The 72,089-nt window shown below is 33.9% G+C and overlaps 2 long non-coding RNA genes across 3 annotated transcripts; both read left to right on the forward strand.

The window, feature by feature from the left end:
• Positions 1 to 2,542: 2,542 nt before the first annotated feature.
• LOC128778287 (uncharacterized) lies at positions 2,543 to 32,187 on the forward strand. Its single transcript, XR_008423810.1, has 6 exons — positions 2,543 to 2,611; positions 6,543 to 6,726; positions 9,396 to 9,516; positions 28,321 to 28,395; positions 31,177 to 31,240; positions 32,087 to 32,187. It is a non-coding gene; the product is annotated as an uncharacterized LOC128778287 (long non-coding RNA).
• Positions 32,188 to 37,005: 4,818 nt separating this feature from the next.
• On the forward strand, positions 37,006 to 42,049 carry LOC109274897 (uncharacterized). 2 transcript variants are annotated; one of them, XR_002083905.2, is made up of 3 exons: positions 37,006 to 37,237; positions 38,179 to 38,302; positions 40,267 to 42,049. It is a non-coding gene; the product is annotated as an uncharacterized LOC109274897 (long non-coding RNA). The 2 variants fall into 2 exon arrangements; XR_008423961.1 differs by lacking the exon at positions 37,006 to 37,237 and having other exon boundaries at positions 37,268 to 38,302.
• The last annotated feature ends 30,040 nt before the right edge of the window (positions 42,050 to 72,089 follow it).

Here is a 72,089-nt window from a genome sequence, read left to right on the forward strand (position 1 = left end):
TGTAAGAGTTCATAATCGAAGTGGAAAATTCATAAATTGATTATTTCCTGTAAATAAATGTTTACAGGAATAGGCCATCTGCAGACCAAAATAAATAAATAAATAAATAAATAAAGCTTCAAACTACAAAGGGTCAATATCTGACCTTTTCTATACTAACATGGTTTTGAAGAATCAATATTTTTCATTTTCTTTACCTAAAAGAAAGCACTACGAAGCACCATGTTAGTACCCAGAGACATGCTGTCTGGATCTATTACTGTGCTTGTATTCCTAAAGTACACTTTCATATTAATAATTTAAAAAGCATTCTCAATATTTTTTTAGAAATACTTCTCTTTTAAGCAAGAAAAATAAAATCATGAAAATAATTAGATTTTCAGATAAAATAAGAACTCTGCCACAGCTGTAGAATATGAAACATTTGTTTAACAATTATAACAAGGAAATGTATAGGAATAGGGTACTCAGTTGCTACTGAATGATTGATGGACATTGCTTGAAAATATACTATTAGATATTCAGGAACAATTAGATTTAACCCACAAATTGAATCATCTTTGGAAAGAAACTGCTCCCAGTTTTAGGGAAACTTATCTGTCTTATCAAATGTCGTTCTTCTCACAGAGTCATCTTTCCAAAGTAAACAGGAATGGAAGGCTATGTGAACATTTTTCCTATTATGTAAGTCAATTCACTAGCATTGGAGAACCACTTGACACAATGTGATGATTAATTTAGAGTACAAAATGGTGTAGACACTATGATCCCATTTGTTAAATATTTGTATATAAATTTATATGTGTGTATTTTGGATAGGTGTGCACAAAATATTTACTCTTTGTATCTGGTTTGCAACGCAGAATTTTATTTTACATTTTATGATTTTCGTTATAGTCTAAATTTTATACAATGAGTATATGTGCACACACACATACATAATTTTATTATAAAAGCCAATATGTTTTCAAGAATAAAAAAATAGCTTTCAGAAAGAGGCAGATTTTAAGCCAATTATAATTATCATGATAATCAAATGAAAAATATTATAATTTGTATTTTGACCATATTTTTCCAATATGTAATATTTAGTAATGTGAACATTTTCTGGATTTGGCAGAAGTCACAGATACATGACCTCTTCTATATTCTGCCTACAGTCTAGGTACTAATCAGATGATTAGCATTTCAATGGTATAGCAAAAGCAAGTTGATTAGATTTATCTCATATATATGAAACTAAGAAAACTAGGGAGATGCAATTTAATAACAAATACTACTTAAATGTGTGTAGTGATGTGGTTAACACAGATTCATTGTCTTTATTTACCACGCCTAAGCCATGAAATGTCCCAGAAAAAACAAAATTCTTTTTAAATAACATTTTTGAATATTTTTCATGCCTCCTAAATTATACATTCTTTATGAGGGCTTTGCTAAATTTTTAACATCTGGGAAATACTGATCATTTTACTTATTAACCATTATCTTGTTTTTTTCTTAGGTAGCATTTGAGCACATATTGAACACTGTAATTTATCAATTTTTAATATGTCCCCAAATGGTTTCAAAACAATAAATTATCCTGGCACAAACCAAATGGCTCCCTTATATCTCACTTTTCATCAGACTCTAAACTTCAGCAGCTCCTTTTCTTTCCCTTTCCCATTCTCGCAGTAGTGATGATAATAAAGGGAGAAGGAGACGAGAAAGGAAAAAAGGCAGAAGAGGAAGAGGAAAAATATGGAGAAGGAGGTGGAGGAGGAGAAATGGGAAGGAAAAGAGGAAGAAAAAGGAGGAAAAAGAATGAAGAGAAAAAGAGAAAGGAAAAGAAAAAAATATTTAATGAAATATGCCTGACCTGATATCAGGCTATTTATAGAAAACATGTTGTTCAGTCCACATAATAGCCATGTGCAGATTGCATTCATTTTTGCATTTACCCGTGAGAAAATCAACATTCACAGAGAAGCTAAGTAACTTGGTAAAGTTCACACATATTAGCTAGGACTGCAATCAGAGCCTAGGTTTTCTGACTCCCAAATACTTAGCACTTTATTGCCTTGAATTTTGCCTTCTCTCCCCTCCACCCCTCCCTTACTTTCTGAACACCAACTTTCACTAATGTGAGCTACCCTCCGGGAATAACACAGTCACAGGCTCACCCTCTATAAAATGACTCTTTCCTTCTATTCTGAATTTCCATTTTACACAGATGCTGGAAATATTTTGTTGTTTAAACTATAAAATATTTGTGCATTTTTGGACATATTTTAAGCAAAATAAATATTAAAAAATATTCACTTTCAAATTCATTTTTACATTTTTCATGTTTACAAATAAACCTGACAATGTTTAACAGAGAATTTAATCTCCAATTAATGATGCAAGATAAAACGGTCAATTGAGGTAATTAATTCCCTGTGTAATTTATGTGAAAATTATTTTACTCTTCTGGGGGTCAAGTTTAAGGGAAACTTGATTAAATTCATTACCCATTCACTTAATTGTCTGAATTTCATATTTTAATGTGTAGTTTTTTTTTAATTTTAGACAATTATGAAAAAGACAAATGTTGAATATAAAATCAATGCAAAATGAAGTCATACAGGTAATTTAGCTGAAATGTTTTTGGTTTGAATTATCGCAATATTCATTTGAATAATGAATGTCTATATCAGACACTCAAACTGTGATAAATTTTTAATTTTGTATTTTATATTTTAAATGTTTAAGAAAAAATAGGCACATACATAGCTTGAGTTAATGTAATTAAATGTTAAATTTATTGTCTATAAAAGTTATTGATTTTTCACTGCATATATTAAAGTATTTCATTTTCTCACACTAACCATACCCTTTTATGGTATTTAACCAAGCTAATCCAAGAAACTAGAAGTAAAATGATTAAGTAAGTGGTATGCCATCAGCTTATTATATTTCAAGTCATCAAGTTCCTTTGAAGGAAAGAAACATCTATACTTTATAATAACAATATCTTACTTACATAGAGAATTCTACACTGAATTCTGACCTATAATTATATTGATAATGTAACTATTACAGTTGTTGGCATATCCTTCTCCTAAGTGTTAGATTCATTTATTAACTTTGACATATCATATGTTATCTGACCTGCTTTTTATAAAATTTAATCTCCATAATTATTTATTAAATAAAACTAAAATTTATATTAAAATTCCATAAAGGCATTTTAGTTATTAATTAACAATAAAATAAAACTTGAAACAAAACTTATCTTAGCATGCTAGAATTTTAATTGTAGTTTACAATAAGTATAGAAAATAAATAATTATTTGCTTTCCAAATATGCCAGACTTGTTACTTAGACCTGATGCTATATTGAATAAAATAAATGGAAACCTTGAACCAAATCTATAATTAGCTGACGTCATGAAGTACTACATAATTATTTAACCATCATGAAACTATGCTTTGATTGCTTTTTTATTAAATCAATGTTCAGAATTTTGAAAATCAATGTGTTTAAAGTACATATCAATAATCAAAATCAAAGACAGTAATTCAGGGAAGAAAAACATTTGATCAAAGACTCAAACAATTTTCTTTTTTATAAGCATTAGGTGCAAAAATTACAAACTAAAGCATTTCTTAAATTATATAAATGATCTTTTTCAGTTAGGTTCTCTGATACTTTTTATTGCTTTTTGGTTTTTGTTTTGTTGTGGTTTGGGCTACAAAATAATTACCTTCACAAATTTAACACAAATGACGTAAAATATATACATATGTGTTCCTATGACAAAATATATACATATGTGTTCCTATTTCTATATATATAAGTACTCAAACATGCTTATTGTTTGTTCAGATTTAGTAAGAACACAGTTTCATCTGATAAAAAATGCCACTTAGTTTTGGATAACATCATATCATTAACAAATTATTAAGAAAAGTCAATGATTTCACAATTTAATATTGCCAAAAATAGAAAAATCTCTAATAAATCAATGAATTTAAGTCTGAGACAGGCAACAACCAAGTTATTTTGGTTGTTTGAATTGGCTGCTGAAAACAGAGAGCCTTCTTTAGGTACTACCAAATAAAAGCTTCTGTAATGCCATTAAAGCTTCACTTGGGAAGAGCTGAGCAGTGGGAGTGTTAGAATCACAGCAGGAAATTCAAAGCAGTCCAATTTATCCTGGTGCTTTAAAAATGGCATTGATCTTATGTAGCAGATGTGTTTCTTGGTTATTCTGGGCTCCTCCACTGTCAAAAGCTTCCCAAACTTAAATGAAAACTTTACCTTTCACATCAGGAGCCTTACTGTGATTGACCTTACCTACCTTTCCAGCACCTTTACTGGCACCAGAGTTTCTGGCCTTCCCTACTTGTGCTGCTTCTACTCCTCCTATGTGTTTTGAATTTCTTGCTCAAGGCTTTCAGAGTCTTCAGTGTTGTCTTTTTGTTATGCATTGAAGCTATCATGCCTATTTCCCCTGGTACTTCTAGAGATTCCTTAAGCATAGACTGCTACATCTAGCATTTGGAAGTGAAGGATGAAGCAAGGCAATGAGATCTAAGATTCACTGGTACACAGTTTCAGGTTGGTAAGGTTCATCTCAAAGAAACTGCAAAGAGGATATATGTGTCTGGTGTTTTCCTTCTACTATGAAGAATGTTATCTAACCTCTGCTGTCCACTCCTCTTCCTGCCTCTTTCTCTCTAGAGCAACCTGACAGATTCACACTCTTCTCTTAACTCTCTGCTTGACTCAAATGTTATAAAACCACAGGTGCATCATAAGTGTTATTTTGGCCTTTTGTATTTATTTGTATTAGCATGTATATCACTCTTTAACAATTGCTAGTATATACTTCTGCCACCAGAAATATACCACCACATGATTTTGAGCTCTTAAAACAGGAAGTTTTCTCACTGGCACAAGTAATTATTAAAACACTATTAAATGAATGAATGGTCAAGTGAACAAGTAGGGGTAGAAATTTGTTTTGAAAATAAAAATCTATAAAAGTGATTGTGTCATTACCTTCTGCATTCCTTCATGTGTTTGTTATATATGATCAGTACATTTTATCCCTATAGAAGATTTATTTTAGTCAACAGTTATATGCTTTTATTATTGAGTCTTAAACAGATATTTTGAGTCTTTATTTTAGCAGAAATCACATAGTCCTGTTAATGTACATATATATATATATATATATATATATATATATATATATGTACATTCCATAATCATTCATTTACCACCCAACACAACTTTGCAGTTGGACCAGATTTAATTTTTACAAAATAAGAAATCAAAGAGTCAATATTTATTACTGCATTTATGAAGTACAACCCCATGTCCAGTGAAAACAAATACAACCTCATTTTAAACCACTTCAAATTTGCGAAGGTCCTAAAGCAGCTCATGGTTCTACATCTCTTTTGTTTTACATAGGTACATGGAGAATGACAGTAAGCTAGACATCTGCAAAGATCAAAACAACTAAATATGTAACAAGACCACTTTGTTATTTGTATCAAATTATTAAGTTGATTGTTTAGCCTTTTAATGTCAATATCATCAGCTGTTAAAATGGACATTAACAAATCTACATTCTATGATTAATGTATCAAATGTGATTACATATATAAAGGCTAAAGTAAAGTAAAAAGCAAAATATAAATTATTTTTATTTCACATCCAATTCTCACAGCAGTTATTTAGCTATTATTCATATTGTATGTTTTTCAGGTTTTACTTTCATTATTTATTGTGGCAGATTTTATTGTTGCTCCCCACTCTTATACCCACTTTCTTTGTAGAGACATTATACCTGGCGATTTATTACTCTGTGACAAGTAGTACCTTCTTTGTCATCCTACCCCTGATAGCAGTCTTGGGCATGTGACTTGCCTTGGCCACTTGAGCAAAAGTGACAGTGTGCCCTTCTCTAGCAGAAGCTTTAAGAGCCAATATGTTCATTCGTTGCCTTCTTGTTCTTTCTTCTTTGTCACAGGAACAGCATATCCTATTGGGAGCTGTTCCTGCAGTCTAGATCTTAGAATAAAGAAAACACAAGGAGCAATAGTGCAACCCTTATATTTAACACGAGCAAGAAATAAGCCCTTTTGCTCTAAATCGTGGTGACACTATAATTTATCATCCAGACCAGGAATCGTTTGAGAATGAATGGTGTGCTATTGATGATTATACCAAGACTACAGATGTACTCATGGGCAATCCCGGGTGAACAGGAGGAATCTGTATCTTACCTACATGAATAGAATTTAAGGAGTTAAAAGTTCGACAGGGCATATTACAAAAATAATTAAGTATCATTCCCTATCTTCCTTACCATCCCATCCATTCCCTTATCATCTTTTGGTTCCCTCAACAATATTTGTTAATATTATGTTAATACTGTAAATACTTTTCTGCCTTGTGTATATATATAAATGCAATTAATATGTACATTTATATTGTTGATTTTCATTTCTTGCATATTCTTCTCCCTCTGTAGTTCACTCTCATTTTTAACTTTTTGCAGATTTTTCTATGAAAACAGCACTAATTCAACTCCCAACTTTCATTCAGTTCCTTAAGTTCCCTCTCAGTATTCCAGTGCATCAAGAATTTGTTGATTTAATTTTCTTGAAGAACTTGAAAACTCTTGAAGAACTCCCAGAGGCTTCTGACTTTCTCTAGACCAAACCACGCCTGCTCTAAGTCTGGTATGCATTTGTCATCAATCATTTATCCCTTCACCAGTGTCGCATATATTCCTCAGTTTATTTCTTTCCGGCAGTGAAATCCTGTTTTATGTAGGCTTGTATTTTTTTTTTTTTTTTTTGCGGGGGGGTGGGGGGAAGGTCTAGGTTTACTCTCTTGTTTTCGTTGAAGCATATCAAATAACTTCCAGGAAAATATAATGGGAGATAATTTTTGACATTTTACATTTCTGAAAATATCTTCATTCTGTCTTTAATCATTTGTTAGGTATCATTTTCTGTAAAAATGTTTTCAAAGTATTTTTTCACCGTGTTTGCTAGAAGTGTTATATTGATAACTTTAAAGCCATTATTTTTCCTTACGTTTTGTATGTGGACCATCTCTTTCTTCCCTTCAGACGTTTGCAGAATCTTTGTCCCCAGGAATATAAAATTGCACAAGGCTCTGTGTCTGCGGATGTGTTTTCACTCATTGTACTGGCCTGCTGTTGTCCCTTTTAAATATTTATTTGATTTTTTTTTCTCTCATCCACTTTTTCTCTTTTCTTTGGCTCAGTAAGTCCAAGTATAAGGCTTGCTCTGAAAGCTAGCTTGGAGAATGAGGCTTGGATCCACAGTCAAACTCTGATGATTAATTGTCAACTATGCCTACACCAAGGAACTGCTATTCCCTAATAGGGGAGCCAGAACAGAGAGAGAGTATCTATTCACCTCATTGTTGGAAGAAGACAATCTGTGCCATGGCCTGTAGTTAGGTTTAGGCAACTTATGGAACGAATATCAAACTCCCAACACTAGCCCAGAGGATGTTTGACTCTGTCCATTAAGATGAGCTATTACTCCATCTCTTCAGATGATTTATTAATGAAGAAGAGATCGGTATTATTTAATCCAATAATTTTCTCTTATGGGGAGAAATATGATGGTCCACATCCTTTAAAAGAGGGTTATTATAAAAATCCATTCCATACAACTGATTTGAAGTTTGAAAAACAACACCAAAACAAAGAAATGTTTGTTAGGGATAGAAGATAAAAAAATAATTTGATGAATAGGAAATAATAATTTCCTATAAAATAGGGATAGAAGATTAAAAAAAATCATTTGAGGAATAGGAAATAATAATTAGACCAGAAATCTAGAGTAAAATGGATGCTGAATTTAATAACTAAGTTAACTACAGGGGGATATTTTTATAATATCATTCTCTGGTTTAAATAAAATATACTTTATATTAGGGAAGATATAAGGGGAAACATATTTCCTGGTAGTCTAAGAGAATTTATCATTTGGCTTTTATATAATGGGAATTGACCCTCCTAATATAGTTCTTTGTCAGGTTGGAAAGGATATTAAGTGTATTTTTATGTGGTTTATCCTTATATAGGACCTTTATACAAGTTCCTTTGATGACAATTCCAACTGATCTCTTGCCATTGTAAAATGGTTCATGGAGTGAATAGCTTATTGAATTTATACAGAGACCATTTAAACCTTCACATGCTCACATGCACATCTTATGAATTAAAAAAAAAGATGTGTTTATTTTTATTATGTGGATAGATAAATCAAAGGTAAAAATTTCCATCCCATTCTTCTATTTTTTCGGTCTTAGTCACTATGTAAGAATCTATAATTCCCCAGATGTTGTTCTCAATGTACTTAGCAAGTATTTAATTTACCCTCCAATTGTGCCAAACATTTTCCTAGGTAACAAAGATATAGCAGTAGAAAACAAATAAACCTAGATGTCATGAGGCTTATATGCTATGGTTAGTTAGATAACAGGGAAATAAATTTTAAGTATTTGTGTATCTATGTGGAAGAAAATTAAAGCAGAGTAAAGGTAATAATTATGCAGGAGGAGTGAGTTAATATGGGATTACTATTTACATTATTTGGTCAGAGTTTCTTTTCACAAATACAGTTATGAAAACAATGTAGGGTGGAGCTATATGGATAAAAGAGAAGAATATCTAAGTCAGATTCGACAGTAAGTGTAACCCCCCCCCCCAAGTGGGGCATTTCTTGTCACAGGCAAAGATCAACAAGAAAGATGATGCCCCTGAAGCTCAGAGAGGATATGAGTGGTGGGGATGAGGTGAGAAGTCAAAGGGCTCAACCACTTGATATCATATAATCCTCTTTTGAGACTCTGCCTTTTACTGCTCGTGATGTGAGAAGTATACTGAAGATCTTTGAGAAGAGTCATAAAATGATCTGCTTTAACAACTTTATGGAATGACTCAGAATGATATGTTGAGAATAGAGTGTAGAAAGGGCAAGCACTGAAGCAGGGAGATCAATTAGGTAGATACTGCAATAATCCAAATTCAGAATGATGGTAGCTAAGATCATGGTGGCAACTGTTAAAGAGTGAGAAATGGACATATGTGTGTGTGTGTGTGTGTGTGTATATATATATGAAACGTGATGTGGCAGGATATGTTCATTGACTGGATGTGAGGTGTGTGAGAAACAGGTATCCCCAAGTTTGTGATGTAAGCAGTTGCAACAATAGAATGGTGTTCGCTGCTTTAGAAAATACTGTGGGACGGTTGCAGGGGGATGGGGGGAGGAAATTAAGATTCTGAATTAACATCTAAGATGCCTTTTAAATGTCCAGATGGAAATGTAAGGGAAACAGTTTGATATATGTGTCCTGAATGCAGGGGAAAAGTGAATGGGCTTTCAGAAATCAACTTTATGAAGAATTCCAAAAGATAACCACAAAAAGAATACAAGATGCCCTGGAGTGTCAAAACTGACAGTGTCTCCACTGTGGTTGTGCAGGTGAGTTATTAGTAGTCATGTCAAAGCATAGAAGATAACAAGGCCAAAAAAGGGGAAAATAAGTGACAAAGCAGGACTACTAGGTTCAGTAGGGACATAGAAAGATGAGGGCCAAGATCTTGTCACTTGGCAAGTGGGAAGGGACTAATCGGAAACGTGACCTTTCCAAAGACTTCCATTCTACATGATTGGTATTCGGTCTAACAGCCCTTTGACACAATTTATAATTTAAAAAATGTAAAATAACCCCAAATATTCCAGACTATGTGATAGACAAGATAAATTTAGTATAACCCAGGAACGCAAGCGTTTTATGATATGTAAAGAAGTGTCTGTGTCTCCATGCCATCACAGAATAATCAGGCTTGATTCGGAACAGGTGTAAGAACCTGTAGGCAATTACTGGAAATGTTAAGGAAGAGTGATATTAAATACTGGACTTTTTGAGTAGCTAATCTGCTCAGAGCAGTTGAGCTTTGCCTAGTTAATATCACTACATGAATAATCATGACGATAGGACATAATGAGTTACCATTTAAATAGGAAATCACTGTTTAGTCATGATAGCATAAACCTATAGATCATATGTTATTTGGGCCATGGAATCAGCAGGAATGTTTCCCCTAAAGACCAGGTTAAAAGTAAAATTTCTTCTTCAAGCCATATAAGATTTTGGAATTGAGGAGGTCAGCACAGAAGTTTCTACAAGCATTCTCTTATTACAAAAGAATTTTCCCTGAAAGGTTGCCTGGCCAGAGGAAGAAAGAAGTTTTCGGCTATTGGGAATCTCAGAAACACAATAAATATACAAATATTAATTGTATTCAATACTACTATTGTTCTGGTTGCCATTCTATAATAATGGAAAAGACTTTCATTGGTTTAAAGGACTTATGGGAAAATTTAGATAGTTGATATAATTTTTGATGGAAGTGCTATACGGACACATGATATAAGAAATCTGGTTTGACCATTCCAAGAACTCTGGAGAGCTTAGTGGGAGAGTAAAACTTTTCTTTCCTTCTTCAGGATGAGCTTTCTCTACATTCAATCATATACTCAATCATTCACATATTCAAAAGATGTTTATTACACAGCAGCTAAGTGGCAATTACTAAGTTAAACAAATAGATTTTTAGAGATCCTGAGGTTGAAACATATTAGAATGTAATTCCCCCAGGGGACTCTGGACAGTGAACAAAGGAGAGTTAGTAATCTTGTGCAGAAACATGTATGATGACATAATTCTACCAGAGAAGATGCTTTAGTTCCTTCACAAGACTCATGGGCTTTGGACAACATAAGCAACAGTCAGCTTCATCCAAATACCACCACCCCCAACGTCTAGCCTTGATAATAAACAATGTCAATCAGATGATATTCAGATGAGCACAAATGTTTGTTTAACATTCCTAATAAAATAGCAAATATAAGAAATTTTATTTTACTACTTTTCCAGGTCCTTTCCTTGGGAATAATATTTACATCCCAAATTTTATTTTCCCCTATGCTATAAATTCCCTTTACCTTCTTACTACATAGTAAACTCAGTATCTTAAAGTGCCCATCTTAGTGGTACATCCCTTGGCTCTCCCTTTCAGAATTTTACTCTTGCATTATTATTTGTTTCTCCCTGAAAAACATGTTTTCTTCCTCAGAATGACTGCTTCAAATATTAGATCATGTAACTAAATTAAATCATTGTAAATGAAGTAATTTACTAATCTAGCTGATCACTAAGTCAGATGGAAACTTTAAAATGAATAAAATTATTATATATTCACAGCACCAATCCCAGAAGCTGTTAGTATGAACTTCTGGAGGAGGGGCTTAGGAAATTAGAACTAAAAAAGACATTCCCTAATGCAGCCTGTTCAATGAATTGATTTTAGTGAGCATGCACTTTACCACTGATGCCAAAGCAAGAGTGCCAGAGTGAAGCCGAAGGGCTTATGCTAAAGTGACTGGCTGGTTCAAACTAATTATGGGGAGCTAATTTCTCCAAATAAGTGAGGCATAATTCTCCCTCATGCTTCTGTTATTCCTTATGACTTCCTGCCAAGAATTTCTTTCTGATTCTTCTCATTTTTCTCTGTACTTCAGTTTCCAGTTCAAGCCTAACCCTTCCATGAAGTCTTTGAGAATTATACAGGCCATGGGAAATATGGCTGGCTTAACTTCTATTTGAGTTTTTTTTTTTTTTTACCTCCGTGAACCTTTGAAGAATTAATATACGAGTTGAAGAAATAGAGAAGAGATTATTAAACCTCTATAGACAAGAAAGAAGTAGTAATTATGGTGCAAAAGGAAGCAGAGGAGTGAGAGAGAGTGTGTGTAAAATAGAGCAGAGGAGTGTGAAACAGAATGTTAAATGTGTCAAAGAGAGCAGAGGAGGAATAAGAAAAGAATTTGTGAACAGCAGAATGAGAGAGGGTCAGGGGGCTTAGATCTCCACGAAAATGTTGTTGAAGATAAAGATGAAGAATACTCGATTTAAGTTTTTTGTTACATTTTCATGTTTTCCCTCTGTCTTCTCAATTATTGGTAAAGTTTCCTATGTACACGCACACATGTTTCCAGACATTCCTTTGAAGAAATCAAGGAGAATAGAGGACCGTGTTTTACTTCTGGGGCCACAGACTTGAGGAATAGTTATTATGGACATGTTGACAGACTCCCTTTTCTGTGATAGGATACCTATCAATTATTAAACCTTAGTTTACTACCAGTATAGGCACTTGGCTCATTAATGAAATATAAACCCCTATAATCTGCTTACAAGATCTCTCCATGCAACATGGAAAATGTTGGAATAATTGTGAACACATGTGTATGGAGGTGGGGGGAGGAGGGGTTAGGGATTTCCCAGAATGCATAGGACTCTGTTGGCACCACACTTTCCATGATACAATGGATTATACCACCAGTTTCTGGAAATTTTCCAAGCCCTGGATGAGGACAGCTTACTGGGGCAAAATCCACGACTGGAAGCAATTTAAAAATACTCATATTTTCACCATGGTTATAGGGAAGCAATATTTTCTACACAAAATGCATCCTTGTGCTACCAAGAACTCAATAATACATGGATTTTTTTTTTTTTTTTTTTGACTACTGAAAATGTGCCACTGCAGAGTCAGGAGTGTTTATGGGGGATGAGTCCTAGATGTTTGGAAGCCAAAATGCCCATAATTTAGTTATGGAGATTGAGAATCTGAAATTTCCAGATAAAATGCAACTCCATTATTTCATGGATTTTTTTTTTTTTTTGAGATTTTAACATACCAAATTTTGGACAACTTATAATTGTTGTCATCCAGGAGCAGGTAGTTGTTATTACCTGCCCCCATCTTTTAAAAATTTTAGAATGGTGTCAGCTGTTTGGATAATAATCCTGGAGAATGTAGTGCAGCATTCTTTTAGGAAATGACAAATCATTAACGCTGATAATAAGAGGATAATTATGTGAGGAAAAAGTAAGCACACTGATGATCCCAATTCAAAAAGTTGTACTCTGAATATAAAGAAGTCATAGTTTTAGAATCAATCAATTATTTTTCTCACATTTTCTTTCTTATGCATGCAAGTGATATATAAGAGACATTTCAATAAGAATAAAAAAGAATCTAGGTGACATAAAAAATTGGGTCCACGTTAAATTGGCAGAGATTTGTCCTTCCCTTCCTTTTAGTGATACATGTAACAGTGGTGCACGTATTATGGATGCTATTTTAGCTACAACAGACTTCACAATTCTGAAAATTTGGTCCTGGAGAAGTTAAAGAAGTTAAAGGCATTAAAGCCCAAATGGAAGTTAAAGCTTATCCAGAGATACTGAGGACAGAATGGGAAAGATTAATAACACCAACTTCAAAGAAAGCAGGAACTCATGCTTCAGAGCCTAAAGCTGTCAGGGCAATAATCTAATTTCCTAACATCTGTGTTGAGCAAGGCCCACATGCATTGCCCAGGGATTTAGCCTGATTTCCCATCAGGTATAATCCCTTACGCTGTATATTACGGCAGTAACAGCTATTTATCCCCCAATTACCGTAGGTCTACTGGAAACTCTCTCTGATGCATAGAAATTTTGTCTGGCACAGTGAACCCAGCTGTATAGAGGATTGCACTAGGGTTGAGATTTAGTGTGAAGAGCCAACAATCTATGGGGAAAGATGAGTAACATTCCCCTATGTACCTGAGTATAATTCACCACCAAGATAGAGAGAACTATGAGTCAGAGGGGAAAGATGCAGAAAGGAACATTCTAGAGTGAACCAGTTCTTCCTCTTCTATTTACCTCAGCATCTATTCCAAATTTAGGACATCTAAAGCTAGGCAGTCATTTAAAGAGGCCTTCACACGACTGGAAAGCAAACACCTAGGGGAAAGAGATAATATTGTATAGCATAAAGTAATATATAGTATAGAGCCACATATAACATAGAACATATAACACATAACAGGCATCTCTTCTGTAGGGTAGAAAATATTTAGCTCTTATTTGATTATTGTCCCTTGGCCACATGGGAAAAATATCTTCATTGTTCAACAAACACTATTTGCTACATTGCATCAACCATACTTAGAAAACTGAGGAGAATGTCTTTCTTGTTTTTCTTGTTTTTCATTTTTTTTAAGGATTTTACTTGTAAGTAATCTCTGTACCAAACATGGGGCTCAAACAACCCTGAGATCAAGGGTCACATGCTATACCAACTGAGCCAGCCAGCCACCCCTGAGGAGAAGATCTTTCAATGACACAATGTTCCAGCTACATAATAAATGTACTTTGTCATGACAATGTTATATTTGGGGAGCAAACAGCTTTTTTAGAGTCCACAAAATTTTACTATTGGAAAACAGAGTTGGTTAAAAAACTACTAAACTTTAATAATGATTATATGATTTTAATAATTATAAAATATAATTATAGTAACTATAAAAACGATTATTTCATTCACTAGCATTATAGTTCCATTTTGGAAAGAAGTTTTTTGAAGGATATATTAGGAAAATACTCTAAAGTACATGTGAGACTCTAAGAAGACAGGTTGGAAGCAGATAGATAATCAATAGCTTTAAATTAAAACAAACACTAAAACAAAATAAAACCTGGTGATGGAGAGAAGCAGAGAGAAAAAGGGGAATGAGGAACACAATAGATAAAAGAAACAAGGGATGCCTGGCTGACTAGGTTAGTAGGGTGTGTGACTCTTGATCTTAGGCTTGTGAATTCAAGCCCATGTTGGCTCTGGAAATTACTTAAAAATAAAATCTTAAAATACATCAATAAATAAAGGAACAGGGGAACCTAGTTGGTTGGGCAGCCAGTCTTGATTTGGGCTTGGTCATGGCCTCACGGTTCCTGAGTTTGAGCCCCATCCCGTGTTGGACTCTGGGCTCACAGTGTTGAGCCTGCTTAGGATTCTGTCTCCCTCTCTCTCTGCCCCTTCCCTGTTTGCTTGCTCTCTCTCTCTCTCTCTCTCCCAAAATAAATAAAAAAATAAAACTTAAAAAAAAAAGAACAAATACAGTGGTATCAAAAAATTGTGAATAGTGGCTAATGAACTTTGAAAGAATTTTCAATATTTAAAATGTATGGCTTGGTGTTTTTTGTGGAAACACCCATAACTGATTTTTCTAGACCTATAATGAGATCAATTATATAAGCTGGTTTTATTTTTTTTTTATTTGCTTGCTTGTTATTTTAGTGATGGTATAAAAATCAAATGAAGTAGGCCATATATCACATCTAGGACAGTGTGACCCAAAACAGGAGCAAACTACTGGGAAGGGAGGTAAGATGATCCATAAAGCTATAGAAGCCAGAAGTCAACAAGAAGGAAGTAGCCCTTATGGGAAGGAAGCATGCAGATCTCAAATGTAATTTGAAGAGGGCACTTCAGTTGATATCTATCTTATCCTGAAATAGTAATAATATTACCAAATATGAGTTAGAGGAAATCATAGATTCTACATCAAGTGTGTAATTTTCTAGATTTCAGGTGACTTAAGCTTTTCTTTTTTTTTTTATTTTTAAAGCAATTGCACTTTTTTTAATACTGCATTTTTTGGTTTTAGTTGAAACAATGTATATTTTTAGGATTTTACGGTAAAACTTTACACTCATACTTTACACAAATTACAAAGTTCTGCTTCAACTCTTTTTTTTTTTAATTCAGCCCATGTACAGTACAAGTATATGCAAAACTTCTTTACATTGTACACACTTTTTTTTTAATCAATGGAGATACAAAATTCTGGCTTGTAATTTTAGACAAAGACAAGAAGCTTCAAACTAGACACAAAGGGTTAAAATTAATTCTCAGATATAAGTCTGTACTTTCTTTTGTATTTCTCTGAGATGTGATTATGAAATTCCTAAGGGATTTAATTTTTTCTGCAGATACATTTTTTAATAAAAGGAATTCTGAGAAATTCTCTGAATACAATCCAGCAGAATCGACATGTAACTATGTATGTATTTATACAATAAATACAAATAAATGCCCAGTTTATTTAATAGTGCTTCTTACATTATGAAACTATTTTTGAGGTTTGAAGCAATAATTATTTTTTGTAGTTTTCCCTATTCCAAATTTAATTCCATTTATTATGAGGTTTAACATAATTTGGGAAATTTATTCTTGTAACATTTTCCCAGAACATTAACTATTATCTGTTGAAAATCTTTGACCTTCTGATGAATTCACCATCTTATTGTCTAATAGAAGCATCACAAACGTCAAGTCTTCTTATTTTAATATTTTAAAACTTTAAAAATAGAGATCATAATTCTATCTACAGAAACTTAGACAATTTTCAATAGCGAAAATTATTCTATTTTACACATTCTTTTCATCAGTCATCTCAAGCTTGACAGAGAGACAAAACAAATGAAAATAAAATTTTATGAAATTATAGTAAAATTATTCTGTCTCATCGCAAAAAGGAATCGTTGAAAGTCATTTAAAAGCAATTCAGTCACACCTACTGTTTTTCTAATGGAGGATATGCTTTAGTGTTGATAAGAATAAAAAGTTTAAGTGATCAAACAATTTTCAAACATGGTTTTCTCTTCTTCTGAGGTTCATACATTTCTCTTTCCCCTTGTTGATGAGTTAAATTACATCTCTTTATTCACTTTCTCTTTTTTGGCAACATAGAATAAACCCATCTTTTCCAAGTGAAACCGAAATCTCAAGACTGACAATCCATTACGTACCAGTTAGTAGCAGGATTCTAAAATTTATCAAGTTGAAAGATATTCCTTTAAGGTCAATGTTTAGAAACAGTTTATGAATACATACGAGTGTGAGGAAGTGTGGAGCTTCTAGCACAGTTCTGGAACTAGGCACAGAGATTCTTCCTTAGTTGTTTGGTTTATGTTTATAATTAAAGTCAGGCCCTTTAATGTTTGTTTGTTTGTTTGTTTGTTTGTCTTTGTTTGTTTATTATCTAGCAGTAGAGCAAAATCATATCGAAGACATTTGCCAGAATTAAACAGATCAAATTTTGCAGTTCATGAAAGGGTAAATATTTTGAGGTAATAAAAGACTCCACTCATCAAAAGGTACCTTTTGAAATATCTATAGAATTATAAAAAGAGACACCTGAACACTTGGCCTCAGAGAACTTGACTTCAAGTTCTCCACCACTTACAAGTTTGTGATACTTGTGATATTCGGCATTGACTTATTTTGACACGGGAAGATGACCAACCATCCAAGTACCTGCAGGATCTAAGGATATTCAAAAAGGTGCAGATTTGGTGTGTGCTTAGAGGATACTGTGGCCTGAGAGCAAATACAAGGGGAACATCCCAGCTTTCTGGCCTGAATGGTCATAGAGCTCTGTGAATCTGAAAAAGGACTGAAACTTTTAAGGCCCATAATCTCTGAGTTTGACTCAGAGCTGAATCCTCTACAGTTCTTTAACCTTTTCAGGGAAGAAAATAAGTAATTTTCTAACCAGTCTTACTCGTATGTAGAATAACATAAGATTGTTTATATAATGGGGGGAAAAAGAAAAGAAAATGGAAATCATTGTATTCAATGAAAGATTAACAAACACTTGAGAGAAGAATGTATAATGTTCACAGAAACATATAATCATAAAGATAAGAGAGATAATCCAACAACTTCAATAAAAGAATTGAAAGTATAAGAAAAGAACTCCAAGTAAGAAATTTAATAATTATGAGATGATAGAAATGTAAATAAATATAAATGCATCTGATCTAATTCTGTCTGGGTTCGGTTGTCCTTAGCATAGTAAGGAATATTTTCTTTTACCTCATAATAGGCTCTCTATTCTCAGAGCTGCTTAATGAAGTTCCTCATGTTTTAGTAATAGTTAAGAGCTTGGAATAGCCCAAATACCACCTTGATCATCAAACATTATTAAGTGCTCATGGCTGTAGTCAAATGGCTGGAACCCAGGAACATTTCACATAGTTCAGAGTACAAAGCAGAAGAAACCCATAAATAGGGAAATCTGTGTTGTAATACATATCCAAAGTGTCTCATCTGCAATTCCAGTATCCAAAGAATTCTAATCACCAAAAGGTTTTTTCATATAGTGACAAAATAAGACCTACTTTATATATGAATATTTATTGATGTTTTTGTTTAAATTAAATATTCATATTTTATATTCATATATATATGTATATATGTGAAGTATTAACATGTCTGATTAGGTGGTGCCATCCCGAACTCCATTAGATGTTACATAATACAAGATACATGCAAAATGTTACCTTTAAAAAATTCAGACAAAATCCCAATTCTAGAATACATCTGGCCCCTGGGATTTGAATAAGGAATTGTACACCTGATTATATCTCATAAATACTTATTTCTCTAGTTCTTCTTTTTAAGTGATCTGATTCATATTAGGGAATATATTCCTTAGTATGTGCTTATTTCAATTTCAAGTAAATGAATCAAATTAAATCATAAATGAAATATCTCAATGAATATTTATGCATATAATAAATTTTTAATTTTATCTTTTGGTTTCCTCCTGCCAGTTGAAGAGAAGCTCCTCTAGGTTAGTTTCTAATAATTTGATTTTTTTTCTTTATCTCCAAAATCATGTGCCCAAGTGAAAAATTACAATGTAACCATTATCTAAGTCTAAATAATTTTAATCCCAAGTGATATTTTAAAAGTCTTTTCTGCTAATTGTTTTAACTAAAATAAGAACATATTATATATATTTGCATATGCTTATTTAAATATCTTAGGAATGTGCTTTGTACACAACATAGAAGTCTATAAACATAAAGCTATGGAGACTATTATTACGGTATTGAGTTTATATAAAAGCAACAAACTTGCACTCCTTTGTTTTGCATTCCACAAAACAATATTTTATGAGAAATTTTGAAAGGAATCAGGTACCCTTATATGACAACTAAGAATGCTCTCATTTCAAAGGAATTTTTTGAAATCATAGAATACAACCAGAAAACTAGAGTGAAGTAATGTGAACCATTCAAGTTTAGAGACCATCTTTTAGGAAGAACATTACTTTATTGCTTTCCAGAAATATGTAGCTTGATTGATTATGTTACCGTTAGTAACAAGAAAATTGTCACCTTCATACTATATTGGCCTGTTTTGTATGTTTGGCTGATGAATTAAAGTATAAAACCTGAGTTATCACTTCTATTTCAGGTTGGCACCTCAGTCCCATGTTTATGAATTACAAATTTGAATTCAGTGCCACAATTACAGTGGACATAGCTAAAACAAGTGGAAAATGAGCGTTGACTTAATTTTCTCAAAAATACCAGGTCAGAAAAATTGACACAGATGTGGCTGTGCTGCTGCATATTTTTAGTATTCTCTTTATTGTCTCCTGTTCAATGAGACATCTGCTTCATTTTCCAAACTAGTAAAAAGTCTTCAAGCCCTAATAGACTCCACACTGAGTTTTATGGATCGTATTAGTTGAGCTCTTCTTTCCCTTTATTCATCTGAGGAACATCTTTCTCATAAATCAGTGTCTAACTAGACAATTCGGCAGGATGATTGTTGAAATTCTTGTTTATAAATCTCTCAGACTTTTATTTGAAGTGATTCTTTTCTTTCTAAATTTAAAACTACTTGTACAAGAAAACATCCGTTTGTCAGAATAATAGAATATTAAAAAGAGGAAACTCTTTAAAACTGAAGAATCATTTATAATTGTCATAGTTCAATCAATTGGCATGCATAGGAGCACTTATATGTGTGTTTCACATCTTAAGTGCATGTGAAAATAGGGACATCTACATGAAAATATAAACTGTATAACTGTTTATGAATGCTAACTTTCTACAATGACTGTTGTGGAATTATGGAGTTTGACTTATCATATTATACTAGATTATAATAAATTAAGTAACTTATGGGTTGATATTACTTTGGAAAACACATAATAACCACAAAGCTTTGAAATGTTATACCAACAAAATGAAAAAGGATGAAGAATAAACAGCCATTACAAGATTGTATCTCTCTCTATGTGTACAGATATATATATAGAGAGAGATGTGTGTGTTTATACATACATATTACCTATTTAACAAGCAATAAAACAGAACAATAAAAAGTATTCAAACTTACAATAAAGCTTTCCTGAAATGTCCAAAGACCTTATTCTATCATTAAAAGGTCACATCCTTGAATATATATTTTTTTAAATGGAGACTTAGTCATATCCAGTGAATATAAGGAAATTTTTCTGGATAAATAAGATAACCTTTACAAGTGTCTGCATAGGTCTCTTACAAAGGAAAAATAAAATTAAACTCACTTCATCCACCCTCTCAGTGTGAGAAATAAGTAGATTTATTTAAAGAATGGGGTAAACATCATTTCCCATGAAACATTCTCCATTTCAAAGAAGCCAGGAAGTTTTGGAGGGATTGACCTCTCCCCTAGTTACCGGTGGCATTGATACCAATTTCTTGCCTTTATGATTAGATCAGTGGTGGGCATATACACTGAATTGGCTGATAACCAATCCTATAGCTGATATTCTCCTGGGCATCGTGATTGTTTTGACCTTGTGAACTATGTTGATAAATCAGAGAGATGTTCAAGATTTTTATATAGTGGCTGAGATAATAAACAATAAACAGGTTTGCTTTGGACGGTGTAATGTAAATATGTAAAATATGAAAGTTGTAGAATAAGGTGATAACAAAATGAAAACTAAAGCATCGCCAAGAACACCACAGTTTATTTGAAAAAAGTATACAAAACAATAAAAACTTTTAAAAATCATGTCAAACATAAGGCAAAGTAAGGTTCCCCTCCCCATATTTTAGATTATTGGATCTCATGTACTATTGAGAGTACTATTGAGTACTAATTGTACTATTTGTACTATTAGAGTCAGAGAATAGACAGAGGGACTTCTATATTTATCAATCATTGGATTAATTTTCATTACCAAACATGTATTGCTTAATAATAATTTTAAATAAAAATTTAATTAGTGCACATTTTTATTTAAGAGGCAAAATTCTTTCTTGAATTTACATCTTTATTCCTCAACATCAGGAGAAACTTTCACACATACTTTTAAGAGGCCAGACTCTGCAGGAAGCCCACTGGTGTTTAAACAACACATAGGATATGGTAATGCTGTACCTCTAGTTTAATCTTTCTGTGCCTTAACTTACTCGAAAATGGACAAAAATGGTACCTGCTATGGTCTGAGTGTTTGTGTCCCCTCAATATTCATATGTTAAAATCCTAAGTATAAAAGGTGATGGTATTAATAGGTACAGCCTTTGAGAGGTGATTAAAGCATGAGAGTGGAGCTCTCCTGAATAGGTAAGTACTCATATAAAAGAGGCTCTCGAGAGATCCTTAAACCCTTCACCATGTGAGAACCAACTAGAAGTCTATGACCCGGAACAGGGCCCTTACTTGACATGCTGGCACCCTAATTTCAGACTTGCAGCTGGCAGAACTGTGAGCAATAAATATCTGCTCTTTGTAAGCCGCCCAATCTGTGGTGTGTGACTATAGCAGACTCAACAGACTAAGACACTGTCCATCCCACTATGACCATGTGATGGTTAAATAAATATCGTGATATATCTATCACCCTTAAAAGATCCTTGACCCATAGGAATCATTCAATACATATTATTGATATAATTATTTATGTTATTACAATTCATTTTATTATTTATTATTCATTAGCAATAGTATCTCCATAATGCTCCCTAAAATGTGTCATTATAATGATCACTCTTTGTATCAACATATTCATCAGGATTTGAAGGTTTTGTCTCTAAGATTACTAGACACTTAAAATATTTTTTAAAAACATATACTGATACTTTTTCTAATAATCAAATATTATTTTTTTATTTTTGTCAGCACAGCTCTGTATAGGTTTCATGTAACCTATTCAGTGCTATTAAGTATTGGTTTTGCCTGTTCTTGAAAAAAGTATGCATGCATTCACATTTGTGCTCTTCTTAATGTAGAATTAAATCACAAATGTGTTAGTATAGAAAACCACAATTTGAAAATACTAGATAGTGGATGGATAAATTTTTTCAATTTTTTATCTCAAATTTTGGTAGAGGGCAATTAACTTAGAAACATTTTTTTTTCTGTCTAAACAGTGCAGAATTTATTACCCCAGTGTTTTGAAAACATGTTATAGTTCAGATATAAAAGAAAAGCTATAAGATCTTCTCTGCTTTCAAGCCTGGCTCACTAACATTGGAATGTGGTAGTTCGGGACTCAGATAACCATGGTTACTATGTGTTTCAAACTGACTTGACATGTAAGTGCATAGTTCTTGTTTAGAAAACCTATACCGGCATACAAACTAAAAAGAAAACAAAAACCAAAAAACTTAAGATTAAGCATACATGCTTGGTAAAAATATTAATAGATATTTTCTACATTTATATCTATACTTTTATAATAAACAAATATGTAAAATCTGTAATATCTCTTCCTTTTCATATGTACATGAAAGAGAAAAATGTAGAGAGAAAAATAATAAGAGAAATAAGATTTGAAAAAATCAAATGGTTCGATAGTCATAATTTATGCCACACAAAGTTTTGAAACAAACTTTATTATAATGCTAATTTGCTATATTTTACAATACCATTTTAGCTATAATGCAAGAGTGGGCTTATGAAAATTGAATTATCTGAACTTTTTGGATTTGGGCAGCCAGAGTTTCCGATCTCAGCATTTCCTAGGTGACCTCTCGGTTTAATATTTGTAAAATACAGGTATATAAATGTATGTATAAAACACAATATGTGGTTAAAATGTGAAGTCACTATCCCAGGGTCTAAATCCAAGTTTTGGTATGTGATTTACTAGTTGCACCACTTCAGTCATGTTGCCTAACCTTTGTAGCCTCATTTTCTAAATCTGTAAAATGAGGCTATTAGAAGTACTTACAGGGTTTGCTTTTCTGGGAATTAACTGAACACGTAAGTAACATACCTAAAAGTGCCTTGCATTTTAGGGCCTCCTGGGTGGCTCAGTCAGTTAAGTGTCTGACTCTTCATTTCGGCTCAGGTCATGTTCTCACACGGTTCTTGGATACCAGCTTCACGTTGGACTCTGTGCTAACAGTGTGGAGCCTGCTTGGGACTCTCTCTCCATGTCTCTCTGCCCCTCCCCTGCTCATGTTCTCTCTCTGTGTCTCAAAATAAATAAACTTTTAAAGAGTGCCTTATAAAGTAAGCACTCAGTAACGGCTATCGTTGTTATAAATACTGATACAGAGATAGATAAATAAATAAATAAATAAATAAATATTCAAAGGATTTACTTTTTCTATTGTGACATAGGTTGTCTTGTTTAGGACAGTGGAGTAATGGATAAAGGGATGGGGCAAGGAAACTAGAGGCAGACAGAAAGAAAAAAAAGAAAATTAAAAAAAAAACTGCCTACCAGGGTTGCACATAAAATATAAGACACCCAGTTAAGTTGGAATTTCAGATAAACAAGGAATAATATTTTAGTATAATTATGCAACATCTAATATTTGGGACATAAGAATACTAAAACTGTATTTTTGTTTTTCTGAAATTTAAATTTAACTGGAAATCCTATATTTACTTTTTTAAATTGTGATAAATCTGACAACCCTGTGCCAGCCAGGGAAAAATCGAACAACATGTATAAGATAATCCAGTGTATATCAAATAATATATCTACATATATACATTTTGTGTACCAGTATAACATCCTGAAAAAAATCTTTATGTAATAATCTGTAGGGATTTACCTTATATTTGATCACAAAAATGGTTTATTGTGATTATAATATTCTATTATAGTCAAATCAAACATAAAACTATATTATGTGTATGTACACTTATGCATCTTTCTTACAACATAGTAGGTTTAAAGAAAGAGAAATATTCTCTGAGGTACAAAATCCATTCATAAAATGAATCTCAGAATTGAAGTTGCATTAGTTTACAGAGTGGGATTGGGAAGAATTGTATTAAGTTTGAGATTCCCTGGAGCTTGTCATTCAGATCCAATAATAAGGTATTTAATGAGTGCTGGGTCAAAACATGCACTTAGCTATGGGAATTTGGTAATGCAAGCATAGTTGATTTAATGTGTTGCCCACATTCCTCTTTACATTTACAATGTAAACTTCCTCTTTACATTGAAAAAAGTAGAGACTAATGCAATAATACAATTTGGGTTCCTTTTTAAACTCAAGATGTAGCAAGGAGAATTAATTCACTTAATTAGCATCTGGTAAACACTCAAGAATTTCACCTACTTGCCATTTATTCATTTGTGTGTGTGTGTGTGTGTGTCGAAAGGTGCAGACGTCCCATCTGTGATAGCGTTTATTTAAGAATACGATGTTTTGTTTTGTTTTGTTTTCTATTTTATCTGCATTATTTTTCAAATGGAATTAAGATATAAATGCTTCTTAAAGACAATAATGCGATATATTAAGGATACACATGCTTATTAAGGATGATATTATTAGAACATAAAAGCTTATTAAATTGTTTGCACCTAACTTTTTAATAAATAGAACTATTTTTTTCCCTAGGGGTATTGTGAAAAAGAAATACTGAGACACCGCCCACCCCCCCCCCCCCCCATAAACTGAGAAAGTTTGAGAAACTTTGCTATAAATTCTTACAGAATACTATTTGGTCCATAAAATAAATATTTACCATTATTCAAATTGACCCAGAGTTATAATCTGAAGTCTTTCAAGACCAACTTTAAATAAAGCCCTGGTGAACCACCTACAACTTTTATATGAGTAATTCAGAAATTGTCCTGAGATTAGAAGTTCATTAAATTTTTATTTGTTTAAAGCTTTTTTTTTTTTTTTTTAAATTTTTTTGTTAATGTTTATTTATTTTTGAGACAGAGAGAGACAGAGCATGAACGGGGGAGGGGCAGAGAGAGAGGGAGACACAGAATCCAAAGCAGGCTCCAGGCTCTGAGCCATCGGCCCAGAGCCCGACGCGGGGCTCGAACTCACGGACTGTGAGATCGTGACCTGAGCTGAAGTCGGACGCTTAACCGACTGAGCCACCCAGGTGCCCCAAAGCTTTTTTTTTAAGTTTATTTATTTATTTTGAGAGAGGCAGAGACAGCGCGAGTGGGAGAGGAACAGACCTACTGGACTCTCAGGAGACAGAGAATCCCAAGCAGCTCCCCACTGTCATTACAGAGCCCAGCGGGGGGGCTTGAACCTACAAAACTGGGAGATCATGACCTGAGCCGAAACCAAGAGTTGGATGCTTAGCCAGCTGAGCCACCTGGGCTACCCATTACATTTTTATCTTTGAAGAATACAGGACTTACAGTTTTCTGGAAGCTTTTCGTTTACTAAATTCTTACTCTATAATTCATTGTAATTTCTGCTCTTTTCTCAGACTTCCCTTCTCTTTAATACAGAAAGTTAATACAAATCAAATCAGTAGAGGTAAAAAAAATCTAATTTACTTACATAATATTTGACTGCTGCCATTAATAATTCCACTGGATCTACTGTAAGTTTAGAACAGTAAGATAATTATTCTAATTGCATGAGCAACTTTAATTGTTAGTGTCTCTTCTTAGAGCAATTAAATGGAAAAGCTAGATCAGACAATCAAAACAATTAAAATGGCTGATGTAATTGTTAAAAAATAGAAATTAGTCTTCCAAACTTTAAGCAAGGATTAATTTATGTTTCAAGATATTTTTAAAAAGAGTCTTCTATATGAAAATGCACAGGGACAAAAAATTGTAAAAAAGGCCTGCTTTTTTCTGTCTCATCATGAAAGATATAAACTATCCTAGTTTTCATACACAAAGATGAAGCTAGTGACCCATGATAAATAAAGCACAAGGTTTGAATTATTTTTCTAAAGTAGTCATCATTTTGCAGATGCAATCTCACACTTTAATTTAGTCCTCATTGCAGTTAATGATACACAACAGTGGTGACTTATTGAGGTGAGAAGTCAATCTGTGGTCACTTAAATGGAACTGAGCTAACTATACGATCTGTAACTATAACCTCATTAGTATCCTGCCCTGATAAATTAACCAAATACAGAAAATATGTAATTATCAGCATCATCAATATGTTAACGAAAACAGTATTTACTGAATATTTCTGAGATAGTACACATCTACCAAAATGAATGAATGAATGAATGAATAAATAAATAAATAAATAAATAAATAACATTTGCAAATCACTCCTACAATCACTTTGCCTATAGGATGCCCTCTAGCTGCTTTATGTTAATGTTTCTTAGTCTAGTATAATTTGGACATATGTGATGGGAAATTAGGCTCTATTTAATAAAAAAGTTATGTACTCAGTAAGTCCATGGACTTTACCATAGGTCTCCTGTCTTTTCTGATTTGAATCTCTCAGCCTATCCACTGTTATCTTGGTTTTAATAAACAGACTTATTCAAGTTTCAGAATAGATGAAAAATAGAGTAAAAATACAGAGAAATGTTATTTTAAGGTCAGCAAGATCTCATAGAATCTAAGAAACAAAAGATAACAGTGCTTGCTCTTCCAGAGGAACAAAGTCAGGAATACCAGGTGAATGTCCTTGCCCATCCGACTCAGGAATCCATCTCTACCCCTCTTTTCTAGCACTTCTGCTTTCTTCAGTGACTGTCTTCTCTTCTCAGTTTCCTCAAGCTCCTCTCACAAATTTAGATTACAGCTGTTTTTTTGTTTGTTTGCTTGATTTTTAAATTGGAGTGTGAGGTAATTCCATTCTCTTCACATTAAAGTTTCAGCTGAACTAATGGATGCCCTGGGGCTTAGCTTTCCCTAGTCCAATAAGGTCCATTAGGGTCACCATGTGGTCATTGGGCCGCGGGTAGAAGTTCCCCCAGCACTAAGCTATGGACTGGCATAAATTTCTGCTGATTCAGCACTTAGAAATGTTTCATTCAAGCTAGGATATTCTGTTTCACTGAAGAATATCTGCAGATATTCTGCCTTGTGTAGCCAAAAAATAATTGGTATCTATCTGCTCTTCAGATAAAATTTAGTCCACAAAAATTGCAGATATGTGTCTTGTAGACTTTACAGGCCTAACTGTAGTTTTCGCATCAAGTTGAAATTCAGGTAGTGTATTTCTAGGTAAAATGAGGTGAATGAATATTTTTGAATGTTTTTCTAATGATGCAAATTTTATTGAAATCTACTTGCATAATTTAAACTCAGGTTTGGAAACCATTTGAATAATTAATTGAACATTTTTATCAGCATTACCAGCATAGAGCCAGCTCCAAAAAACATGGAAATGTTGCTCTTAGAACTATGTTTCTAAACTACTACTTTATTGTCTTGGGTTTCTTTTAAGTAGAATATCAGCATTAGAAACATATTTTCAATTATTTTTAGACTCATCACATAAGCAGAAGTCAAATTATGAATATAAAGTAGCATAAAATGGTATCTAGAAATCTTTAGATAACTTAGTTTGTGAGTACCCAGTGAATCAATAAGACTTTAAAATAATTAAGTTTCAGTTGTAAGTAAACAATAATAGAAAACAGAAGTGTATTTGTATGCAGAAGATGAGTAAAGATAAGCAAATAGCTGTACTTGTTAAACTAATCTGTGTATTTACAGAGACACTTTTTAAAGGGAATTTTGACAGCATGTATTCTGTATAAGAAGCCACTAATAGTAGAGAACAATTTCAGAAAACATATTTTCCACAGAATAGGTTTCAAGAGATGTTTATAAGCCAATAAATGATCTCAGACTACTAGAGGTATTGATGATAATGAAATCAAGTGTAAAATGTGAGCAGGGATTTCTTGTGTTCTCAATCATTTTTCCTAAGGTAATAATTAAATAGAAAGCATATTCCTTTCTATTACATTAGTGAATGCATTTTACTCTTATTGTACCCCAAAGATGTTAGAATTGGCTGTGTAGGTATGCACAAACTAAAACAACTACGGCTGGTTAACAATCACCCGGATACATAAAACTGTAATTTATGATGAAATTGTTTCTCACAGTTCTGAGATGGAGCAACTCTCTGTATTATCAGACATCCAGGAGTTTAAAGGTTTGGCTACTGAGTTCCATAGTGACAATCTCTTCGTTCAAAATGTATGTCTTACCAGTAGAGAATTTTAGATAAAGTAATTGAGGGTTCTATGTACATAATATTCATATCTGAATTTAGGGAACGTGCTAATTTCTCCTTCATCTTTTTTTAGTTGTATTATCCTAGCTTTTTAAAATTAGTTTAACAATTGGTTCATTACTTTTTTCATTTAATTTCAGTAAATAATCCTCACATGATACCTCTCAAATGGATGCAAAGAGAAAGACAGTGGTTGAAGAAATTAAAAAGTATATGTAAGTAGATTTCAACATTTTTGGAATCTCAAAGAATATATGGGAATTCTGTGTACTACTCTTACAACTTTTCTGTGATTCTGAACTTACATCAAAATAAGAAGTTAGAGGTAAAAAGTCCCTTTATTTAAAGAGATTGGCAACTACCCCTTCCCTTCCCATACACCTGTACTTCACCACCACCACCACCATGAAAGCTTCAGCCTGTGCTTCGTCCCTTGGATTTTCAGTTTTCCGTCTTGTGCAGAAAACCGATGGATTTTCCTTAGTCCCCTGACAGGTCAGCTGTACTATGTGAGTGTGTTTCCAGTATTTTTGGGAAATTTTCTTGTGGCTTTATAGCTAAAGGATTTCCAGCTTATATGATTTCCTTTAATACAGAAGTGGAGAGTGTCTCACATTTTTTAACGAATGTGTTATCCCCTCAAAATAACTCCATAGATCATTATTATATTTACTTTAGTGATTCCCTTTTTCTTCTTGACTATGTTACCTCTGGGTAAGTTCTTCTGTTTCAAATGTTTGTTTTGTATATGAAACGTTTTTGTTTTTTGTTTTTTGTTTTTTGTTTTTTCTTTTCAATTAGAGTCTACATTGAATGGTGCTGGCAACTGGAGAGTTACCTGGGTCACAGACATTAAACAATATTTTTCTCTGTCATATTTCTAGTCAATACCTAGTTCATAGGATATACTATGTAAAGCATAAATAAAAGAGAAAATTAAAAGAATGAATGCATAAAATTAATGGACTTAATATAATATTAATATAAAGATTTTTTGTATCTTGTTTAGTATATAAAGTTGGGAACGTAAGATTATTGAGGTATGAAATTCACAATGAGGAGTCAGTCATGGTAAATTATCAAAAAATGAAGAAAATCATTGGACAAGTGTTTTCCAGTTAAAAGATTTAGATACAAGAACAAGAAGGTAGAGGAGCTCATGAAGACAAATAGGGAAAATTGCAGTTGAGAGTAGTCTTTCTTCAGAATTTTTTTGATTGTCACTTTTGTTGAAACCTAGTTAATTTGAGATATTTGTGTGGCACTTACCTCAATGCATGAATAAAGCAAGGGTTCAAAAAACATTTTCATCATTATATTTATTAGCTACCTCCAGCTATTGCTCTGGATTCCACGGTACCTCTTCGTACCTCTAAAATGAACCTCTTTTAGTCAGTTTGTTTCTCTTCCTTTCAATCAGTAATGTCTCCAACAAGATAGAATTCTCTTTTTCTCAGAAGGAGACTGATTTCATAAATCAATGATGGCTTTGGAATTTAAGTTCACAGGGCTTTGTACAGGCACCTGTCCTCCCCAAATTGATAATCAAGATCTTCAATGACAAGCAGAATGAAAATTACCAAAATATTACTCTTCCTGAAAATCCCCTCATTAAAATATATATATGTGTATTCATTTGCTTCTTCATGAACTTTGTACCCATGTATTGCTTGTTGCCTTTAATTATTTCCATTCTTTATTGTCCCCACACTGTGTTATCAGCAACGTGAAGACCAGAGTATTATTCAAATTTGAATCTATAACATGTAGCATAATCCTTGGTATATTGTAAGACATCAGATGTAAATTGGGAAATGAATGAAGTTATCTGGTGATGTGGAATTGAAATGAGCTACATTTATTCATACATATCTATTCTTTATAATACAAAATATTTCTTTGTAATACACACTGCCAGGTGCTAGAGATAATGTTTTGATCAACACACTCTTCTGTGGGTAACATTTTAGTAAGGACACAGAGATTATATATCTAATTGCAGCATTTATTATTTAGTTACAATTACAAAAAAAAAGTGCTGTGACTGAGAACTAAGAGTGCAGTGTAAAAGTAAACAAAGAGATATATAGTCTAGGTGGTCACTGCTTCTTTGAAGAACTATCTCAGATATTTCATATATAACTAGGAATTCAGTAGCCAATGCATGGAGAAGGAAACTAGTGGACATAAAGAATAGCATTTGCTGGAGCCCTGGGGCAGCAGACATTCCAGTATGTCCTGGAAGTGAAGGATGACTGGTGTGGTAGAGATCAGATAAAGAGTGACACCAAAGGAAACATGTGGGTCAGTTACATTAGAATTTTGTGGAGCAGACTTAAATACATGGGCTGGTTATAAAAAGATTTAGGAGATAAAACCAAATGGCTGCAGTGAATAAATTGGAAGGAAGCAAAGGTAGATACTGTGAGAGCAGTTCAGAAGTCAATGTGATAGTCCAGGCAAGAAAAAATGATAATTTGATCTCAAGTTATCCCAAAGAGATGGAGGGAAACGGATGCCTTTCAGAAATATTTAGAGATAAAATGAGCTATTTTATCTCTAAAATAGAGATAAAATATTTAGAGAAATTGGTTTTTAGGGTCATAAAAAACAAACAAACCAAAAATAGGTGGGGGGAGGGAAAGGAACTAGATCTGTCCAAAAGAAAAACAGACTTCATAAATACACTATTTGTGTATTTACTATTAGCTATTGTATTTACATGGTCAAACTAACAATAATTTCCAACTGATTTAAAAGATACTTAATTGCCAATCTTACTCCCCATCCTTATAAGACTGACTCCTGCATCTTTATTGGAATAAAAAGGAATGTGGAAGGCAAAAATTCATTTGAGATTCTTTATAAACTTTGAGTACCATGGGGCTGAGTTTTTTTCAAACTCTTTTGGATAAAATCTTTATGTGACATTTTTTATTTATGTTCCTGGTTCATCAGACATAAATCAACCATGTTTCCTTGTCCTGTGTTTACAGAAAGACTACCAGTTCCCAGCCTTCTTCCACCTGGACAGAGCCATGCCACTGAGGTCTAGTGTGAGTAGAAATTGCATACCTCTCGTAAAACACACTAAGTAAGCCTCCATATACTCTCTTCATGTATGTGTCAACCAGCTGAATGCAGAGGATACCTGAGAGGCACACTGGGATGAGAGAACCACAGAAGTGAACTATTATGCTATTTGACTCCCTTGAGTATGATCTTTCTGTGGAGCCTCCAAACTCACATGATATTGTTATAAACAAAATTCTATTAATTTGAACCACTGAGATCTGGGGGTGTTTGTTACAGAAGTTGACTAACATAATATACAATGCTTTTTTTATTTAGTTAACAAGAAATATATATGTATATGTGCCAAGGAATTCTCTGAAGCACTTCATAAATAGTAAATCATTTAGTCCTTACAACAACCCCATAAAATAATATTATTATTCGCGTTATACAAAAGAGGAAACAAAACATAAGTTTATACAGCTAACAAATAACAGAGCCGATATTTACACACACACACACACACACACACACACACACACACACACACTCTACTGTTAACTATAATACCTATGTTTAATTGAGTATTCTTTTAAAAATGTTTATTTGAGAAACTACGGTTTGGTTTTTCCAAAAGTTTAAAACTCACACTTTGGTTTTTCCACACCCCAGACGAGGTTAGGACTGTTATATCAAGGCTAATTTTATGGAGAAACCAAAAAGTACATTTGGCCTAAATTTCACATTCAAAAAAGAACCTTAAATGTAATGTTGTTACATTTAAGTCATTATATTTTGTGTGTTTTTTGGTTGAGCTAGTCAAATGTAAAATATTAACATTTTTTTGTGACTCTGGTTTTACACTTTGTTTTCTTTCAAATTACCGGGGAGCCTTAATAATTGGAAGTGGCCCAGGCAGGCTCTTAGTGTCTAAGGGCCCTGTTTTGCACACTCACTGGTAAGTATTAAAAATATATATAGTTGTATACCCTATGGAGCTCTGAATGAAGTCAACACATCTCACTGAGTATCTAAAAGCTTATAGAACTTTGAGTTATAGGAACGTTCCATGGTACTACCAGGTAAGCCTCCCATGAAGCTGTAATAGGCAGGGAGAGGCTGAATAAGCTAATCTCTTGTCTTGAAATGAATTTCAAAAACCTTTGATGTTTACCTAATTTGGTTAAAAAATACATGGTTTAATCTCCATATCTCGTACGAAATTGCTAGACCACATCTAACTAGAAGTTGTGTTATTGACAAAGAAGATACTTGACTAGGGAGGGCACCTGTGCCATGGGATCTGCAACTTTAACTTGGCTCTGTTGAAAATAAAAGAAAGATCTATGGCTAATGAAATGTCAAAAATGTAACATCTCTAAGGGTTTGGCTCATCCCTTCAGTGTGCACCAGAGAGTAGGCACTGCTATTAAACTAAAGTCCCTACACAAGCTGAGAATTTTGACTTGGGAAGAATATTTGGCTTTCTTTCTCTATCTTTCTGTGGGTCATTTTTTTCATCCTTTCGTAAACTAAAATAATTTCTTCCTTTAAGGAATAATTGTATTCATGAGACTTGAGATTAGAGTGACACAGTTCTTATGTTGTGCTGTCATTTTATCCATCTACATAAATAACATGCATATGCGATTTCTGTCAGATAGCTGATATGGTCCTCAGTGGCACTAGTTTAATTGCATATGCTTGTGTTTATTTTTGCCTGTCATAATTTATTAACTTTAATTATCCAAATTCTTCTTCCATATACAGAACTATTTCTGGTTCAGTTTAAACTCCATTTATCATTTTATTGGTTTTCTATAGAGATCTAATCAGGGAAAATAATTAATGTTTTCTTAAAAATGTCTTGAGTGGTATAGGGGAGAAAAAAATCTTTCCTCTACCCATGTTAGGTCTCAGCTGGGGCTCTGTAACAAAAGACTAACAAACGAGAATCATACAAATTTATTTAATATAGATTTTACATGACACGGGAGTCTTCATTAAGGAAGTGAAAGTTCAAAGAAGTGGCAAAACCTAAGTGCTTATATATTAAGCTGAACAAAGAGAAGCAATTGTGGAAAATTAACCAAAATATATGGGGACACTAAAGAAAGATAAAAGTCGTTTTTTGACAATATCTGTACAGAATTTTCTCAGCCTGGGCTCCCCATCTCTTAGGACATTCTTCTTCTCTGTTAAAGAGAGGACATCTTTCATGTGGAAGTTTCCTCTCCTGCCTTCAGGAAGGAAAGAGGAGGCCCAATGTTTTGTACTTGCTGTTTTGCAAGTGCCTTTAGATCAAAATAACCTTCATACCAAAGTGGCGTATTTTGGAGTGACATATACTAACACCCTTCAGCAGCATGATAAAACAGACCAATATATGAGGTTCAATGATCAAGATTTGAGTTCTAAATTCGTTTCACTAATATTGAATATTGAGTATTGAAAATTTCCTTAAAATGTTTTGAGGCCTTAGTTTCCCCATATGTTAAAGGTAAGAATCACTAGTGAAACTACCATTATAATGTAAATGAAGTAACAATTTATGTGAAAGCACATAAAAACACTAAAGTTCAAGGTAAATGTTAGTTGTTTTTTTTTAAGTTTATTTATAAATTAATAAATAATGAGGGACGCCTGGGTGGCTCAGTTAGGTAAGCATCTGACATTGGCTCAGGTCATGATCTCATGGTTCTGGAGTTCCAGCCCCGCATCCAGCTCTGTGCTGACAGTGCAGAGCCTGGAGCCTACTTCAGATGCTGGGTCTCCCTCTCTCTCTGCCTCTCCCCCGCTCACACTCTCTCTCTCAAACATGAATAAACATTGAAAAGAAATTAAAAAATAACTATTGAATGTGTATAATAATACAGTAGAGATTTTCAGTGTCTTCTCTAAAATTTCATTGATTTGTTTATGCTACTCTAAGGAAAACATTACAAGGCAAGGATAAATGAAAGATAAGGAAATATACATGGCACTGTTTAATTTTTTATGTTAGAAATTTCAAGTTAGAAGAGAAAACTATTTCTTTGAACATTCGATTCATTATATGCAGTATTCATTTAAAAATCTAAATCACTGAACAAGACAACTTTATATTAGGTGTTAATATCTGACTCAAAAAACTCTTGTTTTATAACAGGTTGATTTGTTATGATTTATTTCTTAATGACAGAGAAAATTTTTGCTGAATTTCCTTGGTATTCATTTGTATTTGTTATTTTCTGAAAGAGTTTTAGCACAAGGCTCCACACTAATTATCTAGAGTAATGCAGATGGAACATACCTCAAATTAGCAGAAAACTCAGTGTGGAAAGTGTTGCCACACTATTTTTCTTTTGAGAAAAATCTTTTCAGTAGGCACACACTCTGGTATCTGTTGATGACCAAGGTTTTTTGAAAGAGAAAATAACTTCATGAAATGAATAGGAGAAAAGAGACCATAATGGTATAAATTATTACGATACTTAAAAATTTGAAATTAGCCAAATTGTGAAATAAGGGTGTAAGGACCTACTACTTCTACATCCTCCTATCCCACTGAGTAATCCAATAGCTGTTTAAAGGTTTCTGTTATTTCTATGATTTTCTTTTGACACATTTTAAATGTCATTAGTGCTATATTTTAAAAATCACCCTTCATCATTTTTATTTATTAAGGCTTTCACAGTTTTGAATGTGATTTATTAAGTTCTTTCCAAAAGAATGTGTCTGAATTTCCCAATGAAAAATGAATATAATATTATAAACTTTATTTTACCAAAAGTTATAACCTTGCTATAAAATTGTTGAAATATATAATGTTTTCAGGTAGGCTAAATCGATCCTGAAAATATACACTGCCATCTTCAGAGTATTTAACACCAACCATAGGGGTACCTGGGTGGCTCAGTCGGTTAGGCGTCTGACTTTGGCTCAGGTCATGATCTCACATTCCGGGAGTTCGAGCCCCACGTTGGGCTCCATGCTGACAGCTCATAGCCTGGAACCTGCTTTGGATTCTGTGTCTCCCTCTCTCTCTGCCCTCCCCTGCTCATGCTCTGCCTCTCTCATTCTTAAAAATAAATAAATATTAAAAAATTTTAAAAAAACAACCATTGTTGATAGTGCTGCTATAAACATGGGGGTGCATGTGTCCCTTTGAAACAACATACCTGTATCCCGTGGATAAATGCCTAGTAGTGTAATTGCTGGGTCGTAGGGTAGTTCTATTTTTAGTTTTTTGAGGAACCTCCATACTGTTTTCCAGAGTGGCTGCACCAGCTTGCATTGCCACCAACAATGCAAAAAAGATCCTCTTTCTTCGCATCCTCGCCAACATCTGTTGTTGCCTGAGTTGTTAATGTTAGCCATTCTGACAGGTGTGAGGTGGTATCTCATTGTGGTTTTCATTTGTATTTCCCTGATGATGAGTGGTGTTGAGCATTTTTTCATGCGTCAGTTGGCCATCTGGATGTCTTCCTTGGAGAAGTGTCTATTCATGTCTTTTGCCCATTTCTTCACAGGATTATTTGTGTTTTCTGTGTCCATAGGTGGGTGAATGGATAAAGAAAATGTGGTGTATATATACAATGGAGTATTACTCCATAATCAAAAAGAATGAAATCTTGCCATTTGCAACTATGTGGATGGAACTAGAGGGTATTATGCTAAGTGAAATTAGTCAATCAGATAAAGACAAAAATCATATGACTTCACTCAAATGGGGACTTTAAGAGACAAAACATGAACATTAGGGAGGGGAAACAAAAATAATATAAAAACAGGGAGGGGGACAAAACAGAAAAGACTCATAAATATGGAGAACAAACTGAGGGTCGTTGGAAGGGTTGTGGGAGGGGGAGATGGGCTAAATGGGTAAGGGGCATTAAGGAATCTACTCCTGAAATCATTGTTTCACTATATGCTAACTAATTTGGATGTAAATTTAAAAATAAATAAACAAACAAACAAACCACCCATACAGAATCAGTCTGAAAAGATTATTTTTTTAATGATCAAATATGTTTATTTTCTGACTCTTCTATAAATACATTTGGAATCACACACTCAAGTATTATGTGTTTTTTTCACAGAATCATGGATCATGTTTAACTTTTGTGTCAGTTACATGTAACAATAACTGTGGAGTCAAGTAATAATTGGGAAATTTCTCCAGCAGCTCATAAAATTATATTTGTGTCTTACTTGCAAGCATTGAGGGGTGACAGGTTGAGAAGGTTAAGATCTTTCTGGAGTGGCATCAGAGGTTGTTTAAATTGCAATTACAGTTTATAGTGCAGCTGTTAAAATCCACCAAACGAAATTTTCAAAATGACCTTTTCCATTTATCTAAGGAATTTTGCCAAATGTTTAATTTGTAGACATCTCACTTGGGCCCTTTTCCAAATATACATCTTTGAATGAATTATCTCATCTTTAGCCTTCACACATAAAATTGAATGTCTATGTAGGTGACCTATAATATCAGTGGAGTTCACTCTGCTTCATATTGGTGATGCTTTCAGACATGTAACTTTCATTTAAATAAGGTAAAATAGTTACTAACTCTCCTGAAAAAAAGAGAACATCTTGGAGAATTAATTTTTTAATGTCAATTGAAGTTCCCATACAAGTATTATGAATTTAATTTCTGAAATATGTGTGTAAGATTGGGAAAAAATGTGGAAATGTCAACATCAGTGCACTTATCTGACCCATGCAAATATCAAGTGATAGATGAAGAGAATACATTAAGGTGTCTTTAATAATTCTTACTTACCCATATCTATATTAATTATATTTTCAACCTCTAAGAAGGAAACATTACGTATTTAATTTTCTCATTGAATCAGATAGTTAAAATTAGCCAAACGAGAGAATACTATTTGAAAATGGATTTGGCTGTGGCTTGTCTTGCTATCAAAATGGGCTAGTTTTAAATTATAGCAAGTAAACTGGACAAGGGTAAGCAATGTGGTTAATTTAATTAGCCACTTCTCTTTTAAATCAGGAAAAGGTGATAAATACCTGAAAGACCTCTGATGCTTCTCATAGGTAAAGTGGCCTTGTCAGTGTTACCCTAAATGTTCAGGATAATCAGGACTCTATTTTCTCACTAGCTACACTGCCAGAATATTTGAAGGCTAAAAGCTTAAGTGTAGAATCTAAAATTAAATAGACCATGATGTACAAATGAGCATGTGTATTTTGTAGTAGTAAAAATAAAGTCTTAGAGGGTCTCAATTTGAATCTGGGATCTATTACCTAGGAGCTATGAGACCTTAGAAGAATTACTTAACATTTCTAAGCTTAGATTTCTTCATCTAGAAAGTGGGAATAATAATTGTACCTGCCTGTCAAAGTTTTATGTAGGATAATAGCAAATAACCAAGAACAAACTTTCAGCACAGAGATTAGCAATTTATCAGCACTTGGTAAATGATAGTTGTTGTGACAGTTAAACAAAATTAATATTCAAACAAAATTAATATAACAGCCAACATTCTTCCAAAGCACAAGAATATACACACAGGCACGCACACACACACACACACACACACACACACACAGAGACTAGTTTGACTCCCAAAAGAAGCATATATGTCCAGTATCCATACGAGTAGTCAAAGTAACCCAATATATATTTAGGTTATTATAATTGTATTAGTCTCAAGGCCAATTGTCTGAATTAAGGAATGGAAGTTGCTGTCCTTGGAAAAGAGGGAGAGACTCATGTGAGAAGTAAATGTGGGGTGAAAAGAAATAAAGCATCATAATACAAATCTTACTAGACCACAGTCACTATCCTTGAATTTTGTATGTATTATCTTAGTTAATAATCAAACCCAGAATTTAATTACCATTATTATTTCCTTTTACAAATGAAGAAATTAGGCAAGCCAATTATTCTACCTTTAGTGAATATTTAGCTAACGTGGAAGATGGAATTTGACCCCAGGTCTGCCTGCCTCTGACCTGACTCATACTTTTTACAGCCCTTTAATATAGCCTCTTGTAAACAGAATTTAAGCCATGTATCGGGATATACTGTGATTGCAGAAATGATAACATACATCATTAGACTGAGAAAGGAGACTCATCTAAGCAACTGAGAAGAAGGTGAGGAAAACCATATCCCTGTAGTTAAGACCTGCTTGGGCTTTGCAGAGCCTGAACTAAATTTGCATCCCAGCTCTAACATTTCCTCTTGTGTAAAATTGTTCTGGGACTTTCACCTCTCTAAATCTTGGGTACCTTTTGTTTAAAATGTAAGCAATAAGGCAGCTTTTAGTACCAAAATAATAATAATAATAATAATAATAATAATAATAATAATTGCTTTAAAACATTTACCACAGATTCTAATGAATAGTTATGTGGATATATCATTGTTATTATTGTTACATTGGTTAAATAACAAGGGTACTATGACCTAAAAGATTAGGTACACATTGTTAAAGATGAAGAACGAAACACCTTTGTGATCATAGAAGGAATTTACATAGACAAATGAAGTCTTGGGTACAAAATTAGCAGCCAAAAGGGCCTGAGTCCTGGAGTCAGATCAGGATTTCAATTCTAACCTGCCACTTACAAGTCCTATGATCTTGTCCAAATTAATTAGTCTATTTAAGCTTCATTTTTTTACATCTATAAATGATATTAGTAATAGCAGTGTGGAATAATCTGTTACTAGATTGATTTAGATTATAATGTTATAATTGGTAACAATCTAGTCTAAATGTCCTTCACATATGTCTAAATTTAATTCCTTTAGTTTATAAAAACTGATTTCACTCCTTATTAGGTTACAAAAACCCAGGTAGTATTAATTGCTAATTGTAAGTATGTTTCTTTGAAACCACTCAGTATATGTTAGCTGTTCCAATAGCTGTAAGATGAGAAAGTTGTACTTCTACTAACCTGTTACATGGAAGTTTAAAAATATAATCTTGCTATGAAAGTTGTTTTCATGCCAAATAGCTAATAATTTTATTGTTATTTTTTGGTCAATTTTTGTAAATTCAAAGAAGATGAAATCTTCCTTATTTGACTTTTAAAAATCCCAGACTGCAATATCTTTTACAGAAGGAAAAATATGGAGTGCAACTTCAAATACTAGTAAGATTTTAGAGCTATATATAGAGGAAAAAATACCAAAATTATTATACACCAAAGCACTCTGGTAATAATCCTTCTAGGTCTAGTCAAGACATTGTTTGGCACTGGAGTACAGAAGGTGATTTATTATAGATATCAATTTTATTTTCTGATATGGCCTTTATTGAAATTTTCCCTAGTATTTCTCCCTTTATGGAAATGCTCCTTCCTCTCAGGAAAGCTATGAAGAAATTGCTGACTGTTTGTCATGTAAAATACTTATATTATTTCATTCTGTTGTCTATGAAAAAGTTCTTTATACAACCTAAAATTTAACCCTGAATTTTTACAGCACAGAGAAGCCTTGGAAATGAAATAGAAATGAAAATATAGTATTTTCAATTATATTGGGGGAAAAAATAAAGATCCAAGCCGAAACCACAAAGGTCTTTTATAGCCACACACAAACAGAGGGGAAAAGAGAAAGAATGTATTCAATCCCCAAACTGAAGACAAGGATAAGGAAGTATTACGACTTTCAACTCTCATTTGTGGTGCTTCTACCTCAAAGCATCATCACATATCATAAGTTCATGTTCTGCAACAGTAATGATGCAGTTTCAAATATAATGATAGAGGAAAGTGAGCCATATGAAAAAGCAGCAGGAAATTGTTGTGCCGAAATCTAACTTCTTTTAGGAAAAGGATTTAATGGGAATCTCACTGTGCATAAAAACAAGTTATTTAGACATAGGTAAATTGACATTTCAGTCATTTCAACTCTTTGTGGCTTGGGCACGGATATTATCTCACGTGTGAATTGAGTCCTCACAGCTTCTTGCCTAATTATATATTGGGATATATGATTAAAATGAGTCCATGTACTAAATCATACACACAGTGACCCAAAAGTACTTAGACTAGTTTCCACCTATTTTGGCAGCTTCAGATAACAACTTTAATTTTTTTTTTTTTTTTTGCAGAGTGGAAAAGAATGAAATAAAAGAAACAACTATCATCCAATATGTTAACCTCAAGTATGAGAAAATTAATATTTATAATGAATAAAGAACAAATATATTTGTGTGAGTATGACTTAACAAAACGTACCACAAACATATAATATAGTTAAATATGCATGTAATAGTGAAAGAAATTAAAACAAAACAATCTTAGAATATAAATCTTATTTTAAAAATGTATTAAAAATTATGTAGTATGTAATGTTGATGAGAATGTGATGAAGCTAGCACATTTAAACATAGGAGGTGATGTTGTAAATTTTTGCAGCTATTTTGGAAAATATTCTGGCAATATGTGTGAAAGAAAATCATGATACTCATATTTTTGATATTAGAATTTATCTGGAACAGTGTGAGAAAAAAAGGACCTAAAGTTTTTATAGAGCCATGTCTATAATACTGAAGCTATCTCTAATAAAACATTTCTAAAAACCTGACCAAAAAAGTGAAACCATGACTCCAGTAATGTTATGGCGGTTTAAATTTTGAAATGCTAGTTTAATAAAAGTATCATGTAAGCCTTTCAAATAGTATCCATTAAGAGTATGTAGAAAGTTATAATAATAACGAACATTATAAAAAATTTACTATTTATAAAGTGATTTCATTTATTGCATCTGACCCTGAGGCAAGTAGTCAAAGAGAATAGTCAAAGGGAACATAATGTAGAAGATAAGAGTGTGGGTCTTAGAAATATACAGGTATTATTCCAACCCCAGCTTATAAACCATGTAACTTTTGGCATATTTTTCATCCTCTCTCTGGTTCTTAGTTTGTTATCTGTAGGAATGAGAATAATAATTAGACGTACTCCTATGGAATTCTTCAGAAGATTTAGATAAGGCATTAAGTTATAGAAAACTTATTATTCCATTGTTCAGATAATAAAACTGGCCACCAGAAAAACATGTATTTTCTAATATAATTTATTTACTAAGTTTTAGCATCAGAATTTGATTTCAGGTAACCAGATAACACATCTGTCAAAAATATGATATGCTATTTTTGTCTGTGCATAGTATGTATTTTGCTGCCTCAGCAAGAGAATATAATCTACTAAAAAAAGCAAAGAAAAGAAAAGAAGAAAGAAAACTTGAGTCATATACATGTTTTGTTTCTTCCATCCCCTATTAGTGTGCAATGGACGTAATGTGAGTAAATAACCTTAAAGGAATGATGTTCCTTAAATGAGTAATTCCCTTGGCACAGGTCTAACAAGATGACCGAGATCATTTAAAGTGCCCCAGTTTGAATTTCCTCAACTTACTTCACTTCGGTACAAAAGTTTTTGTATTCTTTGGCCCTGCATCGTTATTTCTTGGAAAGATACATCTGCCACCAGTTTCCTGGTGATTCATTGCATTGCCTCCAAACTAAAAGCATTATCATTCTTTCAGTCATCTGGTCTAATGACATGGCTTATGATACAATAAAAATGGGAGATACAATATTTCAGCTACATGAAATTTACATGAAATTTAGGTGCATGCAGGAAAAAAAACTGTGATTAGCAATCAAGTGATTGCTAATTTAAGGTTACGGGCTAATACGTCAACTTCTAATGTTATTATTATTATTTGGTGCTATAAAAATTTGAGAGAAAAAGAAGAATGGGAAAAGGAAAACAATGCTGGTAAGGAAATTATCCCCCTGCCCCAACTGCCTATATATTTTGTTGTACTATAAAACATATATTTTTGCATAATAAAAATCGTAGGGCTGGATATACGATTTATTTTAACCATATGCTTGCCTGTGTCCTATAAGTTTTGTCCAGTTTACCTTTTTCTACATAATTTTCAAAATTAGTGGATGTTTTATGCATAAAAGTTTATGGAATGTTTTAAATTCGTGGGTTCTTTTTGTCACTTTTCTGGAATTGTTGCAATACATTATAGAAGTAATCATTGTAGGATAATTACAAGTGATTCACTTTAGTGTCAGTGAGAGAAAGGTTATATCTATTTTAGGTAGACCCCAATAATTTATTTCATAACCATAACAATAAAATTGAAGTGAATTTGTGATAATCCATTTAAATTGTTAAGAATAACAGTATTTGTGAATTGCCTTATCTGCATTTGGTTCATTGTGTGTGGGAAGATATCATCACTAATGGAAGAGTCTGCTTTAGACATAATATGACTTTTCCTAGAAAAAAGATCATGAAGAAAAAGAAACACTTTATATGGAACCTATGTAAGTAGTAGAAAAGAATAATTCTCAAACTTAAAAATTTATTTTAGTCACACTATGGCCTAATGATGCCCAATTTTTGTACACGCATTGCAATTTTTCTTCCACAATCTGTGTAATATTAAGTACACAATTCCTGAGAAAATTGCCCTTTACAGAGCTCCACCACAAAATACAGGAGGAAAACAAAAAAATGTTCAACTGTACTTCAATTTCGTAACACATGGGTATATACAGTCTTAGGTTTTTGTCTAAGGTCAAACACAATAACTGTATTTATCAGTTGAATACCGTATTCTATGTAGAACATGTTGTCAAATGGATCTTTGAATCCTTCTTCATCCTACTAACTCTAATAAGTGTGTAATATCCTTTTCAGATCATTAATTATTCATGAATATATTATTAATTTATAAACATGATTTCCCTTTGATAAATTTAGTTTCTCTTTGACACGTTCTATTCTAGAGCTTAGTGGCAGTAATCTTTTTTAACATATGTTATATAATTGTATCTTACCTGCCATTCTGATGCCTCTTCTCAAAGAATCTGTTTTCACTGTCACTATTGGCTGAACAATGACTCACAGCACAACCCCACAGGTTGGCCACACTAAAATGTACTAAGAGTGTATAAGAGGTTGGGCCAATCTGATTATCTCAGCTAAAACTTTGAAAAAAAGACTCAGGAACAGTCACTAGGAGATAGATAGACACATACATACATACATACATACGTATGTACATACATACATGATAAGTAGATATGAATAGTCCCATGATCTAGCGTCTGCAAGCTGGAGACCATAAAAGCTAGTGGTATAATTCAGTTTATGCCTGAAAATCTAAGAATTATGGGAGATGATGATATAAATTCCAGTCCAAAAGCAGAAGACCAATGTCCCACCTCAAATAAGCAAGAAAGAAAACAGTTCTCCTTTCGTCTGCTTTTTGTTATATTGAGACCATCAAGAGATTTGATGATGCCACTCTCAGACACTCCCAGAAATAATGTTTAATCTGGAGACTGTGGCTCAGTCAAGCTGACACATGAAATGAACAATGATACAGAGAGAAACAATGGGCACAGAGAAACAGAAGAGAGAACAAATATTTTCTGTGTCCCTATATTGTATTACTACATTTCATATGATTTGTTTAATAAAATTAATTACATATCTGCCTGAAAAATGCATTTTAGGCTTTTATCTTCATGACTCCAAGCAAAAACATCACCATAGAATAGAGAGTTTTCTGATGACATTTTAATGGTGCTCTAAGTTAGTATACAATTTGGCTAAGCACATCTGGAGAGATCTTATTGTTAGCCCTCAACAAACCATTCTAATATGAAGTACTTTGTCATGGTTCATTTGGTTTTGTTGTATACACTCACACAGAGGGTGTGAATTCACTAGTAGAGATCCTTTGAAAGAGATCCTACACAAACTTTGCAAAGAGAATAGTGTCTCAGCATTTAGACCCCCAACCTTTCAATAGGCCTACATAATTATTTTTAGGCCTAAGGAAAAAGTCAATTTCTGGTTCATATGTGGCTGATATGGAGGAAAGTCCCAAGTAAAAGAAAATCCAGCTTCCAATAAATCATACATATGGCCAGAAAGAACAGTGCATTTACTACCAGCATAATAGTCTATACGTCTCCAATTAATGGCCCAATGAACTGGAAAAATGCACTTGACTTCTCCATGAAGCCAGATAAAAATATCTACTTCACAGGGCTGTTGTTGAATATTAAATGTGGTGATATAAATAAAATGATTTTCAAATTACAAATAAGTTCAAAGAAGTATCATTTCTTGTATATTTTCATGAGCAATTTCTTGTTCATGACCAGGTACACATACTTCATTTGTGCAGTTGCTAATATAAACTCCATTACCCACTTTACCTTGGTTTATACCATAATACTGCATGTACCTAATTCAGTTTATCTCTCCAAGGAATGGAAAAGTGCATTCTGCTTGCTTCCTGTCAAAAAAGGTAGAGTTTATTCTTGCTACTGAGAGTTTACTGGGCTTGTAGTGGAGTACTAAGGTGGTTCTGGCCCCCATAAATATAGACTATTTGAATTTTATAACCTCTATATTACTGAATAAGTAGCTAAAAATATCATTAACACTAATTATCTAACTTAATCTCTATAATTGAAATTATTAACTAGAGATTATTGTTTAGAAATTATTGCAATATATATTTTAATAGACTTCAGTTCATTACTGAAAATAGCATATTTGTAAATGTATGAGTTTGCTTATATAAACATATGACCTGTAGACTTAGAAATTTTGGAACACAAAATGTTAATGCCACATAGACTTATATAAAATTATGTATATACACATAGACTCCTATGTTTACATATACATAAAATGTATAATCAATATATAACATTGAAATAAATATATGGTTTATTGATCAAATACCCAGGCATAATATGGAAATATTGCCTAAGTGAAATTAATTTCACCTCATTAATGAAATAGCAAATGAAATTAAACACCAAATGTAATGCCCAAGGAAAACTGTGCGTAGAGAGACATACAGGAACTATGAAGTTTTTTAGCCATTTGAACAATTTAGACATTGTTTTAAGGAAGCTAAAAGATTACTGTTTGATAAATTTGCTTCTTTATGTTCACTGTAACATGGAAGCAAATATGTTAAGAACAGTAGTGGAGTAATTCCAAGGGTCTTCAGGAATATCTGGATTGCCACTCAATGTAGATATCTTGTCTTAAAAAAAATTTTTTTTAAATACAAAACCTCCTGAAGTCTATAAATCATAAACAAAAGCTGTTGTGCAGAAATAATACAAATTATGGATAGAAGCAGCAGAAATTGAACTAATTTCATAGAATAAGTTTTGAAGTAATGTAATTTTGCTACTTCTATATTCCATCAATAAACAATACAGTGTAGTACATTAAATTATACTGGTATAGTTCCTCTATTATATTTTCAGTTTATTTAAAAATAGACAAATGACAGAAGTAAAATCATCAAAGCGTCCTTTTTTTTTCCCCTGTAGGTTTCAGTCACATATACTGTTCCTTTGCTTTTAGTTGATTCCTATCATAGAGTTGTTCTACAACATAGGATTTCCTCATCGTAGCCTAGGTGAAACCTAGCCTTGATGAAACATTTATAGTTCACCAGTGCTTTTTGTCCAGGCAGTGTTTTCTTTAAGACTTTTGAAATACTGCCAATTGTTAAATCATTTTTATAGCAAATGCAGACTGAACATATACTACAAGTTTCTGAAAATCCCATAAAAAATTAAAGTCAATTAGTGACCCCAGTAATTGTGCACTGACCTTTAGAGTACAATAAACCTGTATTTGGCTTGCTTATAAAAAATGGAATAATACTTTCTAAAGACCCATGCCCAGTAGCAGTAACAATGAAATACCTGTGGTAGTTATGAGAGAAAACAAAAATAGGAATTAGGAAAAGATTCAATTTTTCCTGAAAGAAAATGCTAACGATGGGCCACACCTTGACAATAAGGTCATGTGTTGAAAGAGGGAAATATGTTAGAGTAGTAAGAAAACCTTTCACTTAAGTGCTATGCAATTCAGGTTCACGTAGAGTTGGAAGGAAAATAAATCTTCCAATCTTAGACGTGCCAAACACAGAAATTAATGGTAGTCTCAAAATATTATGTGTGTTGGTTTCCTATTGCTACTATAATAATTACTGCAAACTTAGTGTCTTAAAACAACACCAATTTATTATCTTCGCATTCGGGAGGTCATAAGTCTACCAGGTGTTGGTAGGACTGTATTCTTTCTGGAAGCTCCAGGAGGAAATCAATTTCCTTGTTTTTCTAGCTTCTGGAAATGCCCACATTCCTAAGCTTGTGGCCCCTTCCTCCATCTTCAAGGCCAACAGTATAGCATCTTCTCTTATCTCCAACCTCTGCTTCCATCTTCAAATCTTCTTGTCTGACTCTGTTTTTCCAACCTCCCTCTTAGTTTTTTTAAACCTCATTTATTTATTTTGTGAGAGAGAGGGAGAGAGAAAATGAGTGGAGGAGGGACAGAGAGAAAGGGAAAGAGAGAAAATACCAAGCAGGCTCTGCGCTCCCCACTTAGCCCAACGCCGTGGCTCAGTCTCATGTTGGTGAGATGATGACCTGAGCCAAAATCAAGAGTCAGACCCTGAACCAACTGAGTCACCCAAACCCCCTTTTCTAAGAACCCATAATTATGTTGGCCCCACCTGGATGGATAATCTAGGATAATCTTATTGTCATAAGATCCTTAATTGAATCACATTAATAAAATTATGTAAAGTAACATATTCACAGGTTCCAGGGATTAGGACATAAGCGTTTTTGGAGGGGCCATTATTCAGCCCATGAATATATATACATACATTCAATTAAGAGAATTACCTTTCCTTACTTTCCAGCAGACTAAAGCCCTTGGAAATCTAGGTTCTATAATGGGCTACAAGTCAGCCCGTTTAATTTGTTTCATTTAATCAAAGAACTCTGAACAAAAACCCTTTGCTTCTATTTAAAATTGTGCTATGTTCAGATCAAGAACATGCAATTTATTTACTACTAAAGGAAAACAGTCTCAACTTTCAAACTCAATTTTCTTCAAGTCTATATTATGCAAATACAAGCTGAGGGTTTCTTGAACATTTGGATTCTGCTGCCTTTAGTAGTTTTCTCTTCCTCTCCCTTAACTATTGTGTACAAAATTCAACTCCCTCGTCCAATTTTCACAAGAATCCCACTCAAGTGTTTCTAAACTTGAGTTGTAATTGACAGGACCCAACACCCACCTCAAGGCCTAAGGTATCCAATTTCTCTCAAAGTCTTTTATTTTTATTCTCATGTACCTACCCATGCCTTCCCAGGAGCAACACAAACCTCTCCCCTGCCCTGTGCATAGCAGTTTACAGGATATTTTTCCATCAAATCTAACAGAGGTTATCAAAAGTTGTTGTTGTTTTTTATTACAAAGTTAGCCATGTTCACTAAACTTTTTTCCATGACATTTCACATAATATGTTCAGTTTATTTAGTAAGAAAAAAGGCAGATGAAGAAAACAGAAAATACTGCCTGTTTCTTCAGTTTGTAGACTTTGAATGTAACACTAAACATAGTAAATGCTAGCAGGGGTGTTAATATTTGTGATCCAGGGTGTCTCAGAGAAAATTCAAGGCTCTGGTAATTATTCTGAGTTATTGGGAGAGGGATTTTGAAATTACCTGTTTTTAGAGAGCTCCACAAGTAGGAACTTTCAGCCATGAACTATATTGGCAAAAATATAGAACATCATTTAATATTTTCTGCACTGTTAAATATTTAATGGTTTCAATCACAACAAAGAAATTAGAGAACTTTTAAAAGTTTTTTAGTAATAACAGCTAAGAATCTTCTTTAGCCTAAATTCTGGTAATTTAACCAGAATTACTGAAATAATCAACCACAATACTGTTTTTTGGACTTTCAAAAAGTATATTACAGTCATTTTATATGATGTATATTAACTTCTTGTTACAAATGCCTTTGAGAATGAGAGTGTCTCTAAATATAAGAAAAGTCTTTATTTTTTTCCTTTCATTTAATTTTATTATCCAATATCTGAATTATAGTATATTGGCAAAACTAATATTAAACAGTTTGTTTCACTGGTCTAGAAATAAGTGATGAAACACTTCCATAACGTTGAAGTATTTGAGTTATGGATTTGCTGTGGCAGGCATGATGATTGGCTATACAGAGATTGGGTGTCCCTGGGCCTCCTTCGTTATAACATTGTAAAATGCTAACACATTAACCTTTCGTTACTCTTTGTAACTAGGATAGCCAAGGATCCAGTTTTAAAAGGAAAAAGCATAACCAGAAATTGCTTGGTGGGGCTCCCAGAAATCACTTGAAAAGTGGATGGAATCAGGGGACCACCTCCCACCCCCTGCCATTTACCTTCCCCACTTTTTTTTTTTTTTTTTTTTTTGGCCTGGATTGGAGATCACATCTCTGGAAGTAGAATGGCCAGCTTTACACCGTAAAAATTAAAGTCACATGCCAAAGATAGCAGAATAAGAAAAGGAAAAGACTTAGATCCTAAGAAGTGAATCTACTGTATTAAAACTGAATTTTCTACATCTGTCTTCTTTTCGTGAGAGAAATTAACCCAATACTGCTTAAAGTTGGTACTTTGAGTTTTATTTTGCTTTCATTAGAATGAATAATTTTGGTTTTAATTTATTCTTTTGTGGCCTTCTTCCCAAATTATATATGTGTGTATATGTGTTCAGACACATGCATGTTTACATCAGTTTATGTTCTTGTGAGAGAAGAATAAAAAGGTTTTTGCATTTATAATTTCTGTGATAACTTTCTAAAAAGAAAGTCACAAGCCAAGTTACATGTAAAGTCATAAAAAGAAATACATCACTCAACTTGAAGTTACCTGTAAAGACAGCATCCCTGAATGTTTTCCTCATGCTCACTTCTGTGGGCTCTGAGCTACTTCATCTGAAATCCTAGTGCTAAAATGAAATCTAAAACACTGCCCTGGACAAAGGTAATTGTTTTAAAAGCATGGCCTACATTTTCTACTTGAGTTCAATACCCACAGATGGAAGTATGAACTGAGTTCAACAAAATTTAGTAAATGATTTTTTTTTTCATTTCATCTGCACTTGTGTATAGGACTAAACTTAGAGTCTCACAGTCATTTACATTTATTCAGACCATTTAGTAAGAAATGGCAAGAAAGTACACTTTATGATTCAGCTGCAGCAATTACTAAGGCAATTGGCTTTTGAATCTTTAGGTAGCATTCTGCATTTGAACCCACACAGCATCCTGCAATAGAGTCTTATATTACAGGTATTTTAAGATCCTCAAGTGTTACTATTTCTTGAAGAACTTATTCCTTGTAAACTCAAAAGGGACACTTTACCACATCAAATTTTACTAGTTCCAGTACTACTATTTCACTATGGGTGGAGGGGAGGGTATTCTTCTACTGGAGAACTGGGATCTAGCTGTAGAAGCAACTTCTTTAAACTTTACACCCTCACAGTCCAATCTTGTGAAAATTGCTTTCCACCTTCCACAGGAATTCACACATTTTACCATGGCTATATTTCACAGAGTCTGTGCTCTCCTTTTCTGGTGATTCAATAAAAACAGTTTTCAGTGCTTCAGAGAAATATTGAACTCTTCTTCCCTCAAATTTCTCCATCCAATTTGAAGTTTTACAAAAGAGGGTGTCTTCAATAACATTCTCTTGGATATGACCTATTCTTCATAGCCGTTCTGACGCTAAGACAGGCTTGTCAAGCCATGTCTACCCACTCATATCATTTGTGACAACAAAGAAGTCCACACTAAAATAAATTAAAGTATGATAGCCACAGTAATTTGAAAACTTTCTCCTAACATGCTTTTTTAGGTTTAGACTCTGGCATTTTATAATAATATAGTGTTCTTTCGGGTATGTTGTCAATTTTTGCTGCTCTCCTGGTTTCATCTTATCTGCAAATTAAATTATTGACAGGCTTTGTATAAAGTTCTTTGAAATATTTCATATTTTGAAATTGTTGGCAGTGATTATGCTGAGGCTACAGAAAGCAAATGCAAAGTTGTTGGAATTCAGAGACCCTTATTTATCATTCAAGAAGTCAAAATCCATGTTTGCTTCTAGTTTGTTGTGTTTTGGAGGTAAGTAACTGTGCACGTTGGTAGTTTTTAAATCACTTAATGGTTCCAAACATGCCTTTTTATTTTCTCAGAAATAAAGCCAAACTAGGTTATGCTCTTATGATTTCTGAGTGATCACATTCTTGAGACTTAGAATAATAGTGTCTATGATGCTGAATTAAAATTACATAAACTATATGTAGGCTAAACTAAAAATCGTCATTTAGGCATATATTTTTGAAATTTTTAAGTTTATCACTGATACATAGATACACACACATATACACATGTACACGTATGTGTACATGTGTATATGTGTGTGTATCTACAAATACACAACCACAATCATACAGATTAAATTTATTTTACCTGAAATGATATGCAAGCGGTGAGTTACAAGACAATGCTGTGTATCTTGCAGCAGCCTCTGATCCACAGACCAAGGCATCCATCTGTCCATCTCCCCAACCGATCTTGACTTTTTAAAAATATTTATTTATTTTGAGAGAGAGAGATAGAGTGTGAGCTGAAGAGAGGGTCAGAGGGAGAGGGAGAGAGAATCTTAAGCAGGCTTCATACTCAGCGTGGAGCCTAATGTGGGATTTGATCCCATGAGCATGAGATCATCACCTGAGCAGAAATAAAGAATCGGAAACTTAATTGACTGAGCCACCCAGGTGACCCAACCCATCTTGACTTCAATGAAATTGTATTGACTGCTTAAAATATATACTGGAAATTTAAATCCTCTAGTAATTTTAAACCACCATCTGGCACATACTGGTGTGAAAAAACATCACATATTATAAGGCCCTTTAATATAGTGGCTTCAAACAGATTCTAGAAAGAAGCCACCTGAGTTTGAGATGCAGGTTTCTTGTTTACTGATTGTATGACATTGGACAAGATACTTCAGTTGACCTATCTCAGTGTCCTCATATGTAGACAAGAAACATAATATACTTCTCCTTTAAGTAATCCGGAGGCTGTGCCCATTACTTTCACCCACAACCTTTTAGCCAGAGTTCAATCACATGGGCCCAGCTTAGCGCAAGCATTGTCTAGGAAACATAATTTTATCCTAAGTCATGGGCCCCTATCTAAAAATTAGGGGTCACTGATGCTAGGTTATTACCATCAGTCTATTCTCAATACAATATCAGAGAACGATTCTTTTAAACATTAGATCTTGCCTGTCATCTGTTCAAAACTTTGTAATAGTTCCAGGTAGAAACCAAAACTCATCAGAAATCATTCTATATGATATCAAGACTTTCTCTTTGAGCTGACAAAATTTTGAAACTGGGTCTTTGAGAGAAAAAAAGCATGTGTATACATACATATATTAAGTTATTAAAAAGCTTTCTACTATGAGGGACATGTAAAACAATTTCCTTATCAAGAATTCTGCATACTTATAACTCTAAATTGAATTGCCATTTCTTCCAAAGTCTACTATTTAACAATTCTGTTATCAAGGGTAGTGTCTCAAAGTCATGAATAAATGTTTAATTACTATCTGGTACAACAGAATAGTCACTTACATCATTGACAAGTATAATTCTGATATTAATCCTGGTTGCTATTTTTGTTTACGTTCCAGAGTAAGACAAAAGTGAAACAAAGAAGACACATTCTATGTTTGAACTTCTGTCACTAGTCAATGGCAAGAGTGACTTCTTTGGTAACTTAGGTGATAGTTTTTGAATACTAGAAGAAAATGTTCTAAATGTTTTGTGCTATTCACAACATAACAACTGCAGACACAGCATCGTTTAAAGTTTTATCTTCATTACTGTATTTTCCTTATCATATTTTCTAAAAAAGGGACAATAATACTCTGGTTTCTCTTTAGATCGCATAAATCTTTCGCCTTTTACTAAAAAAGGGACAATAATCAATCAATAAGTCAATCACTGATTTATAGTATTTGACAATTTCTGTGTTGTAGACCCTACCAGCTAGGACCAATTTCATGACTCCAACATCTCTGAACATATCTGAGAAGAGATATTCAGTAACCCACCCTTACATACTATTTTCACCCCACTGATACAATAGATGTAAAGAACTCCAAGAGTGTATACAGTAGTAAAATGTAGCTAAATATTTAGGAAATCATGAGTTTTAAACATTTCATTTTCTTTTAGTATAATTTATTAAGTATAAGAATGCATCATTGAAATTTTAAACTAGGAATGCAGAAGTGATCACAAATTTCTGTGTCATCCCATTCTCATCTTGCACTTGAGCTTGGTCATTCTTTATATAAAGAAAAGGGTTTCTAAAGAGTTCTATGTTTCTGAAGAGTGCCCCTCAAGCATGATATAGCATCCATATTGTAGAATCATTTCAGTAACATGTCCATGCCAGGTGAAGTTGTCTTTCAATATTTAATGTCTGTTAGATTTGATGAGTAGTTTGATGATCATTTTACACTAGCCAGCATCAAATAAATACAGTGTAGAGAATGTAAGCAAACCTGAGTGGCTCAACGTTTCAAATCTATTTCTCAAAACAAGATCATTTTTAGAGATCAAAATCACAGATGAACATGTATTCATTTTTAAAGGATGGTATTTCTCATGTTAGATTTATTGGCCTATAAGTCTCATAAGTCAGAATGAGGCACTCTTCTTTTGTTTTCAGCCTCAAGCAGAGTCTCACATTTTTCACTCTTCTGCTTCATAAACTCCAGCAGATTGGATTATAAATACTAACCTAGTGGGATCTGCTGGCAAATTCTGAAGTCTCTACTCACTTTTGGATTTCTGACTCTTTATTTCCAAGAACTTTAAACCCACTCGTGTCCTTTCATACCACAGGCTATGGGCAAAGTACTCTAGCAGTCACTAACCACTCATGCTTTCCTTCTCTGTCTTTTCCTCAGTGGTGCAGATCAAATACAGAGGTTATGCAAATGTCATGATTAATCATAAAGCACAAGAACTAGATAGAAATATAGGTACTTCCATTGCAAGAAGATTCTGAACTTGGAAAAGACCCAGTCGGTGTAATTTTGCAGGAGATTCTTTTGGTGGTAGAATTTGTTTTAATTTAACAGGAATTGGAGAATGGAAAGGAACTGGACCTTAGCAAATCAGTGAGATCAGAGCCAGTATGCTAGAAGGAATGAAGAGTTTTGACATTTATTCTCTCTGTTTGGTATTAAGAAACCATGAGAAAGTCATAATTACCCTCTATATCAATTGTTTTGTTTTAAAAAAGTTTAGAACTAGGTGTTCTAGATAATTTCTTCCACTCTGTAATTTTATTAAAATATTTTTAGGTTAATATGAAAATGTGTACGAGTATGATTAGAAATAACTGGAAGTCTCTTGCCTTCCAGAAGAGTGCAGAAACTCAGTCCAGCCTTGTTGTTAAATAAGGAAATCTAATGTGAAGTTGTGCTATGGTGACATTTTTATAACGAGAGAAATCCCTTAGAAAATTTTGACCAAGTAAAATTTGTTTTTGTAAGGTTCCTTATGTTCTTTTCAATGGCTTCCTTCCCAGATGACATTATACTTTTGTTGAATTCAGCTAATAATTAGTCATTCTAATGTTGTAGCCAGAAACTGACTTCTCTGAGTAACTTACATATATGTAGCTTATAATTATTAATAAGGTAAGTGCTATTAACTTTGTTAATATAGAATGATCACCATTTGCAGATAAGAAATCCCAAGATCAGAAACATTAGGAGAATACACATGCTTAAACAGCTTCTGAAGGCCAAAACTGGAAATGAACTCTAAGTTTTGTAACAACTGTAGTTGGTATTTCTCTTTCTTCTATAGCATGCTGCCTCTAGATTCAAAGTGCCTTTGATGGCTTTGATGCAGAGCAGGATGGATCCATGAACCGTATTACGGATTCTGGGTCTATACAGTGCTAAGTGGGAAGTGAGCTTCAGTGAGTTTTATGATGAAGGTTTGGGAAAACACAAGATGATAATTACAATTGCTCTAAGAATTACTAAGAGAGAAGATAAAACGGACTGAAAGTATAGGATCTCAGTTTAGGAATAAAAGCATCCACCCCATTTTAATGGGGATGATTAACTAGTATCAACCAAAAATTAAAAAAAAATTTAAAAAATCCTGGCTAGTTTAGAGACATAATTTATGTAGTTCTGGGCAATTCCCTAGAAATCCTTGTCCCTTGAGTCATATAAAAAGAAATACATAGAAAAATGACTATTTAAAAATCTAAAAGTAAAAAATGAATACATTTGGACCTGATGTCAATGTATTTGAATAACTGGAGGGAAAATAATCATTATGTCAGACTTAGTTACTTTAAACTCTTTCCATGTCTGGTAATTTAGAAAAAAAAAAAGTGTGTGTGTGTGCGGGGGGGGGGGGGGGTGTGTGTGAGAGAGAGAGAGAGAGAGTATGGGTGTTACGTGCATCAATGCAGGTATGTATCTTCCCCTGCCACCATTTAAAATTAAATTAATCATTAATATGGACAGAAAAAAAATCCATAATAAAACAATTTATACATTTTATTTTTCTATCAGTGTATTTGATTAATTTAATTTTGTTAATCAAACATTCATCAACTATTAACTGCATAGCAGGGATTACATTATCTGGGCTAGGGTGGAGAAATAGATAAGGTCACTGTCACCATGAGGCTATCAATCTTGTGGGGAAACAGATATTAATGAAATAATCACACTTTTAAATGTAAAATTATAAATGGGTGGTAAAATTATACTAAACCCAAAGTAGCATGCATTTAAATAAAAATCAATTCAGAAAGCTCATGCTGCTTGCCCATATATGTACCTGTAATGCACCGTTGAACTTCTTAATCAGGTAGTGATATATAATTACAATTCTTAAACAAAACATAGAATAACAACTGAACTTTCTGCTTAATACAGACTATGAAAGAGGAACCATACACCAGAGTGTCTAATGATTCTAAGTAAACCAGACCTTCTACAAGAACTGTATTATGATATGGGAAAATTCTAAAACTTAGCTTGCGATTTTTTGTAATTTTGATTGTAACTTAGATTTTCTTTTCACCTTGGCCTGAAAATAATGCAGCAAATGAAACCAAAGACATGTATCAATCCATGACCCAAAACAAAGATGTAACAATTATCTAGGAAAATAAATTGAGACATAGTGGTTAGGCTTTTTAATAACTATTTTAGTCAGATCTTGAAATATCTTTAATAGCTTCACTTAGGCATGGCCAGAAATGGTCTTTGGATTAATGATGTTCCTGATGTTCCTTGATGTTTCTTACTCCTTGAATTAATGAGATGGAACAAAGTGCTAGAGTCAGCAACAGAAGTAAATACTGTATATCAATTCAGCAGGAAAATCAACAAGTTTTCCTATAAGAAAGGAATGCTAGGAAGTTATTGTAGCTGTTTTGTGTTTTGTCATGTTAATGTTTTTTCCAGAGGCTTAGAAAATAGAATAACCATATTTTAGCTAATATTTCAGCAATCACAATATAGTTTATTTAATTCATCTGTATTACTTTGTTTATTCTAATAGTTTTTGTTTTATCATTTGGGGACCTCATTTTTATGACATATGCACAATTAAAAATATTGGAAAAACAACTTTGAAAGAGACACTTGTCATCAAATTTGTATTGAATTAGATGGTAGACATTCAGTGGTATCTTGTTTAATGAAATCGTTTGCTCTCTTTGAAATCACATTTGGTGGACTCATACTTGATAAGGACATACATTTTGTAATGTTAAGGCCATATTGAATATTTTAAGTGGAATAAATCATCCTTGGTTATATATTATTTCTGTAATAAATTTTAATTAGTAAAAAAACCAGGAGCACCATGAAACAAACCTATTTTCATAGCATTTTATTCATGATAGAAGTTTAAAAAAGTTGGCCACATTTGATAAAAAATGCTTTTGTTCTCCTAACATTATATTTAAAAATAAGTTCTTCTATCTGATATATAAAAATAAGTAGGGGTGACTGGATGGCTCAGTCAGTGAAGCATCTGACTTCAGCTCAGGTCATAATCTTGCAGTCCATGAGTTCAAGCCCCAAGTCCAGCTGTGCACTGACAGCTCCGAGCCTAAAGACTGTTTCAGAATCTGTGTCTCCCTCTCTCTCTGCCCCTCCCCTGCTCATGGTCTCTCTCTCTCTCTCTCTCTCTCTCTCTCAGAATAAAAAATAAACATTTAAAAAATGTTTAAAAAATAGGTAAATAACCATGCTTTCTTCAACATCAATCATAAGGATATTTCAGAAATAATGGTAGTTTTGAAAGACATATTATAATTCACAACTGTAAGGTGTACTTCAGTGTAAAGTGGGATTAATTTAATTTAATTCCAAAATGTTTTTACCTATAACATATACTCTGAGAAGAATATTATATTGCTACTCTAGTTCTATTAGCATTGTTTAAGGAATTATGTACTAGAGAACTGTGTACATAGCAAAAACTGGCCTTCTGGTCGGGAAATTGTTTCTGTGTTCATCCTAGGCATGCAGACTACAGTGTCCAGCCCCCTTTGTAGGTAGAATCATGTGATTAAGTGCTTGCCAATGAAATGTGACATATACCACATTTGAAATTACTATGGGAGATGTTCATATAATCCTCCAAACCTTCTCTCTCCTTTTGTCTACAAGAGAGATACAGGAGATTCAGAAGCCAGAGGACTCCTGGGTTCTAGGGTAAGAGAGAGAAGATGCCTAGGTTTCTGAATGACCCCCTGGAGCAGAACCACCATCCATCTCCCACCCTTTTGATTCACATTTGACTCTGCAACAGACATAAAGTAAAGCTTTATTCTGATAAACCGTTGAGATTTTGAGATTGTTACTGCAGGTAAAGTTGATCATGCTAAGAAATACAATGGAAACTATAAGTACATTCTGCGCAGGTCACATGTGATGGGAAAATTAAGTCCATAGGAGTCAGGCTCACATTTCTCTTACCAACCGCTACTGTGTGGCAATTGCTGCTAACTGAATTCCATATATATTTTCCTGTTTTCCCCTAGTAATATACATTTTTTTGTTAAATGTTGTCTAGACGCATCGTAAAATATTACATTCCCCAGCGTTCCTTTTCATTGGCTATAGCAATGAGTCTAAGTGTTTGTCAATTGATTTTGAACATAAAACACCTGTGTACCTTTTAGCTGTTCTTAAAAACCTTTCCTACAAAATCCAGTTAGAGCTACACGTTTTTCTCTAAGGATAGATTCACTTGTATCTCAGTGGTTTGATTTGTAGTATTTTCATTTTGTCATTCAGCTCAAAACACTTTCTGATCACCATTGTGACTTTATTTTTCACCTGCTATTTTAAATTATATTTCTTTATTCCTAAACATATGATAAATTTATTTCTAGGTAATGGCAATGAATTTAGAAAATATACTCTATATAAATTCAGGCTTTTAAATTTTGCTGAAATATACTAGCATATGGTCATTTCTGTACAAAGCCCATAAGTGCTTTAAAAGAATGTTCGTTTTGCTGTTTGGCTTTGAATTCTATATATGTAAATTAACGTATATTATAATACACACAAATTAATATATATTAGCATACAGGGTGCCTAGCTGACTCAGTCAGAAAAGCACACGACTCTTAATCTCGAGGGTGTGAGCTCAAGCCCCATGCTGGGTATAGAGATTACTGATTAAAAAGAAAATAAACTTTAAAAAAAGGGGTGGGGGGCTACCTAGGTGGCTCAGTGGGTTAAGCGTCCAACTCTTGATTTCGGCTCAGGTTATGATCTCAGGGTTTGTGAGATCAAGCCCCACATTGGTCTTTATGCTGGTAGCACAGAGTCTGCTTGGGATTCTCTCTCTCTCTCTCTCTCTCTCTCTCTCTCTCTCTCCCCCTCTCCTGTTCCTGCATGCCCAAGTGCACACCCCTTTCTCTCTCAAAATAAATAAATAAACATTTAAAAATATACATATATTGGGACACCTGAGTAGCTCAGTCAGTTAAGTGTCTGACTTTGGCTCAGGTCATGATCTCATGGTCCATGAGTTCGAGCCCAGCTGACAGCTCTGTGCTGACAGCTCAGATTGGAGCCTGCTTAGGATTCTGTGTCTCCCTCTCTCTCTGCCTTTCCCTCACTCATTCTCTCTCTCTCTCTCTCTCTCACTCTTTCTCCCTCTGTGAAAACTAAACATTAAAAAAAAATTTAAAAATATACATATATTAACATATAATTATGTATGTAGATTAAGTAATTAATTGTGCTGTTGAAAGTTTATACATTGTTTTCAAATACATATCTACATGTTTTATTGATAGCTAAAGCTCTCCAGTACAGTCCTGAGTTTGTCTATTTTTCCTTTCACATCTTCCAATTTCACTTTATATATTTCGATACCATATTTTAAAATATACATGTTTTTAATTGTGTTGTATTTTTCTGGGTTTCATTATTTATCAAAATAAAGGGTTACACTTTCTTTTTTTTAAGTTTTTATTTTTTTTGAGAAAGAGAGAGAAAGAGAATGACTGGGGTAGGGGCAGAGAGACGGGTAGATAGAATTCCAAGCAGGCTCCATGCTGTACACGCAGAGCCTCGTGTGGGGTGTGAGCTCACAAACTGTGAGACTGTGACCTGATCAAGAGTTGGAAACTCAACCAAGTGAGTCACCCAGGCATCCCTATAATGGTTACACTTTCATCTGTGATATATTTTTACTAACTTTTTGAATTCTGTTTTGATAATATAACTTCATCAGTTTCCTTTGGTATTTCTACATATTCTATTTTCCAACCTCCCATTTTCTGTAATCTTATATTTTGTTTCTTACAAATAATACAGTGTTTGACTTCAGTTTTTCATACAGTCTAACAATCTTTGTATTTTCACTGGAATCTTCACTCCAATTATATTTAATTTAATTATCAAATATTTGAATTAAAACTACCATATGATTGGGTGCTTATGCATAGCTCTTGGGTATGTTGATCAATATGTGTGTGTGTAGGTGTGTGTGTGTGTGTGTGTTTTAAACAAATTTGTGAAGTTCTAGTTATAGACTACATTGTGTTCCACCAAAATTCTTAAGTAGAACAAGACTGGAGTATTTATAAGAGGAGACCCCAGGGATGCATGAGCACAGTGAAAAGGCCACGTGAGGATATGGCATGAAAATGATAATCTGCAAGCCAAGGAGACTTCAAAAGAATCAAACCTACTGGAACCTTGGTCACAGACTTCTACTCTACAGAACTGGGTGAGGTTTTTGTTGTTTAATCCACCTGATCTGTGGTATTTTGTTATGGCAGTCCCAGCAGACATAGTTCCACCCATTATCTCTTCAATTAAAACGCTTGCTACCTTATCACTCCCTCTCTTTCTCCTTTTCAGGTCTTCCAGTTATACACATAGTGGATTTTCTCACAGTATCCTCTATGTCTATATTACCATGTGTTCTCTGCTTTCTATTTTTTAATTCTTTCAATATTCATTCAGTATAGTTTCTACTAACTTATATTCTAGTTTAGTCTTTTTTTTTTAATTCAGCTTTATCTCATCTTCTCTTATATACATTTGTTTGGTTCTACTTTTTAATTACCCCTATAATTTTCACCTGATCATTTTTATTTTAATATTTTGAGTTTAATTAAATCATTAATATATCTTTTATGTTATTGAATGTAGTAAATATTAATAATATCAACATCTGTGTCTGATAGTGCTGATAGGTGTAGTCTCTTTGCACCATTGCAACTGTTCATTATTTCTATTGATTTTATATATTTTATCTTTTAAAGATGGCATGATTTTTTATATAGAAAATCCCAAAGAATCAACAACAACAACAACAGAAAGCTCCTGGAAATAATAAGCAAGTATGGCAAAGTCACAGGGTATATCAACATACAAGGGTCAGTTGGTTTTCTATATATTAGCAATGTTCAATTGGAATATGAAATTTAAAATTAACACCATTTATAATAGCGGTGAAGTTGACATACTTAGTTATATTTCTAACAAAATACGTATAGAGTCTGTATGTGTAAGCTATAAAACTTTGATAAAAGAAATCCAAGATCTAATAAATTGAGAGATATTCATGTTAATGGAGAGAAGACTCAATATTGTTAATTCTTTCTGGACTGATATATAAATTATTGCAACTTCAGTCAAAATACCAGTAGCTATTTTCTACATATGGATAATACTACCAGATTTTATGATGTAATATAAAGCTACAGTAATATTGGCAGCATGGTGTTGGGAAAATAATAGACACATAGGTCAATGAAACAGAAAAGAGAACCTAGAAAAAGAAAAAGAAAACAACATATAGTAATTAATAATAAAGTAACTAATTTATCACAAAGGAGCAAAATGAATTAATTGGAAAATTATATATTTTTTAAATCACTATGGACAAATCAGATGACCATATGCAAATAAAATAAAGCAAAAGTAGATACTTGGGTTTAATGTAGGATTTTTAGATATAACACCAAAAGTATAATCTGTGAAAGAAAAAAAAAAGATAAATTGGACTTTATTGAAATAAAAACTTCTGCTCCATGAAAGACATTGTTAAGAGAATTAATATATTAGCCAGATGTGGGGGATAAGCTTAGGAATCCCAAGGGCTTACACCAATGGGTTAACAAGGCATAAAGAAATACAAAGTCATAAAAGGCTCACACCCGAGTTTGGGTAAATCAGATTGGCACCCCAAGAATAGGGAGGCATAAAGGTGCCAGGAATAGGAAGGTGCCAAGGCACCTCAAAATAGGGGATGCAGAGCCCCCAAAACAGAGAGGGAAAGACAAAGGCCTGAAATAGAAACGACACAAAGGTGCCCAATACATAGGTATATGAAATAAACAAGATTAGATATTCAGGGTGGAAGCACCCCCAGTTTAGTACTGTAGCAGAAAAGCTGCTTTCACAGGAGGATAGGGTCAGGTTAGGTAAATTGGTGGACTGGACTATTGACCACTGCACTGCAGGCAAAGCAGCTCAGAGTCAGATGGTTAACAAAAGAAAAGGTGCCTTGTTAACCCTGAGGTTATTCCCACTTGTCTCATCCCCTAGACTAGCTAAGATAAACAGAGGTGCTGCCTCATGTCCACTGTAAACAACATTCCTTCTGACAGCAGGCACCCAGATTTTGTTTTGTATTAACCCCAACCCCTAACTGTAAATATCTTCAAGACTCCCTTTCCCTCACATCCACAAGTTAATGATCATAGATTCATTGTCCCTTTGTACATGTCTGTCGCCATGTTTGTAATCCTTCTGGTCCTAATAAAAATGTGGCAAGGACCTTATTCGGGGCTCTTGTTTTTTCCCGGACATTAGCCATCTCTCGCTTTAATCCTGCATCCACTCTTTTGCTGTCTAAAAAAGAACTTTAGACTTAGAGTCTACGACAGCCAGAGACTGAAGAAAATAGTCACAAAACACATACATTGTACAGGACTTATATCCAATATTTGCAAAGAACTCTTCCAGCTGGACAGTAAGAAAAATATCCCAATTTAAAAATAATCTGAACAAACATCAAAGAAGATATGTAGTTGGCAAGTGAGTGTATGAAAAATGATGCTCAATATTATTTGTAATTAGGGACCATCAAATTAAAACAAAAATTGTATTTTACTTTACATCTATTAGAATGGTTAAAATGCAAAAACCTGACAATGCCTATTGCTAGTGAATATGTAGAATGACAAGAACCCTCATTCTTTCCTGGTGTAAATAAAAATGGTACACTTCAAAAGACAAATTAGCAGTGTCTCACAAAGCTAAAGAGTTTACCGTATGCTCCAACAATCACACTGTTAGGCATTTATCCAACTGATTTGAAAACATGTTCACACAGAAACCTGTTCATGAATGTTTTACCACCTTTCTTCATATTCACCAAAAGCTGGAAGCAATCAAGATGTCCTTCAATAAGCAAATAGATTTTTAAAAAATATGGTACACCATACAATTATATTGTATTATATGATAAAAAGGAATGAGGTATTGAGCCATGAAAATGATGGAAGCATTTTAAGTGTATATTCCTAAGTAAAAGAAGTCAGTGTTAAAATGCTGTGTAATGTGTCATCGCAGTTACATCCTGGAAAATTAAAATCTATAGTGACTGTAAAAAAAAAATCAATTGTTGCCTTTTTAGGGGAAAAGGGTTAAACAGATGGAGAGCAGACGAATTTTTAGGGGGGTGAAACTATTCTGTATGGTGTGGTAATATTGGGTACCTTACACATAGAACTTTTTATCACAGAAATGAACCTTACTGTTTGCCAAATTAAAAAAAAAAAAACAATCGTTGAGGTGATCCAAGGATGGAATGCAGAATGTGACAAAATGATATAACTATATTGCAAAGGTAAAACACCCACTGAACAGTAGGGGAAGAAAATGCTGACTTCCATAACTTTGGAAATGGAGAGAGTACATAACACTAAAGAGAATAGAAACTGTGCCTGAGCACTATATTGGAGCTGAAACAGGTACTTCCCATGAGGGTACAAGCTTAGAATTCTGATATCCCTATATACACACACTGGAAGTAAGTAAATGAAGAACTGTGAGAGTCAGATTTCTCACTGTCAGAGGGAATGGCCACAAAATAAGCAAGGGAGGAGTCAAGAATGATTCATATGGCCATATGGTAGGTAACAAATTAGAGTTGAAGACATCAGTATGAGCTAATGGTTAGCATAATATAGATACAGATAGGTACATATAGAAATATGTACAGAAATATGTTTTGAAGTACATATATTTATACACACATATGTATATTAGTGGATACACATATATTCCCTTGCTCTGACAGCTGAGAGAACCTAGAAGTATTAACACCCCAGTATCAATTAGCATTCATAGCACCCCAAACTTGATTTCTACTACCATCCTACAATAAAAAGAACCTGAACTTTTTGGGATAAATGGCTGATTGTAGGACTAGGGCAAAAAATATAAAGGATGAACTTTGAGTGTTTTGCAGTGTCAGAAAGAAAGGAATCACTGAAAAAACAAAACAAAACTATGTTGTTGGAGGTATGTCAAAGGGACATAGGATCCAAATGACAGAGCTCCCAAGAGCTAAAGCTCGAATAATTTGGATAACAAAATTAATTACTGTTGAACTATGGCCTAATATATGAAATAAATACCTATGAGTACATACCAATATTTATTTGCGATTTGAATACATAAATAATGAAGGAGAAGAGATAAATCTCTATGTAGAAGAATGTCAAATAATATACATCACTACCGTGCCCTCAAGAAAGAGAACATAGCTCCCTACTCCTTTAGTAAAGCCCACATGTAGTAACTTCCTTCCCAAGAGCACAGTATGGAAGCAAGGAAAAATGACCAACTTTACAATGGAGAAATATAACAAGTACTACCTTGTCCTGGGGATCAAGTCAGTGTAACAGTAATGACATGTTAACAGGTATCCTTGATATGATGTGATGAGAATGGTACTTTATATCTCTATTCTTTTTCTCAAAAAACCATCATCTCAGTCTAAGCATGACAAAAACACCAGAAAAAAATCCTAATTTGAAGCACATTCTACACAATATCTGAGCAGTACTCCTCAAAATTGTCAAGGTCACCAAAACCAAGAAAAGTCTGAGAAACTGTCATAGCTAAAAGTAGCCTAGAGAGACATGAAAACAAAATGTATGGGGTACAAAATGGGGTATCTTAGATAGGATCCTGTACAGAGAAAGGACAATATGTAAAACCTAAGAAAATATGAATAAATTATGAACTTTAGTTATTAATACTACATCAGTTAGGAATAATTAATTGTAACTAAAGTACCATACTAATATAAGACATTAATAATAAGGTAAACTGGGTGAAGAGTATTTAGGAATGCTTTATCCTACATTTTCAATTTTTTCTGTAAATCTACAACTGTTCTAAAAAAGTTTTTTAAAAAACTCACAATTTAGAAAGTCTAATTATTATTATTATATGAACTGAACTTTTGACAGTGAAGTGACTTGTCCACAATCATACAATTAGGAAATGGCAGAAATTATATTAGACCTAAAGCCTGTCTAGCTCTGAAATCTGATCTGTTTAACCACCATAACATTAATTCTCTGTCATAACTGAGCATCAGAACAATTTTGGGAATATTTCTTAGGTGTTCAGTAATTTCCTGGGCATAAGCCAATTGAGTGGAAAATTCCAGGGATTATGCCTTGACTCAAGATAATTAAAAACAAAACAAGCTAGCCCCTACTCTAAAACAAAACAATACAAAACAATACAAAATAAAACAAAACAAAAAACCCAAAGATTCCGATGTTCATCAAAGGCTAAAAATTTGAAGCTGAGGTTAGAGTTAGGTAGCTGGAACACGTATGTGTAGACAGAGGTTCACGTAAAGGCAATAGCATGTCTAAAAATCATAGCATGTCATTAAAAGAGGGAGTATAGTATTTCAGGAAGCCATGGGTGTTTTAGGGTGCTTGAGCATGGGTAGCATTTAGAATCGTGATGAAAAATGAAAGTGTGGAAGTCAGCAGAAGTGAAATAGTATTTTCAGGTGAATACGTTAGTGTAGACAAAAAGATACGGAGTCTTTGAGATTTCTAACAAAGTAGTCATATGATCCAATATACATTTCAGAAAGAGCCTTGGTGAGGGCAGTGAAGAAAATACAGAGGAAAAGCTCCTTGACAATTACCTCTTGGCGGTAATTTTTGGGATGTGACACCAAAATCACAAGTAACTAGAGCAAAAAGCCAACAATTGGGACTATATTAAACTAAAAAATCTGTACAGCAATGAAACAAATATCCCCATGGAAATGTTTGCAAACCATCTATCTGGTAAGAGGTTAATATCCAAAATACATAAGGAACTCCTACAAATGAATAGCACAAAGAGACAAATTATCTGATTTAAAAATGGGCAAAGTACCTGAATAGACATTTTTTTCAAACAAGACATACAAATGGTCAACAGGTAACATGAAAAGGTGCTCAACTTCACTAGTCATCAGGAGAATGCAAGTCAAAACCACAATGTGATATCACTTCATACCTGATAGAATGGCTATTATTAAAGACAAGAGAAAACAAGTGTAGGAGAGGATATGGAGAAAAGGAAACTCTTGTGCACTGTTGGTGAAAATGTAAATTGGTACAGTCACTATGGAAAACAGTATGGAGTGTCCTCAAGAAATTAAAAATAAAACTACATACTATAATATGGCACTCTTACTTCTGGTTAAGTATCTGAAGGAAACAAAATCTCTATCTCAAAAGGATATCTGCACCCCCATACTCATTGCAGCATTATTTAAAATAGCCAAATTATGGGAAAAAACTAAGTGTCCATCAACAGATGAATGAATAAGGAAAATGTGTGTGTGTGCATATATGTATATACATATATATGAATATTATTCATCCATGTAAAAATAATTCTGCCATTTGTAACAATGTGGATAGATCTTGAGGGCATTATGCTAAGTGAAATACATCAAGCAGAGAAAGATAAATACTGGATGATCTCACTTTCTGTGCGGAATCTAAAAGAAACTGAACTCATAGAAACAGTAAATTGGTAGTTTGGAGGGTGGGTAAGGAGTGAGGGAAATCAGTAAAGTTGGTCAGAGTACAAACTTCCAGTTATAAGATGAGTTAAGTTCTGGGGGTGTAATGTACAGATGGTAACTATATTTAGCAGTACTGTATTATATACTTGAAAGTTGCTAAGAGAATAGATGTTAAAAATTCTCACCAATACATATACATGTATAGACACACACACACACACACACACACACACACACACACACACACAAAGTATGTGAGGCGATGGATTGATGAATGTCTAACTGCCCTTATTGTGGTAATCAGGTGCCTAGATGGCTCAGTCAGGTAAGTGTCTGACTCTTGGTTTTCAACTCAGGTAATGATCTCATGGTTCCTGGATTTCGAGCCCCACATCGGGGCTCTGAGCTGACAGTGCAGAGCTTGCTTGGGATTTTGTCTCTTCTCTCTCTCTCTGCCCCTACCCTACTCATGCTCTCTCTCTGTCTCTGTCTCTCTGTCCAAGTAAAGAAAATTAAAAAAATGTTTTAAAAGATGTTTAAAGTCCTCACTTCCCCCTTCACACACAAAGTAACAGTGTGAGGTTATGGATTAATGGATGTCTAACTATTCTTATTATGGTGATCATTCCGCAATATATATGTATATCAAATCATTATGCTGTACATCTTAAACTTACACAATGTTATTTGCCAATTGTATCTCCATAAAGCTGGGGGAAAAAAGAGCCTTTAGTGATTGAGATATTGGTTAACAGGTGTTCATAGTAATCTTGTTAAGAGTTGATGAAGTATGAAGAGTAGGGAAAAATAGGCAGGTATGAATTTGAGGAGATGTAATACTATTTTATTCTTAAGTGAATATTAGAGATTTAAAAAGGTAGTTTATTGTTGGATGATTCCCAAGGCTTAAACTGGGAATTCAGATCAGGGAACAAGAAAGAGGTCCAAATGTGAGGATAAAATTATGAATTTAGGTTTTGTATGCTGTTTTTTGAAATCCCTAAAGATTTCCCAAAAGTAGATACCCATCAGGTCAGTGGGCATTGTTTGTCAGGAAGTTCTCTGCTTAGTAAGAGAGATGTCAAACTTGCCACAGTTCAGTTTCAGACAATATAATCCAACGTTGCTAATTTTTGTAGAAATAGATTTATTACACAGTATTTTAGATTGTATACCCAACTGATAAATTGCCTAATGGAGCAGACTTGGGGCTGAACTTCTAGGGACAAGTAGCTCAGCCATAATCAGGAAACTACTGAAAGAAGAAGCCACTTTTACCAAAGCTATTAACAAAACTACACTTTCTATGCCAGGGTTAAAGAACTGCCGTTTTGATTACTGACTACAAAGCCATGCTCGTATAACTGCTACTGTGGCAGCAAAACAAATGCTTATTACCTAGCTTGCCTCCTGTGTTACTGTGGGTGGCAGGATGACCTCCCATATGTCTATACCCTACTCCTTGGAACCTGTGGGTATGCTACCTACCCTGACATAAGGGGTTGCGTTTAAAATTGACATGGGGATGGAGGTGGGGGTGGGGCGAGTGGGTGGCTCAGTGCGTTGAGCTTCCAACTCGATTCTGGCTCTGGTCATGATCTCACAGTTCATGGTTTAGAGCCCTGAGTCAGGCTCTGCACTGACAGTGAGGAGACTGCTTGGGATTCTCTCTCTTTCTCTGTTTCTCTTCCCCCACCTCAAAGTAAATAAATAAACATTAAAAATAAAAAAGAGAGATTGAGATGGGTAGCTGCTATGGGTTATCCAGGTGGGCTCAACTGTAGGAGAAGGTCATCAAGAGGACATGACCGCTGATTGACCCAGGGGCTGTGCTTGGGCAATCAGAGGCTTCTGGCCCCTCCTCTGTCTTTGGAATTTACATTCTGCCCACCATTCCCACACTGGGAGATGATTCGAGAATTTAGCCTTGGAAAAGTTAAGTTGTTATTGAATCTATCTGGACATTATATGTGCTGAACCTAGTATAAGCCTCTATATAAACCTCTAAGATTCTGGCAGATGGGTGGAAAGATTTATTTTGTCTTTTGACTGCCCAGGACAAACCTCAGATGTAAGTTCCCTTGCTTATTAAAACTGCCACTCCCAGTCTGGATTGTCCTGACTCTTTCTTCAGTTTCTCCTTGCTCTCTGTTATGGGACCCAGTTTTGGATTTCACCCCAGAACTCCAAGTTTGTGAACCGCCAATCTAATCCCATAGGATCTTTACAAGTGGAGACACATTTTCAGCTGCAGTTAATCAGTGATTAAGCTTGAAAGGATTCAAATCACCTTGTTGGTTTTAAGGACTGAGGAAGGCGGCTATAAATACCGAGTAACATGACCGTTTCGAGAAGTTTTTTCTAGAGAAAACAGTTTCTCCACTGGTAACTTCGGGAGACGTAGCCCTGCTGACACCTTGATTTTTCCCAGTGAGTCCTGTGTTCGACTTTCAACCTGGAGAATTCTAAGGTAAAAAAAAAAAAATGGGGGGCGGGGGGTTGTGTGTATTTGAAAATGCTTTCAATTTTTTTTAATTTTAATTGTGTTAAAATAAATATAAAACTTACCATTTTAGCTATTTTTTTCTAGAAGCTTTTATGTTTTAGCATCTTAGCTATTTTTAAGTGTACTGTTCATTAGTGTTAACTATATTCACAGTATAATGTTTTTCAACCAATCTCCGGAACTCTTTTCATCTTACAAACTGAAACTCCATACCCATTAAACAACAACTCCCCATTCTCTCTCTCCCACAAACCCCCACAACAGTCATTCTACTTCTATGAATTTGACTAATTTAGATACCACAGGTAAGTCAAATGCTGTAGTATTGGTCTTTTGGTGACTGGCTCATTTCATTTAGCATTATGTGTTCAAGGTATATCCTTATTATAGCATATGTCAGAATGTTTCTTTTGTTTCGGCAAAATAATTTATTGTGTGCATATAGTATATTTTGTTGATTTGTTCATCAATGGATATTTGTGTTGCTTCTACTCATGGCTGTTGTGAATAATACTGCTATGAAATGTGTGTACAAATTAGCATTGGTTTAAGCTACTAACTTTGTAGAATTGTTTGCTAATATTTTATGGAGGGTTTTTAGATCTATGTTCATCAAGGTTATTGGCCTGTAATTGTCTTATATAGTCCTTGTCTGGTTTCTGGTATCAGGGTAATAATGCTGACTCTGTAAAATGGGTTTGGAGATGTTTCACTCCTATTTTTTTTTTTTTTTTTTTTTGAAGAATTTGAGAAGTATTCGTATTAATTTGTCTTCCACTAGTGTAATTTGCCATTGAATAGCTTTGCAGTCCTGAACTTAGGTTTGTTGGGAAATTTTTGATTACTGATGTTACCTCCTTAGTAGTAATAGATCTGTTCAGATTTTCAGTTATTTCATGATCAAGTTGTAGTAGATGGTATGTTTCTAGGTCTAAGCCATATTCATATATTCAACTGCAAAAGAATTTGATAAGCATAGCTTTTAGTCTTTATATATATATATATAGTCCAGGAAGCTTATTAAAATAGTTTGGATGCTAATGTGCCACCCCAAAATAGGATCACAAAAGTTGTTGCTGTAAATGTGGTCTGTAACACCATGGATGTGCCTTAAGAGTAAACAGGAATTTCATTTGTTGCTCTTCGTGGATCCAAGAGAGAAAGCAATATTGCAAGTCGAGTAGTAGACAAGGACTCCATTCATGTGACTGAAGACAACTGTCAGAACAAAATAAAAAAAAAGATGGGAGAATATTATGTGGAAGTCGAAAGCATGATTTTGATGAAGGTTCAAATAGCCTAAAGTGTCCACTGGCTTAGAGGAGCAGAGAAAGTTATGATTAGGAAGGTAGAGGGACACTGGTGATGTTGGTCAGAGCAGTTCTTGGAATTTGTATAAACAAAAGAAATTACAGTGCAGTAGGGAGTGACTGAGGGATAGAAATTGTGGGGGTTTTTTCATAAATAATAGCATAGATTTTTAATTGTATATTTTTTTCCTCATCAACATTTCTCTATATCTTGGGTAATTTCAAAACAAGATACACACTCGGCATACTAAAGGAAAATCCTAGGTAATCAGAAGTAAAATAGCAACGAAAGCTGTGCAACACCCTGAGGAGAAATGTTAGTCTCCACATTTTCAAAAGGGCGGTATCTGGTAGAGGATAAGAAATCAATCCTAAACACTATTGGGAGAATCTTCCAGGTAATAATCCACTTGAAAAAGTTTGTTTTGTTTGCCCCTAAGGTAAGGAAGGTCTCAAACGCCACTTTGACCCTCAGGTGTAAAAAGGATTTTTATAGGATTGTCTTTCAGGGAGTTTGCTGCAGGCATTTCCCAGAGTGCAGAAAGAACTTGAATTCATCACTGCAGTATTGTAGCAGAGAATAGAAAGAAAAATTATCTAAAGTGAAATAAATATAATTGTTGGCACTGTGTAGACAAGCAAAGTCCATGAATTTGAAGAATGGTCTTTTGGCGGTATCAGACAATAAGCTGACACGTATTTTGGTAATTCGTATTTCAGACTGCAGTGTATTCCTTGGGTACTATAAACAGGACTTTAATTTGTTAATCTTCATGGATTAAAAACAATATGGTAAGGTGAGCAGAGGAGAAGCACCCCGTTCATGTGACTAAAGAGAATTGCTAGAATTAAAAATCTTTTTTGTGTATATATCTGTTCAATGCATCCTATGTTCTATTCATGTATATAGATAGCTGCAAGAGAATAACCGTACGTGACAAATATTCCCACAGCCCAAATTGAGGTGGTAGATCATTCAGGGCATGAAAAGGAGGGGCCTAGAATCCTTTTTGTGCCACCTGGTCCCAAATGCCTGAGGTTGTAAAAGCATTGTATTAGAGAAGAGAATTTCAGGACTCCTGGGTGGCTCGGTCTGTTGAGCATCCAAGTTTGGCTCAGGTCATGATCTCAAACCTCCTGAATTCATGTCCACCCCACGCCCCCCATCACCTCAGTCTCTGTGTCTCCCTCTTTACCTGCCCCTCCCCTGACATGTCAGCCTCTCTTGACATCATGGAAGAAGGGTGGTAGTTTCTCATCTGTTACGTCTGGCCTAATGAGAATAGACAGTACCAGACTTAAATTCTCTTCTCACTTATGTTTGAATGATTTCAGAATTTTGATTACCATACTGGACAGGAAATAACTACAGAACTGAAACTTGTTTTTAGCTAAAATAACCTGGGGGGCTCTTAAGAGTGAGCAAATAAGATCTGGGGCTCCGCTCTTTGAACGTATTTTATGTACACAAGGCTTTTTTTTTTCCTTTGCTAAGAACCTGTGCATATGCAGAGAAAAAGCCCTTGACCTGCTCTGTTCTCTCAGACTTTTATAAATCTGTTAGCGTTACATTCTCCAGCTGCTTGCTTTTTTGATTGACTTGTTATTGTGAACATCTTCCCTTTCCATTGTTTGTATCTTTGCTAATTGAAGGAGTTTCCTCATTAACACAGTTCTTTAAACATACGTGTATGTAATTCTAGGAGATGTTCTTGCTGAGTCATTGTCTGAGCTAATCAGCCCCCTCTCTGCAGGTGGAGCACCCACATGCCTCTAATCCTAAACCCTACTTTAGGAAAACTAACCCGATGAGCAACAAAAACTACACATCAGACCAATAAATGATTTATACTTCTTAATTTGACATGGCGGTTTGTCTTTCTTTACTATAGAACTAAAAGAAAGGGCTGCCCTTGACAATATTGCTTCATGTTTTTTTATTGGATTTTATTTTCTGACTGAAAAGAAAAATAAAAGACTGCTGATTGTGACATTGTAAGTCATATGAAGACGACATTTGCTTCAATAGAAGAAATTTGCTTTTTAAGCATTTTGTAACATACAGTATTAAACTGTCAAGATCCTGTCACCTAATAGTATATTTTGTTCAGTTCACCATTTACGTCTGTATTGGGAATGCACATTCAACAGTATTGCCAGGTAGGGACCACACACAAAAATGATGGTGTCACTTTGGAAACGGAAGCGTCCATGAAATTTGCTGTGGAATTTGTTATATTATATGCAGGAAGCCATAATTACTGTTGTAGTCTTATATTTGGAATACTGATTCAGTATTTAGGCAGCTTCAATGCACATTTATAGTTTTTAAGTGTTAAGGAAGGCACTATCTACTGTAACATGCAAATGTGGAAAGTTGATTTCAGTTTGTGTTGGGCAATATTTACCCATTCTCAAATTTGTGCAATGGAACTGGAACCTGTACCCTTTTGTATATTGATGAGGGTCTTTAATTCACTAATGTCATGCCAAACCATCTCTAAAGA

Source organism: Panthera pardus, unplaced genomic scaffold (assembly GCF_024362965.1).
Source record: "Panthera pardus isolate Hobbes unplaced genomic scaffold, ASM2436296v1 HiC_scaffold_2, whole genome shotgun sequence".
In the NCBI taxonomy this organism is placed as follows: Eukaryota; Metazoa; Chordata; class Mammalia; order Carnivora; family Felidae; genus Panthera; species Panthera pardus.